General features: G+C 42.5%; 1 protein-coding gene across 1 annotated transcript; it reads right to left on the reverse strand.

Annotated features, from left to right (window-relative positions):
• Positions 1-12,578: 12,578 nt before the first annotated feature.
• On the reverse strand, positions 12,579-37,470 carry LOC130358796 (uridylate-specific endoribonuclease D-like). Its single transcript, XM_056562605.1, has 7 exons — positions 37,313-37,470; positions 33,770-33,944; positions 31,483-31,685; positions 28,928-29,041; positions 27,702-27,808; positions 20,521-20,663; positions 12,579-12,855 (listed from the first exon to the last, which is right to left on the reverse strand). Exons 1-7 carry the CDS (start codon positions 37,380-37,382, stop codon positions 12,744-12,746), a joined length of 924 nt encoding a protein of 307 aa, XP_056418580.1. The 5' UTR covers positions 37,383-37,470; the 3' UTR covers positions 12,579-12,743.
• Positions 37,471-64,909: the final 27,439 nt, after the last annotated feature.

A 64,909-nucleotide genomic window follows, 5' to 3' on the forward strand; every position in this document is an offset into this window, starting at 1 on the left:
CAAATATGATTTGCACTAGTGTGACACAGAGCCCTGCAGGCCCAAAAACTATCAAATGGTTTGTAAACTGACTGATTTTATTTCACAGCCAAAAAAGGTATTTATTTTTTTCAAATTTACACTACTGTTACCCCAAATATGACTTGCACTAGTGTAACAATGAGCCCTGCAGGCCCAAAACTCCCAAGTGTGAAGTGAACTGACTGATTTTATTTCACAGCCAAAAAGGTTTTTTTTTGTCAAATTTACGCTACTGTTACACCAAATATGACTTGCACTAGTGTGACACAGAGCCCTGCAGGCCCAAATTTTTCAAATTTACACTACAGCTACACCATATATGAGTAGCACTGGTGTAACACTGTGCCCTTGCAAGCCCTGAAACGCACTTGTGTGATGGAAACTGACTGTTATTATTTCACAGACAAAAAAGTGTTTTTGGGGAAATAAAATGCAGACTGATGTTTGAGCCCTAAAAAGGGCTTTTTTGGGTGCTGTCCTTACAGCAGAGATCAGATGAGTCCTTCAGGACTTTTGTGAACACTGAATACTGTAGTTGCTTGAAAGAAAAAAAGTTTTCTACCAGAGTACCCCTTTTAACCCGTGGTTCCCAACCAGGGTTCCTCCAGCTGTTGCAAAACACATGTGTGAAAGAAACTGACTGCTATATTATTGCTATATTGCAAGCTATTGTGACAGCATATATGAGTGGTGCCACTGGGCAAGTGGGCACAATATACTTTGTGAGCGAGCCTGCCACACACGCTGCCAGGCAGGCAAATGCTATTAGAGTACACAGGGGAAAAAAATAAAAAATGCAGACTGATGTTTGAGCCCTAAAAAGGGCTTTTTTGGGTGCTGTCATTAAAGCAGAGATCAGATGAGTTTTCCGGACTTTTGTGGACACTGAATATTGTAGTTGCTTGAAAGAAAAAAAGTTTTCCACCGGAGTACCCCTTTTAACCAGTGGTTCACAACCAGGGTGCCTCCAGCTGTTGCAAAACACACGTGTGAAAGAAACTGACTGCTATACTACTGCTATATTGCAAGCTATTGTGACAGCAGATATGAGTGGTGCCACTGGGCAAGTGGGCACAATATACCCTGTGAGCCTGCCAATCACGCTGCCAGGCAGGCAAATGCTATTAGAGTACACAGGGGGAAAACAAAAAATGCAGACTGATGTTTGAGCCCTAAAAAGAGCTTTTTTGGGTGCTTTCCTTACAGCAGAGATTAGATTAGTGCTTCAGGAGTGTAGTGGACCCTGAATAAACCACCTAGCTATCGCTTTCCCTATTAAATCAGGAGCAGGTTCACTATCCCTACTCTCTCTAACCATGCAGCTTCAGAATGAAGCTAAAATGGAGTCCGTGCAGGAGGTGGGAGGGTCTGAAAGGGAGGGTCTGCTGCTGATTGGCTGTAATGTTTCTGCTGACTGTGACACACAGGGTCAAAGTTTACTGCAATGATGATGAATAGGGCGCGGCAACAAGCTATGTTCGCAGGGAACCGTTCGCCGGCGAAAAATTCGCGACATCTCTAATGGCCACTTCCAGGAAAAATCCCTCCATTATCTGGAGACTATGGGGAAATTACCCTTTATACGGATCTATTGGCAGCTACCTTGCAGCAGAGGCACCGACTTTCTCCCATCACATCTGTCCTCAGAAGCCATAAAATGTTATACTGCTGCGGGTTCCCTGTCCGTCTTTTAATACAGAAAGACAATATAAGACAATATGCAACATGTCATCAGATCTGTCGAAGAAGGACATCATTTGCTGACTACATTTAATCTGGATGGGGATACTGACATCTCTTCCTCTCGTCCTCCACCATCCCGGGTGGATTCAGGTTGGCAGAAGGTGGGATCGGTTAAGTGAGTCCACACAAGCAGTTTTTGGAGGTCTGAGTGGTCAAAACGGCACAAGTGGACTATGCTCCCTTACAAGTGTTCTGCAGCTGAAGAATTCTGCAGGATCTTTCACACTGTCTATGTAAGTTTGTTCTGTTTGCTGTTTTTTGTTTTGTTATGCTTTTATTCTCTTCCTACAGGTGGATCTTCTTCATACTGCTACCCCGTGGGCTGTTGTGGTAAATTTTTTCATTTATGGTCTATTCTACATTACACATTGATTAGTAGTTTGTCATGGTGCTAATAATTGTCTCTCTAAATGTTAACGGGCTTAATAGCCTTTATAAGAGGGCTCTTCTGTGGTCGGAAATTAAGCAATTGGCGGGCGACATTTTATGTATCCAGGAAAAGCACCTACTTCAGCGGGATGCTCATAGGATTAAGCATGCCAATTACTCCAACAGTTTCCACTCTCATGCTTCCTCCAAAGTCAGAGGTGTATTTGTAGCAATCAGAAACACGATAGCTTTCATTCTGAAAAAATGCTTAGTTGACCCTCAGGGCTGTTGTATCCTATTAGTTGGAAGCTTTAATAACATCACTTATACTATTGTCTCAGTATATACGCCAAATAAAGGTCAGGGACACTTCCTCTGGAAGATCCTTAGAAAGATAGAGAGTTGCCGTGAGGGCTGACTATTATTATGTGGTGACTTCAACACTGTGGTGGACGGGGAATGGGATTGCACAGCAGGTTCTCATTCTGGCTCCTCTGACTTTAATAAAATTCTCCATAGTGCTGAACTATATTATGTCTGGAGAGCCCAACATAGTAGCGAAAGAGATTATACATTTTATTCGTCAGCTCATAATAGCTATTCCAGATTGGACTTTTTCCTTTTGGATAAGTCGTTATTATTAGATACAATTACCTGCACCATTGATCAGATTAAGTGGTCAGATCATGCCCCAATATCTATTTCTATCAGAGAAAGCACTAATGTTCCCCGAACGTACTTTTGGAGTACAAACCAATTTCTACTGCACCATGAGTAAGGGGGAGGTCCCCCGAAACGTCACGTCATTACCCTGATGGCTCCCAGCTAGTGCGATAAGACCTCTGCTAGACTGGATGTGTGCCGACATCCTACTGAATGAAGCTGATGTAACTATTGCTGAAAGACTCGAATAAATAACAAGAAATAATGCAAACCATCTAAATGTAAGTGATGGAATTTATTTGAAAAATATATACAGCCCATGATTGCTTATACACTGTTGGAGTCTGACTTGCATGAATACTTTGCAGTTCATAGCGCTACTACCACTGATGTTTCCACAATCTGGAATGCCCACAAGGCATACATAAGGGGCACATTTATACGGTTAGGGTCTAAGCTACAATCTGCCAGGTTAGCCAAAATTAACAAACTACTGCAGGATATACAACATATAGAGTCTCTTAATAAGGCATGCCAAACCCTTACACATGAGGAACATTTACAAGAGTTGAGAACCACTTTCAGGGAAAGGCTATTTAAGGATCACGAACGGCATCTGAGGATGGTCAAAGCAAATTATTATACTTGTGCAAATGCAGGCAAATTATTAGCGTCTAGCATTAAGCAAAGGCAAGCTAAATCACACATCCCTTTCGTGTGGAATACAGATAAATCTGGTAAATTGACGCACCTCAAGGAGATAGCAAATCATTTCATTTCAAGGATTACTATGAATCTTTATACAATTTGAAAGATGATAAGGACACCCCCCAGCCATCCTTGGAGATGATAAATGCCTTTCTAGCTTCTGTGATACTCCCATCTTTAACTTCAGAGCACCTCTCTATACTGAATTCCCCCATAACTATGGAAGAGATCACCAAGTGCCTGAAGTCCCACCCAAAGGGTAAATCACCCGACCCTGATGGGCTGACTAATGATTCTGTCAAAACATTTGCTTCAGTCCTCGTAGCTCCCATGCTAAGTTTTTTCCAACCAATTGTATACACAGGCCATATGCCCAGAAAACCAGCAAGTGTTAGTAGTAACTACCAGGGAAAGAACCAGATTCCCCACAAAATTTCTGCCCCATTTCCCTTACTGTGACATCAAGATATACAACAAACTATTATCTGCCAGACTAGCACATATCCTACACTTCCACATTAGAGAAGACCAGACAGGTTTTGTCAAAAATCGCCAAACTTTGGATAATTCACATAGAGCCCTGATTCTTATATACCATAATAATACCAAACGGAATTTTTTTTACCATTGACTTCTATTGATTTCTGCTAGCGGATTCCGCTTGAAGAATGAACATGTTCTTTCTTCAAGCAGAACGGAATTCAGCGTCGGAATTCCACTAGCAGAATTTCCGCAGTGTGAACAGGACAGGGGAAAAAACATGAAAGTCAATGGGCAGAGGAGATGTGAATTAATTTGGAGCGGAGAATTCAAGAGGAATTTCTCAAGTAAATTCCTCTTGAATTACTCAGTGTGAACGCACCCTAACCCTATCTCAACCGATTAGTTCTTTACCTGCGGAAATATCATACTATAAACCAACAAAAACCTAAAGTTTTCCCATTTCACCTCTCCTCTGCTTTTCTCTCTTCTCTGCAATCCCACTTCCAGCTAGATTGGCAGACTAGGGGTATTAAATACCTAGGGATCACTCTCACTAACTCTTTTCATGACTTATACTCTATGAACTATCTTCCCTTTCTTCTCTCATTGCAAGCAGAACTTGAAACTTTGAGCAAAGTTGAAATATCCTGGCTAGGAAGGGCGGCGACGTTTAAAATGTCTACTTTACCTAAACTACTATACCTGTTCCGTACTCTGCCTATCTCTCTTCCTCTGTCCTTCTTCTCTAAAGTCCGCAGATTGGTTTCAGCTTATATACGGGCAGGTTCTAAACCACGTATCCACTATTCAATAGTTACTAAACATAAAAAGGTTTGCGGTCTTGGGATTCCTGATATTCACAGATACTATTTGGCCTCTTTGGTATCACTCCTTCGCCCTCTGTGGGATAACTACACAACCACTCCATGGGTCACATTGAGAGGTATTATGCCAAGGTTGTCACTCCCAAGACTTTACTGTTCTGCTATGCTTGGGACATTAAGTTACCATCCACTTTACCCCCCCCCCCTGTCCCTGATCGGACTAAAATGTTGGAAACATTGCCATTCTATGAGTATGGCTGACTCCTTGGCATGTAAATTCCAGGCTCCATTATCAGTGTTACAACTGGCCATACCAGACTTAGATCTCTCTCCATGGCTTTCATGTAATATTGTAACCATGAACCAATTATATGATAAAAATGTCCTTGTCCGTTATTCCACTCTACAACATATTTACAAGCTGCCACCAAGACAGCTTTTCTCCTACCTTAAGATCAAACAAGATTTTCTACAATACTGTAGCCCTCCACTAGTTAATGCCTCCTTGTTCAGGTTTTTCTCACTTAGCCAAACAGGTTTACAAACTATATATTCTGAATTAGCTAATCATTGTGAGCTTACTCAGACTCCATTGATGACAGTGTGGGAACTAGACCTCTATGTTTCTATCTCCCCTTCAGAATGGGTCTCATCCTACAAAAATATATACAAATTCTTACAGAATGTGACACACATTGAGGCAGTTTTAAAACTCCATCTTAGATGGTATTATTATATGCCGACATGTCTACATTTGATGTACCCCACCTGTTCTGATCTTTGCTGGAGAGGGTGCTCTCATAAGGGGTCCTTACTACATATCTTTGGGGATGCCCGGCCATTTCACCTTATTGGAAGGAAGTAGAGGTACTGCTTAACACAGTTACATCACTATCAACAGTATATTAACCCCTAGTCTTGCACTTCTACTCATAGGTGTGGAACATTTCCCTCCGAACTTTAGGTCATTGGTCTGTAAAATCCTGGTTCTAGCCAAACTAGTGATCACAAGATATTGGAAGTCTACAACCTGCCCCACAATTGCTGATCTATGTACTACCATTAACCATATCTACATGCTTGAGGAGGTCTGGGCCATAGGTAGAGGGCGTGTTAAGCAATTTAGTGTGATTTGGCACTTATGGAAGACTTATTGGGACAAGAAGAATTCAAATACTTCCCAACCAATTTATTCAACAATATAGACGTTAACGTATAATGTAGCCCATATGCGGAGTCTCTATTATGTTTCACATATTAGTCATCCACCTATGTTCTTGTTATTTTATACTTTGTTTGCTAGTTAGAAAAGTTTTCTTTCTCCTCTAGTATCCATCTCTCATACATAAAACAATGTGAGGTGAGGCATTGGACAATACATGTTTCTTTAGCTGACTGAGAGGCCTGAGTGATCAATATATTGTATGCAAACAAGTCTTTTCTTGTCCTGACAAATTGTGTTCTTTTACATATGGAACCTACTGTGATTTACTGACCTTTGCTTATGTTGTACTTGGATGCATTTTGTAAAACTTGGATGATAATTGTGCTTATTGGTTATGTACCCTGCTTTATATCCTAAATAAAATACTTTGAAACGTAAAGAAAATTATTCATTAAATCAACCTCGCCATTCTGCAAGTGTTCCCCGTACAGTTGGTGAGTTCGTACCCTGGCGGTGTCAGTGAAATTGGACCTTAGCAGAATCCTTGCCAGCGTGGGATATCTCAAAGTCTCAAGTCTGTCATATCTATTAGAAAGTCAATTCAAGTGGGTGAAAAGCACCATAAGTCCCAGCAAGGCCACAGGGCTCCCCCGGTTTACACTGCATCCTTTCTACTCTGCTCTGTACTGCGAGTATTGTACCATCTGCTCCTGCCTCAGTAAAAGACAATTATCTGTAACCTGGTGTCTGTGTGTTTATTGCCCCGTGCCTGGCCCAGAAGAAGCTGTCTCCACCTCGGACCGTGGCGGTTAACGGTGCCCTGGCGTCACAGCTGATAAGTATATATTGCACCTCCGTGTCACCATATAGGTGTGGCCGGCTCTAGTGTAGAACACTAAAGTAGAACACATTCATGGAACTCTAGACAAGCTAGGACTAATTCATAGTAGACACACTGGCCCTTTATGAATATGGACTGGCATGCACACAGACTCTACAGGTGGCACATGGAACAGCAAGGAGTGTAACAGCGTGGCAAGGAGAAGTCCAGCCAGGAGTATGTAGGCTGAAAGTAACCTGGTGGCAGCTGGCCACCAGGAGACTCATGCCAGTGGGATTGGATCACCATGGTTACAATAGGTATTTATATACAGTTTATTTGTTGAGGGGAGGGACACTCTGGGAAAATAATAAATATTTACATATGGGGAAATTTATCAAGCTGTCTCGTAGTAAGATTCTTTTTGTTGCCCGTAGCAACCAATCACAGCTGAGCTCTATGAAAAATGAAAGCTATGCTCTGACTGGTTGCTATGAGCAACAAAGAGAACCTTATAGAGTTTTGGTTTGTGAAATTTTGGGGTAAGTGGCAGGGGTTTGTGGCACATAATTGCACATATGAACATATTCTGAACATATGTTTTGTTTTTAACTGATTTTGTACAAACATTTGTACAAAATGTCCAAAAAAAAAGCTTTAACCCCTTCCCGCAGAATGTCATATATAAACGCCGGGTTGTGCAGTGCGTTCGCGCATCCCGGCGTTTATAAATGACATTCAGTTAACCCGGCGATGCGCAGCATCGCACGGGTTAACTGGCAGAAGTCCCGCTGTTTCCAGCAGGGGACAACTTCTGCTTCACCCCCAGGACCATCCATTGATGGTCCTGGTCAGCGATCACTGGGATTGGTCCCTGTGGACCAATCACAGTGATCTGGGGTGAAAGTTCAGATCCCCCGCACTGCCCGCCCCTGGAAGTCGGGCAGAACGGGGGACGATGGCTGCGGGGGCTCGCGGGGACCTGCGGCATAGGGGGGGAACATCAGGGGACCGGCGGCCTTACCTGGCGGGACCGAGGAGCAGCGGCAGGACCGGCCACGTGGACGAGCAGCGACGGGACCGGCAGGTAAGTATATGGTCCTCAGAAGCAGCAGTGAAGATCTTCACTGCTGCTTCTAGGAGTCTGAAAACTACAACTCCCGGCATGCCTAGACAGCCTTTGGCTGTCTGGGCATGCTGGGAGTTGTAGTTTTGCAACATCTGGAGGGCCCCAGTTTGGAGACCATTGTATAATGGTCTCCAATCTGTGCTCTTCCAGCTGTTGCAAAACTACAACTCCCAGCATGCACTGACTGTCCAGGCATGCTGGGAGTTTTAGTTCAGCAACATCTGGCCCTTCAGATGTTGCCGAACTACAACTCCCAGCATGCCCTTCAGCTGTCTGGGCATGCTGGGAGTTGTAGTTTTGCAACAACTGGAGACACACTGGTTGGGAAACATTGTTTCTAACTCAGTGTTTCCTAACCTGTGTGCCTCCAGCTGTTGCAAAACTATAACTCGCAGCATGCACTAACAGACCATGCATGCTGGGAGTTGTAGTTTTGCAACATCTGGAAGGACCCAGTTTGGAGACCATTGTATAATGGTCTCCAATCTGTACTCTTCCAGCTGTTGCAAAACTAAAACTCCCAGTATGCACTGACTGTCCAGGCATGCTGGGAGTTTTAGTTCAGCAACATCTGGCCCTTCAGATGTTGCCGAACTACAACTCCCAGCATGCCCTTCAGCTGTCTGGGCATGCTGGGAGTTGTAGCTTTGCAACAAATGGAGACACACTGGTTGGGAAACATTGTCTGTTTCTAACTCAGTGTTTCCTAACCTGTGTGCCTCCAGCTGTTGCAAAACTATAACTCCCAGCATGTACTAACAGACCATGCATGCTGGGAGTTGTGGTTTTGCAACAGCTGGTGCACCCCCCCCCCCCCCCCCCCTGTGAATGTACAGGGTACATTCACATGGGTGAGGCTTTTACAGTGGGTTTCTCGCATCTTGAGATGCAGCAAATTTTGCGCCGGGAAACTCGCTGTAATCCCCCGCCCATGTGACTGTACCCTAAAAACACTACACTACACTAACACAAAATAAAATAAAAAGTTAAAAACACTACATATACACATACCCCTACACAGCCCCCCTCCCCCAATAAGAACGTCGGGTACGCCACTGTTTCCAAAGCAGAGCCTACAGCTGTTGAAAAACAACAACTCCCAGTATTGCCGGACAGCCGTTGACTGTCCACGCATGCTGGGAGTTTTGCAACAGCTGGAGGCACCCTGTTTGGGAATCACTGGCGTAGAATACCCCTATGTCCACCCCTATGCAAATCCCTAATTTAGGCCTCAAATGCGCACGGCGCTCTCACTTTGGAGCCCTGTTGTATTTCAAGGCAACAGTTTAGGGCGACATATGGGGTATCGCCGTACTCGGGAGAAATTGCGTTACAAGGTTTGGGGGGCTTTTTCTTCTTTAACCCTTCATGAAAAGGAAAAGTTGGGGTCTACACCAGAATGTTAGTGTAAAAATTTTTAATTTTTTACACTAACATGCTGATGTTGCCCTATACTTTACATTTTCACAAGAAGTAAAAGGGAAAAAAGCCCCCCAAAATTTGTAACGCAATTTTTCCCGACTACAGAGATACCCCATATGTGAGCGCAAAGTGCTCTGGGGGCGCACAACAAGGCCCAGAAGGGAAAGCGCACCATGTACATTTGAGGTGATTTGCACAGGGGTGGCTGATTGTTACAGCGGTTTTGACAAACACAAAAAAAACAAAACCCCACATGTGACCCCATTTCGGAAACGACACCCCTCACGGAATGTAATGAGGGGTGCAGTGAGAATTTACCCCCCACAGGTGTCTGACGGATCTTTGGAACAGTGGTCCGTGAAAATGAAAACTTGTACAGCCCACTGTTCCAAAGATCTGTCAGACACCAGTGGGGGGCAAATGCTCACTGTACCCCTTGTTACGTTCCTCAAGGGGTCTCGTTTCCAAAATGGTATGCCATGTGTTTTTTTTTTGCTGTTCTGGCACCAGAGGGGCTTCCTAAATGCGATATGCCCCCCGAGCAAAATTTGCTCTCAAAAAGCCAAATATGACTCCTTCTCTTCTGAGCATTGTAGTTCGCCCATAGTGCACTTCAGGTCAACTTATGGGGTACCTCCATACTCAGAAGAGAAGGGGTTACAAATATTGGGGGGTATTTTTTTTACATATGCAAAAGTCGTGAAACACCTGTGGGGTAATAAGGCTCACTTTATTCCTTATTACATTCCTCAGGGGGTCTAGTTTCCAAAATGAAATTTGGGGGGAAACACACATTTTAGTGAAAAAAAATAATTTTTTTTTTACATATGCAAAAGTCGTGAAACACCTGTGGGGTATTAAGGCTCACTTTATTCCTTGTTATGTTCCTCAAGGGGTCTAGTTTCCAAAATGGTATGCCATGTGAGGGTTTTTTGCTGTTCTGGCACCATAGGGGCTTCCTAAATGCAACATGCCCCCCAAAAACCATTTCAGAAAAACGTACTCTCCAAAATCCCCTTGTCGCTCCTTCCCTTCTGAGCCCTCTACTGCACCCGCCGAACACTTTACATAGACATATGAGGTATGTGCTTACTCGAGAGAAATCGGGCTACAAATATAAGTATACATTTTCTCCTTTTACCCCTTGTAAAAATTCAAAAATTGGGTCTACAAGAACATGCGAGTGTAAAAAATTAAGATTGTGAATTTTCTCCTTCACTTTGCTTCTATTCCTGTGAAACACCTAAAGGGTTAAAATGATGACTGAATGTCATTTTGAATACTTTGGGGGGTGCAGTTTTTATAATGGGGTCTTTTGTGGGGTATTTCTAATATGAAGACCCTTCAAATCCACTTCAAACCTGAACTGGTCTCTGAAAAATTGTGAGTTTGAAAATTTTGTGAAAAATTGGAAAATTGCTGCTGAACTTTGAAGCCCTCTGGTGTCTTCCAAAAGTAAAAACTCGTCACTTTTATGATGCAAACATAAAGTAGACATATTGTATATGTGAATAAAAACATTTTTTTTATTTGTAATATACATTTTCCTTACAAGCAGAGAGCTTCAAAGTTAGAAAAATTCTAAATTTTCAAATTTTTCATCAAATTTTAGGATTTTTCACAAGGAAAGGATGCAAGTTACCACAAAAATTTACCACCATGTTAAAGTAGAATATGTCACGAAAAAACAATCTTGGAATCAGAATGATAACTAAAAGCATTCCAGAGTTATTAATGTTTAAAGTGACAGTGGTCAGATGTGCAAAAAACGCTCTGGTCCTTAAGGCCAAAATGGGCTTGGTCCTGAAGGGGTTAAAATGCAGGCAAATTTTATATGTATTTTAAAACATCGCTATCCCATGTTAAGGAGGTCTAAGGCAACCAATCTACAGATAGTAAAACCCCTAGGAAATACATAAATGAGTGTACTAAATAAAGGAATAAAAGTGAGCCATAAAAATTAACTGTTTACGATTTGAAAACTTATGGGTATGGGGACAGTTCATAGACATCAAATGGCATAGCTATAAGAGAGTGCAGAGGGAGTAGTCACCTGTGCCCTCCTACATAAAAAGACACCAACATGGCACATAGTAGACTAGGGACCCTGTCACCCAGGAGCTTTAACTTATCTCTCTTCCCAATGCCTTTTGTCAGGCGAAGCAAGGATTGCAGAGGTTGGTTTTTAAGCCATTTCCTTTGTTTTTCCCTTGGGTGATATATGCCACCAGAGATGCCTCGCTGTTTATCTCACTTTTCCTTATTGAAATATCTTGTTTATTCTGCCCAGCTGAATGGGCATTTTTATAGTGGTGTGAGGAAGGAAAGCTATTGACGGAACAATCATTCGGCTCACAGCTCCATTCTCTTGTTTTCAATTAATCTAACAAAAATTGTAACAATTGATGTAACATTATACTTTTCGATTTTGGCTTACAAATATGTATGCAAAATACTTCCCAAAAAATATTGCAGTGTTAAAGAAGCCTAAGGCCACTGCATATTTTAGGTATTTTCGAAACCAAATAAACCAGTTTAACCTCTCAAACATTCATTGTCAGGCCAAATGCCATATATGGTCCGAAAATGACCCTGCCCGATGCACTAGCTGACTCTGTTTGGCACATTGGATTGAATGTGGACCAGCATGGGCCCGACAGGGATATGGCAGCAGGCGGTTTTGTAATTCTCCCAGCAGAGCCGGCCCCTGGAGGCACAAAAAGGATGCTGCTCAGTGTACAGGATTCATGTGCGCATCCCAATTAATTGAAGTCATATTTGAGAGAAGTCGTCCACTCATCTCTAGTAGTTTTTTAAAGGGGTACTCTAGTGGACAACAATTTTTTCCGAATCAACTGGTGGCAGAAAGTTAAACAGATTTATCAATTACTTCCAGTCCTTATCAGCTGCTGTATGCTTTAGAGGAAGTTCTGTAGTTATTTCCAGTCTGACCACAGTGCTCTCTGCTGACACCTCTGTCCATGTCAGGAACTGTCCAGAGCAGGAGAGATTGACTATGGGCATTTGTTCCTACTCTGGACAGTTCCTGACACTTACAAAGGTGACAATGTATCAAAATATTGAACAAAATAAATCTGGTGTAGCTTGCAAGTTATGTATGCCACAATTATTTATTTTTTTGCCAACTCACCACTGAGGTCCATGTTGTGCTAGTACTGTATTTTGCTTGTAAATACATGCTAGATCATCAAACTCTCTGGACTCTGAATGCCAGATTAAAGTGATTTTACTACTCAAAGTATGAAATGAAAATATTGTTTGTTGCATCTCATCAATCAACTAACAATATATTTAACAAAACATTTTAGTGATTTACTTCTATTTTGTTGAAAACATTGTTATTCATTTTTATTTGCAAGTATCAAAACACTTTCACTAAATGTTGGGGTAAGAAGATGCTAAATATCTTTTGCCGTTTCCATAGAATGAGTTGTCCCAACGGTAGGTTTGGATTTTCAGAGGATTACCACCCAATTTAACGGTGCATCTGAAAGAAATTAAAGATTAGTAAATACACCATGGAACAAGCAAATACTCCCAGAAATTAAAGCGGACCTGTCAGCAGGTATTTACAGTATAAAGTAAGGGAATGGCTGTATAGGGTTGTTGACCCTGAATCTGTGCACATCTCTCATTAGTTAATTGACCCTTTCAGTGGCAAGATATAAGAGTTTAGAAGGATATGCAAATGAATCTTTGTAGCCAACTGAGCATTCCCTCGGCTGCTACAGCCCAGCGCAGTTCAGCCCCTTCACCAGTTAGTCAGTGCCCTGTCGGTCAGGGGGGGGGGGGTAGGGGAGGTTACAAACGCATAAAGGGGATTGTCTTTCTGGTGAAGGGGCTGAACTGTGCTGGGCTCTAGAAGCTAAGGGGAACGCCCAGTGGTCTCTAGAGCCTAATTTACATATGTTTTTACAGACTGATATCTTGATATTAACTAATGATAGGTATGTAGGGATTCAGGGTTAAAAGTCCTATACAGACATGTTCCTCTTTTATACCCTAAAACCTGCTGACAGGTCTGCTTTAAAAACAGCTGAAAAAGATCTGTTCACATTGGTTTCTGACCTTTCCTAGGAGAGTCTTCTAATAGTAAGTATAGCACAGCATGAAAATGTATTATTGGTAAGGGAGTCTATTGTTTACTATATGGATTTGTTGTTTGTTGAATGTGGCATAGCGTCATGGCCTGTACCATACATGGAAGCCATGAAACCAGTGCGCTGAGAGCCCTTTAAGACGGCCATTAGATTATATGATTTATAATGTTAAATATAATTTCTAAGAAATGCAGAGGAGAATCTCTCATCAGCATCGGTAGTGCGGGTGACACTGATGACAATAGTAGCTATCATTTGCTGGTGTGTGGCTCTGTTATTCTCGGTTTTCTAATCCTGCAAGTGACGTGGTGCCCTCGAGTTAATGCCCTCTTCCCCGGGGCTGATCCTCCTCCCCGGGGCTGATCCTCCTTCCCTGTGCTTATCCTCCTCCCCTGTGCTGATCCTCCTTCCCTGTGCTGATCCTCCTCCCCTGTGCTGATCCTCCTTCCCTGTGCTGATCCTCCTCCCTTGTGCTGATCCTCCTTCCCTGTGCTTATCCTCCTCCCCTGTGCTGATCCTCCTCCCCTGTGCTAATCCTCCTCCCCTTTGCTGATTCTCCTTTCCTGTGCTGATCCTCCTCCCTTGTGCTGATCCTCCTTCCCTGTGCTTATCCTCCCCCCCTGTGCTGATCCCCCTCCCCTGTGCTTATCCTCCTTCCCTGTGCTGATCCTCCTCCCCTGTGCTGATCCTCCTTCCCTGTGCTTATCCTCCTCCCCTGTGAAATCTCTCTTGCGAGCAGAGAGATTTCACTTCATGTCTCCTGTCAGTGACGTTTGCGCATGTGCAGCCACGGTCAAAGACGATATAAAGTGGAATGTCTCTGCTCACAAGAGAGATTTCATAGGGGAGGATAAGTAGAGGCAAGAAAAAAGTGTCTTTGCACTGGCGCTGCTGTCATGCGATCCGCATCAGATTCCGTAGGCACGGGAATAGTTCATAAAATGGTTTTATTGTTACATTAAAACAATTAAAACAGAGGACAGAATGAAAAATGCGTTTCGGGAATATGTTTGCCCTTTCTCTGCTAAAAATGGGCAAACAATTCCTGAAACGCATTTTGCATTCTGTCCTATGTTTTAATTGTTTTAATGTAACAATAAAACCATTTTATGAACTATTCCCGTGCCTAAGGAATCTGATGCGGATCGCATGACAGCAGCGCCAGTGCAAAGACACTTTTTTCTTGCTCTACTTATCCACGATTACCGAACTCCCTCCCTTGGAAGGCGATCGGTCCTACAGTTTGCAGGCTGCAGCTTGAGATCCATACGTCTGTACCCCATACGGAGGGGTTACGTGCATGAATACAATTTTCCAGCAAGGTGAGCACAAAACCTATACTGGGGATCCCTGGGATTTTCCTACACAGAATTATGCTAGGCGCTGCCCTCCTGTCTTTTTTTCCTTTTTCTCTGAAGTCATAGGGGAGGAGGATCAGCACAAGGGAGGAGGACCCTGTGTGCACCTAAGTCACTTAATTTGCATAATAGGAAAACTGGGAATAACGGAGTAAAGGAGCCACAATTCAGCAAAAAATAAATAGCATTATAATCAGTATCACCCTCACTACAAGTCTATACCAATAGGTTATTGCGGCCAATGCTAATTACACATTCCCTTTAACTCTGTAAGAGTAAAATAGTGTATACAAGTACTCAAGTATTTTTTTTATCTCTTCATTCTGCCTGGGCTGCAAAAAATAATGTATGCATATAAATTAGTGCATAATTTAAAGGAGTACTCGTCTGAATTTTTTTTCTCTCTTCATTCTGCGCGGGCTGCAAAAAATAAAAAATAACAAGCTTTAACTCACCTTCTGCCGCTCTTCAGGTGTGCCGATATCGCTCAGATGTCTTCTGAGCCTCGTTCCTCTACTGTATTCTGGGCCGACTGATAACACTTCGCTAAGCTTATGAGCAGCCGCATCGATGTCCCACTTCGGCCGAAGATGCACTTAGCATCACTGGCCAAGGCAGGACATCGCTGGGGCCACCAATAAGCTCAGTGCAATGTGATGCATTAGGCCCCATAATGTGGAAGACCAAGGCCCAGGAGAACTATAACAGCACAATGGAGGAGCATATTGAACATTGCAGAGTTAGCTAGTACCTCTGGTAGGTCGCTTTCAGACCTTATGTGGTATTTGACCAGGCTGAAAACTGCAGCAGACCGCTGGGGTGTAGCACAGGCTGGTCATGGATATGGCAGCAGGTGATGTTGTTATTTTTATTTTTGCAGCCCAAGCAGAATGGGGTATAAAGAATTCAGCAGTGTACCCCTTTAACATAAAGTTTTAGATGGAGCCATCTCACAATACCCCAGTTTTTTCTGTCCATGGTTTAGCCCCATGCATTTGCCAGACAGTTGGGAATATGCTCTATATCATTAATGCTCAAGCAGTAGCCCAGGGTCCACATGAATTATAGCCAATTGCACTGGCTATAATATACTCATGGGTGTACATACCATAGAGGCCGACCATATGGAGAGAGAGAGAAACCCAGTCATATGTTACTCTTGCTACTAGTTTTGGGCTACTGCTTATAGAAACTGCATTCTCAGCAAATAATGGAATGGGGTATTGACCAAAGAGTCATGGAAAGCAAGGAGACATAAAAAAAGGCCTTTCTGCCCTGAAGGGTAAAATCATAAGTCATAATAGGAGGCCTATCTTCTATGTAGGCTCTAATACCCACCCATTCCCCTACAGGGACATTTCCAGTTTATTTTCAAAGTTTTTGTCAAATTTCACACATAAATATTTCTCTGTGAATGTTTGTAATGTCTCAATTTCTTGTTTCTCCATATATGTTTCTCCATTAGAAGTGAATGTGACTCAAAAGGTTAGTGACCTAGGCAGTATAAGCTTCATCTGACATTGTCAGTAGGTTTAGAAATACATTTCACACAGAATAACTTATTTATTACCCTTCTGCCATACTGTTTGGTCTTCTGAAAAATCTTGTGTGCTTGTATAGTGAATAAGGAGGAGAATTACAAGATACATAGGTCCAGCCTCCTTTAGGGGTTTGTAATATATGTCTATTACATACCATATGCCAATTTTTAGAGAATATATTTAGTAAATTCTGATCTTCTAAATGTATGGAATTCCAAATGACCTTAAAGGGGTTCTCCATCTGGACAATCCATGGTCATATAGAACAGGGATTCTCAACCGGTGGTACGCATACTCCTAGGGGTACGCCACCGGTTGAGCGGGGGTATGCCACCGGTTGAGTGGGGGTACGCCAATGCACTGACAAATACCGGCCATGCATTGGCCTGTATTTGTCAGCGCATAGCAGAGAGTGGCTACAGCAGCTCTCTATACAGTAGCGTGGCTGGAGCTGTGGCCGTGGCTACTGTAAGGGAGCTGTTTGGTTGCCAGAGAGACGTGTGACTTCCACTGACGTTGAGGTTTTGTAATCTGCACAATACACAATTTTGATAAATTTGGCACATCAGAAGCCAAAAACACAGCTGCACACAGGCACATATTGATAAATCTCCCCCTTTGTGACTCCAGTTTTTATCATAATCATATATTTTAAAGGAAAATAGTCATCCTATTCACTCACACTAAATCCAATACACTGGGTTATTGTAATGGTGAACAGAAGACCGATGCGGGGTCGCTGACTAACATACATACCTTTAGTCCGGCGCCCGGTCCCTCTGAAGGTCCGCTTCTTTCTTCAGCGAATTACACACTGGAAGCAGGCCATCTGAGTAAATTTAAATATTCATGTGGCGCTGGTCACGTGAGTGCTTACGCCTACTGAGCGCTCATGTGACCAGCGCCCATGAATATTCAAATTCACCCGGCAGGCCCGCCTCCAGTGCGCAATTTGCTGAAGAAAGAAGTAGACACTTAGAGGGACCGGGCACCAGACTGAAGGTACGTATGTTAGTCAGAGACTCCGCATTGGTCTCCTGTTCACCCGCACTATAACCCAGTGTATTGGGTGAATAGGATGACCATTTTCCTTTAAAATATATGATTATGGTAAAAACTGGAGTCACAAAAGGGGAGATTTATCAATATGTGCCTGTGTGCAGCTGTGTTTCTGGCTTCTGATGTGCCAAATTTATCAAAATGGTGCAATACTTTCATAAATTGTGTATGGAGAGAAATAACGGGGGGCACACACGGTACACTGTTAACACCAACCAGCTTCTTTATTCTTCGGGTAATAATTGACCGATAAAGGCAGGTGTGTGATAGCTATTTTGCGCTGCGTCTGGCGCTTCCTCAAACCATGCCTCTTTTGACACCAGCAATCAGGTAAATACTTTTCAGGCTACCTGCGTCACAGGTAGGGGTGTGTAACACTAATACATCACAGTGCAGATTCCAAAATTCACAAAAATACACAAAACCTGGAAACAAATAGTTAAAGGAAAACTGTCACATGTTTTCTCCCGCACTATCCACAGGTACTGAAGGATAGTGCGGGAGACACTGATTCTAATGAGCCCTATCTTATCCGCCTGGCCGTTTGCCCGCAATCGTAGTTTTATTACATGTGGAAATCTTGCTGCAACTGGCACGGGCGGGTCTGCAGCTTAACTGGCACTGATGTCAGCGCCGCTTATAAATATTCATCCCCCCTCCCTCCAGCTCTCCCTCTCTTTGCCGCTCCTAACTGAAGGGAGGGGGGATGAATATTCATAAGCGGCGCTGACGTCAGTGCCAGTTAAGCTGCAGAAGACCCGCTCGTGCCAGTTACAGCAAGATATACACATATAATAAAACTACAATTTCAGGAGAATGGCCGGGCGGATCCGGGTAAGGTAGGGCTCATAGGAATCAGCATCTCTCATACTGTCCATCAGTACCTGTGGATAGTGCAGGAGAAAACGTGTGACAGTTTTCCTTTGAAAACAGCAAAGACTTACATAGCAGCATCCTGAGGGGGCCCTAATTGTAAAAAGAATCACGAAAAAGGACTCAAATCAAGTTGGTCATTCAGACCTAACTGACCCTGTGCTTTTGTGAGAAGGCTCCACTTCGCTTCCCATCTATGGAGTGCTTTGCGTCAATCCAAGCCTGGAGCTTGCTTATCTCTTTCTATGCCTACAAATTTAAGAGCTCTTGCGTCTGCATAATGTTCTTCAACATGATTGATGAGTCGGGGAGAACCCTTTTGCGTTTTTAAAGAGTGGACATGTTCTCTGAATCTTATATGTAACGGACTTATTGAACATACTATATAAAATCTCATGCAGCTGCAGAAGGCTCGCATACACTACATATTAAGTTCTGCAGCATATAATATCTTTTAGACTAATCTGTACACCACCCAGAGATATGTTGCTATTTACGTGAATAAAAGGACACCAACTGCAGGACCCACACATACATAGCAGGAGTGAGAGATCTTTGAATCCAATTCTTTTCTTCTCTACAATTTTTTTCCTGTTTAAAGATGCTACTAACTAGTACATCTCTTAATTTTTTACACTTCTTAAAGGAAATCTGTCACCAGTGTCTCCTGCACTAACCTGTCAGTACCGACAGGTAGTGAAGGTGACACTGGTGACAACGGTCCTGTTCCGTGGCAGGGATCTCCAGTAATCTCTTCTGTTAGCTTCGCTCCGGGTGCCCGGCTTGGGGCACGGGTGGAGCTTACTGACGTCACCGGTGCTGTTCTCTCACAGCGGGACCCAGCAGGGAGCAGCAGTGATTACATCACTAAGCTCCACCCATGCCCCAAGCAACTGCTGTTCTCTGCTGGGTCTTGCTGTGAGAGAACAGCAGCGGTGACGTCAGTAAACTCCCCCCGTGCCCCAAGCTGGGCGCCCGGAGCGAAACTAATGGAACGGGACAAGGTAAGTCCCATTGTCATCAGTGTCACCTGCACTACCTGTCAGCACCAACAGGTTAGTGCAGGTGACACTAGTGACAGATTTCCTTTAAAGCTGATCATAGGTCTAATACTAGCTACCTCTGCGAGATCTGGGTCATTGTAGATTAAGAACCAGTTATCAAAAATGGATTTCTAGATTTTTGATGACATCAGACTTTATCTAAAAGAAAATTACAAGCAGGAGGATTTTGGGGGAGATGTTATGGTGAGTGACGTTCTCGTTCTCTCTCTATTTTCATTCTTCTTGCTTCTACTGTTTCGTCCTAAGAGTATGCCTATTTTCTTTACCAGCTCTTCCCATTGCTTTTAGTGATACCTGTTTAGGATAGCCCCTTTTAAGTAGCCGCTCTTTAAATTCTTCAGCTTGTGTTTGATAGTCACTCTCTCTGCTGTTTATTCTTTTCAGTCTTAAGAACTGTCCATACGGGACTGATCGCTTGACATGCTCGGGGTGATAGCTCTCAAAGTGAAGCAGCGAGCTACAAGCGGTCGGCTTACGAAAGCCCTTCATGACCACTTTACCTTCTTCCATCACCACGAGCACGTCAAGGAATTCCAACTCATTTGGACTTATCTTAGAGGTGAAAATGAGATTCATATTGTTTGTGCCTTTGAGTAATGTCACACACTCAATGAATTCTGTTGAGTCCCCGTCCATACCATAAAGATGTCATCAACAAAATGCCTGTAACATGCAATATACTTCAGGTAACAGTTACTTTCGGAAAAAAATGTAGCTTTTCTCAAACATTGTCACATAGAGTTTGGCCAGGGTACATGCCACAGGTGTACCCATGACCACACCTCCTGTCTGGATAGACCATCTTTCGCCGAACCTGAAAAAATTGCATGTAAGTATAAACAACAGTGCGTCGCAAATGAAATTAATACAATCCGGCGATTTATCAGAAGATTGAAGAAATTGCCTAATGGTCTCTATACTCTGCTCCTGCAGTTTGCTTGTATAAAGTGATTCTATGTCTAGGGACACCTATATGCCATTTTTGGGTCAACTCAAACCATAAATGAAAAATCACCTCAGAACTCTCTGTAGGTTGTCATTTTTGTAAACCATCGCAGAAGTTGTATGAATTTGTGTTTTTTTTTCACGTTTGCGCAATATTTTTGCGCCTTTTAAAAAAGACACAGTTGTTATGCATAGTATATAAAAATACTCACTGTCTATTTGGGCGAGTGACATAGCAAAGCGTGTACATTGCAATTTCAAACTCAGGACTGGATCCCATAAAGAAAGAACCCACACTTTTCATATGGGTGGACCATTTAAACTGGAAGGTGAAAACATCAGGATAACTTGTCCACTGGAGAGAGAGAGACAAACGCAAGTATAAAATGACACAACTAAAGCCTTTATTACTTGATAACTTATTATTGGGATAAATCATTGGAGTTATTATTAGTCACATTGTGCATAGATCCATATTACAATTGGGAAGTCACTAGCAACATCTTCACCTGTGGCTACAGTCTAATGCAATTATATAAGTTATGCTGACCTAGTAAAATTCATAGACATCCATGCAATGCCGATACAGTTTCCCCACTTTTGACAGAAACAAAAGAACATGTAGCATACATATTTTTTTTAAATGGAGGTCTATTGCTAAAATATGCCTCTGTATGTCTGTATATATTGGAGGCTTATATGGTATACTGTACCACTGAGGTAAAGAAAAAACAAGATATGAACAGTGAACTAAGCAATGTTGGAAAATCAGATGTGTAGCACTATATATATGTTACGTATAGACGTACAGACCTGAGTACAAAAGTGCTTTTTTTTATTAGGTAAAATGACCCACATCCCTGCACTTTACCCCATGGATCTGATCACTTCTTGGTTTCTTCTCTAAACTATGACCCTGCTGTAACCAGGCAACATAGCCCACACTTTCCCACAATGTCCCTGCTCGTAAACACAGTAGAGACTAAGATGCAGTTGAACTGAGCATGCCTGCCTTACTACCCTTTATATAAACTAAAGTAAAGGGAAAGAAAAAGACCGGAAAGGGGCCCCTAGTGCATTAAATGGGATAAGAGATGAAATCCAGTGGTCTATATATACTGCTCACCTGGAGCATATTTAGAAAACACATATCACTTTATGAAAATAGGGTACATGTAGTCCATCCATGGAGGTGCTGACGGCCGTAGGGTAGCAGGATACAGGGACTACCGATCCGAATGTAGAAAATATAGTAGTTAATGTTCAATTTTGGGTTAATAAAAGAGAAATACATTCCAATAAACATAAATTGAACATTAAGAACAGAAGTACATGTGTCCATGAGAGAAGTAGCGCCTACAGAGAGTTTTTTCCTGTCTACTATATTACCCATTATATAACACTTTGATGCCAGTCATCATCGCTGTCAATAGTTATGCCAAATGAAAAAAGATATATAAATGGGGAAACTGAAAAGTCCTTAGTTTTGCTAAATTTTTCTTTAACTTTTACAACGTTGCGATTCACTCGACATGTGCACAGAGCTTTACAAAAAGTGGGCTTAGAAGGGTGTGTGGCCTCTCACGAATAGCTAGTGTAGATTTGAGAAGCCCAAGGCATAGGCAGTCGTTTCAGTGCCTGAATTATTAAGAGGTGTTTAAGCCAGTCCAGTCTTAATAAATTCCCCCCACAGTGGTGATTTCATTGTTGTGGCACTGTTTATTTACTATGCCTGTAATTTAAATTTTTCATTTGGCAAAGCAGCTTAACCCGGTCTCCCACAGAGAATCACTTGTCACGTCACAGGGAAATCTCCCAGTTTCTAGTCTACCATTGCCTATGCAGAGGGACAAGCTTGCTACCTCATGGCCAAGCTCCAGGATCACTCTTCCACTTTACTGGGCAACATCTGTTTCTACTAACACCTTACAAGGGCTGTCCTTGGCATGAAACCCCATGCTTTCAACACCTCCCATGCTCCCCGCCCCCCCCCCCCCCCAGTGGTGGTAAAGCACACTGGCATTACTGTGGATATCCTTCCACTTGCACAAGCCTTTTCCACCGCCTACATCAGTACCTACTTCTTTCCCTGTGGCTGCCAGCCCAAAACATTTTCACTCTTCCTACCAAGCACAGAAATCCACCATGGCTGCACTGCTAGGTATTGTGAGCCTCTGTCCTATTGGTTCTAATATAGAAAAAACCTACCATCCATATGGTGTATTACACATACATCCACAACCTGCATATACAAGTGCAAACTCAGAACTTACAAGCAAATCACTGAACAGTCTGTCTGATGCAAATTTCCCATTTAAAGTAACAACAAACTATTTACAAAGGATACAGTTCCTTCAAGGGGGAAAATACAGTTCATCCCCCATTATATGTGATGAATCTGCAGTAAAATGTGCATATGCAAATTTTGCTGGAAAATTGTTGCAGATAAAAAATTGTTGCATTGTGTTCTATGCTATTTCCATAACTCAGTTACGAGTTATAAAAATGGAAACATTAGTGATGATAATACCCCTTATAAATTGAGATATATCTATAGATACTGGTATTAATTAAACTACTTATGGGTGCCCGCAGCATATGCACAACTAACCTTGGCCATTCTTAGATACCTCATTCTTAATTCAGTGTGATGCATTTCAATTAAATAACCATGTTCAGATATTGCCACATAGTGGTGTTTATGCTAACTACATGCAGTGTACTATGGGACTACATTTTTGTGCTAGTTGTGAGTCACTGTTTGGAACGTCACTGCTGTCTAGGAACAATCATTTTGCATCTACTCCTTTTCTAGGAAAAATAATGCTGCCACTCAAATGCTAATGAGATGAGTTCCTATTAATTATTTACAATAAACACCAATAAATAAGGAAACAAATGGTTCCTGAGGGCTCATTTACATAATCACATACAAGGTTCATGTTCCCTTCTGCATGGAACGGATCCTAATAGAGAAAAGAACAAAACACTTCCCAAAGAAGAGATTTCTTTCCTTATAAATTGATATGTTATTATATTTATATTATACACACTATGGGAATGTGGAATACTTATATTTTGTCTTGGGTAATTGTAATGTCTGTATATATGCGTTTTGTATTTTCTGCTCTGGGAACTGTTCAGACATGAAGTTTATGTCTAAACAGTTTCATGTGTTAATTCTCCCTGGGATGGGAAGAGTTAACCTTCTTGGCTTCAGCACTGGGAGTGGATATATGGCCACTTCAGCTGTTGTTTGGTGCTGGTAATTTCACCTGTTACTCTGATCATGTTTGCATTATGTTCACTATTGTGATAATCTGTCTATCTAGGAGTGAGTTAGTCTTGTATCTGTACCCGTGTTTGCCTGTATTTAGGATTTTTTGTTCCCTCCTAGGCTAGTATCCTGTTCACACTGTGGAGTGTGCCAACTAGCTAGGAGCCTATTTGGCTTTAGTATTGATGTTCCTCCATGATTGGAGTGGGGTGTCCAGTGTGTTCCTTGTTCAGAGTCCAGTGTGAACCGTGCACTTGATTTCCTGACTCATTTAGTGTTCTGACATTCCGTTAACCTGTTCACCTCATGCATCTCCTGGTTTTGTCTGCTGTATATTTATCCTCATATCTAGTCTTGTTCATATTATCACATCTGCCATTAATCTTAATCTCAGTTTCTGAACTGTATGTTAGTATGCTAAATCCTGTTTTTGTATATCTGTTAGCAGCTTTGTATTATTCCCTTTATGTTACTGACTTGTTTCCTTACATGTACAGTTGGTTTGTTTTGTTTGACTCTTATGCCCATGTACTTTAGCGTAGGAAGGGACCAGCACCCAGTTGTCATTCCCCGCTAGGGTGTTTAGGCAAGTAGGTAGGGAGAGTGGTCTTAGGGACATCTTTAGGGCTCACTAACTCCCTGCCCCCCTTTCATGACAGTAATACTCCACATATAATTTCCATGGAATCACACTCTTGCCTGACTTGTCTAAAGTCATCTGATTTACTAATTGCCGAGTTTTATTCAGACACAAAAGCCCACTGTCAGGATTCGGCAGGCTGGTGGTGGATCCTCTGTGTCAGAGAGGGATTGACATGGACCGTACCGGAGGACTGGTTCTAAGTTGCCACTGGTTTTCACCAGAGCCCGCTGCAAAGCGGGATGGTCTTGCTGCGGCGGTAGCAAGCAGGTCGTGTCCACCGGTAGCGGCTCAACCTCACTGACTGCTGAAACTGGCGTGGTACAGGAGGACTAGACAGAGGCGAGGTCAGACGTAGCAGAAGGTCAGGGCAGGCGGCAAGGTTCGTAGTCAAGGGCAACGGCAGAAGGTCTGGAAACACTGGTAAAGGCACTCACAAAACGCTTTCACTAGGCACTAAGGCAACAAGATCCGGCAAGGACAGGAAGGGGAAGTGGGTTTATATAAGCCTGGAGAAGATGGAAGCTAATTACACTGATTGGGCCATGCACCAATTAGTGGTGCACTGGCCCTTTAAATCTCAGAGAGCCGGCGCACGCGCGCCCTAGAGAGCGGGGCCGCACGCGACAGGATGTGACAGCCGGGGAGTAGATGTGACAGGTGAGTAGATTGGGATGCGACCCGCGGGCGCATCCACGCCAGCAGTGACAGTGCAGTGCTCCCAGTCAGCGAGTCTGACCGGGGCGCTGCAGAGGGGAGAACGCCGCGAGCGCTCCGGGGAGGAGCAGGGACCCGGAGCGCTCGGCGTAACAGTACTCCCCCCCCTTATGTCTCCCCCTCTTTTTATCTGCAAGTCTCTTCATAGGAGACGAGGCCAATAGGAGCGACTCTTGAGTCTCCTACCAGATAACGGAGAAGTTCCGGGTTACTTCATCTATGGCAGGAACTCGAGAAGAAGTGGGAATAGGGAGGGGGGGGGGCAGAGGGAGAATCCTGCCACGGGGCGGAATGCTACCAGGAAGGAGGCTATGAGGAGGAAAGATCTCTGCTTGTTTTTTGCAGGAATCAGAAAAGTCCTGGTAAGCCTTGGGAGGGCCCGGTAAAGGTGGAGCCTCAGGGGTATGACAAGTGGGAGCAAATGTAAGGCATCCTTTGTGACAAGAAGGACCCCAACTTTTGATCTCCCCGGTGGTCCAGTCGAGGGTAGGAGCATGACGTTGGAGCCACGGCAGACCGAGAAGAACTTCAGAGGTGCAGTTAGGCAGAACGAAAAATTTAATTTTTTCATGGTGAAGTCCAATGCTCATGGGCAGGGGTTCAGTGCGGTAGCGCACAGTGCAGTCCAATTTTTCTCCGTTAACAGAAGAGATAAAGAGCGGTTTGACGAGACGGGTTACTGGGATACTGAACCTATTAACGAAAGAGGCCAAAATAAAGTTTCCTGCAGAACCAGAGTCCAAGAAGGCCACCGCTGAGAAGGAGGAGTTGACGGAAGGAGAAATCCGCACAGGTACAGTCAGACGTGGAGAGGCAGAATTTACACAAAGAGACGCCACTCCCACGTGAACAGGGTGCGTGCGTGCATTTCCCAGATGCGAAGGACGAATAGGGCAGTCCACTCGGAAATGTTCGGTACTAGCGCAGTACAGGCATAAATTTTCATCTCTGTGATGAGACCTCTCTTCTTCGGTCAGGCGAGACCGATCCACTTGCATAGCCTCCTCGGTGGGAGGCACAGGAGAAGATTGCAGAGGATTCTGGGAGAGAGGTACCCAGTGATCAAGGTCCTTTTCCTGGCGGAGCTCCTGGCGTCTTTCAGAAAAACGCATATCAATGCAGGTGGCCAACTGGATAAGTTCAGATAGGGTAGCAGGAATTTCTCGTGCGGCCAGCACATCTTTGATGTGACTGGATAAGCCTTTCTTGAAGGTCGCGCAGAGGGCCTCATTATTCCAGGCTAGCTCTGAGGCGAGGGTACGAAACTGGATGGCTTATTCGCCTACCGAAGAACTCCCTTGGACGAGATTCAGCAAAGCAGGTCTCGGCAGAGGAGGCCCGGGCTGGCTCCTCAAAGACACTACGTACTTCTGAGAAGAAGGACTGGATTGTAGCAGTGGTATGATCATTGCGGTCCCAGAGCGGTGTAGCCCATGACAAGGCCTTTCCAGACAGGAGACTGACCATAAAAGCCACCTTAGACCGTTCAGTGGGGAATTGGTCTGACATCATCTCCAGGTGCAAGGAACACTGGGACAGGAACCCACGGCACAATTTAGAGTTCCCATCGAATTTGTCAGGTAGGGACAAGCGGAGTCTGGAAGTGGCAACTTGCTGCGGAGGAGAAGCAGGAGCAGGCGGATAAGATGGTTGCTGCTGTAGAGGCAGAAGCTGCTGTAGCATGGCGGTCAACTGCGACAGCTGTTGTCCTTGTTGGGCGACCACGGTGGCGAGGTCAGCGAGACTTGGCAGCGGCACCTCAGCGGGATCCATGGCCGGATCTACTGTCAGGATTCGGCAGGCTGGTGGTGGATCCTCTGTGTCAGAGAGGGATTGGCGTGGACCGTACCGGAGGACCGGTTCTAAGTTGCTACTGGTTTTCACCAGAGCCCGCCGCAAAGCGGGAGGGTCTTGCTGCGGCGGTAGCAACCAGGTCGTGTCCACCGGTAGCGGCTCAACCTCACTGACTGCTGAAACTGGCGTGGTACAGGAGGACTAGACAGAGGCGAGGTCATACGTAGCAGAAGGTCAGGGCAGGGGGCAAGGTTCGTAGTCAAGGGCAACGGCAGAAGGTCTGGAAACACTGGTAAAGGCACTCACAAAACGCTTTCACTAGGCACTAAGGCAACAAGAACCGGCAAGCACAGGAAGGGGAAGTGGGTTTATATAAGCCTGGAGCAGATGGAAGCTAATTACACTGATTGGGCCATGCACCAATGAATGGTGCACTGGCCCTTTAAATCTCAGAGAGCCAGTGCACGCGCGCCCTAGAGAGCGGGGCCGCGCGCGCAGGCATGTGACAGCCGGGGAATGGGACAGGTGAGTAGATTGGGATGCGACCCGCGGGCGGGCGCGTCCCGCTACGCTGATCGCATCCCCGCCGGCAGTGACAGTGCAGCGCTCCCGGTCAGCGGGTCTGACCGGGGCGCTGCAGAGGGGAGAATGCCGCGAGCGCTCCGGGGAGGAGCAGGGACCCGGAGCGCTCGGCGTAACACCCACTCTGCTGTGCTTTAGGGTTAAAGTAAAAACTTGCATTTGTTAGAAAAATTACCAGAACCTAGTAAATGTTCGGGTTATTGAAATAAATGGGCCGTGCCTGTTCGTACATTGGCACTCCATTTTGACATTTTGATGATATATCCATGCCATGGAGGGCACAAATGTAATGTGAACCCAGAGTTAATTTTATAGCAAATACAGTATACTGTGAAATATTTAAAGCTTAAAAGCAAAAGAATAGTTATTGGAATGACACCCACCAGTCCATCTGAGCTGTAGCTGAGATAGTTAATCTGACCAGCCTTCTCCAGCAGATAGAGATTCACCCAGCTATGAAATCCTGCTATCTTTCCTTTATGAATTTCACCTGCATACAGAAAAGATTGATAATTCCTATTAATTTACTGGTGCAACAGTAAAATCTAATACGTTTAATGTAATCTGTCCATAGTTTTGGAAATATTATGGCATTCTAGATGCAATTTTTCATGCTAGGAACACCAAGGGTCTATATACACAGCAGAATTTCTGCTTGGGGAATTCCACCTCAAATTAAAGCCATAGACTTCTCTGGGATTCCGCACTCCCATTCACACTTTTGAATTTCCGCTTGCGGAATTCCACTAGTGGACATTCAGAAGTGTGAATGGGAGTGCAGAATCCCATAGAAGTCTATGGCTTTAATTTGAGGCGGAATTCCCCAAGCGGAAATTCAGAAGTTTGAATAGACCCTAAGGAAATTCTGCATGGAAATTCCTCACAGAATTTCCTCAGTGGGTCCACACTGCATGGAATCTGGGTTAATTTCTCTCTGAATTTAAAGCCAAAATTAACCCTTGAAATTTTCCACTGACTAGTGGGCTTTTGTGGGCCAACCAAAAAAATGAACATGTTTATTCTTTGGGTGGAATCAAATCCCAACATGTGAACTGAGCAGCAGCTTCCCTCTGAGATTATTAGTAGGCTGCTGCAAGTAGAATCCGATCATGGAAAATCATTGAGAAAAGTCTGCAGTGTAGATCCAGTATATACACTTCATCCTTATTTTACTCATTTACAAGCTTAACTTAAATGAGTGGTCGAGGATTGGAAAACGTATCTCCTATCCTAAGGATAGGGGATTAGTTTCAGATCTCCCTTACGGGACCCCGACTCTCTGGCCATATCGACCACCGCACGAAGCAGCGGCCGACACGCCACCTCAATACAGCGCTATGGCAGAGTCGGAGATTGCCGAAGGCAGCGCTCCGGCTCCAGCATAGAGTTGTAATGAGGGGAGCATGTCAGCCTCCGCTTTATGAGGTGGTCGACATGCCTCCTTACTGCTGACTGCCGGGGCCCCGTACGGGAGATCACAGCAGTCGGACCCCCCGCGATTTGAAATGTATCCCCTATCCTAAGTTTTCCAATCCTGGACTACTCCTTTAAATTGTATTACACTTGGTTTCTTTAGTTGTTGCAACGTGCATTGGAATATTTATCTTACCATGGAAGACATGTTCAAATCCTGAGGAGTCCAAGAAGCCTTTTGAGCGTGTATATAGTCCAAACCACATTTCCTGCAGGTCCTTCTTAAAGCTTTCAGCTGATATGTAATAACCTGTTCATCAAAACAGTAAGTCAGGTATTTCATGGCAGGAGGCTCTCCATTGCCATTGGTATTCTACAATATCAGTAGTGAGGCAAGGACACCATGAAAGAAGGATATTGATCTCTTAATTTAGAAACAAGTCATAGATGAAACCAGAAAATTACATAAACATAATGTTTAGTTAACAATACTATCGATCTGTTACACAGTATTTGTACAGAACCCATGGAAATCTTCATACTATTTTCCTTTGTGCCTCTTATTTTATACAGATGAATATAGAAGTAGGCAAATCATTACAGTATTACACAAATATTCTACTAAAAGGATTATGGGAAGTAAACAGTGCCACGCAGATTCCACTTCACAATTTCCGAAACCCATTCACTACACCATACATTTTAGTAAGCGGAATTTCTGCCTGCAATTTCAAAGCAGAATTGCAGGCAGAAATTCCGTAGTGAGAAAATAGCCTTAGGCTAGGTTCACACTACGGAATTTCCGTCTGCAATTCCGCTTACTAAAATGCATAGTATAGTGAATGGGTTTCTGTTTACAATTCACACTTCGGAATTTGTGAAGCGGAATTTGTGAACGGAAAAATTCTGCCCGGAGATTCCGTAGTCTGAACCTAGCCTTAGGGTCTATTCACAAAGCAGAAGTTCCGCTTGCGTAATTCTGCCTCAAATTAAAGCTCAAAGACTTCTATGGGATTCTGCACTCCCATTCACACCTCTAAATTTTTGCTTGTGTAACTCCGCTAGTGGAATTCCACAGCGAAAATTCAGAGGTGTGAATGGGAGTGCAGAATCCCATAGAAGTCTGTGGGCTTTAATTTGAGGCAGAATTCCACAAGTGGAAATTCTGCCATGTTAATAGACCCTTAGGCTAGGTTTACCCTGCGGAATCTCCGGGCAGAAAATTTCCACCGAGATTCGAGTGCATCCGCTAGGACCGCGCGGACACTGCAGTCTCCAATAGACTGCAATGTGTTCCGCGAGTATTTCCGCCTGAAGAATGAGCAATGTCATTCTTCGGGCGGAAATTTTCCGTTCACAAACTCCGCTTCACAAATTCCGAAGTGTGAATTTGTGAACGGAAACACATTCACTATACTATACAGTTTAGTAAGCGGAATTTCTGCCTGCAATTTCAAAGCGTAATTGCTGGCGGAAATTCCATAGCGTGAACCTAGCCTTATTAGTAGCAGAATCAGCACTGGGGTGAGAAAGTAACACAAGCTGCAGCTGCATCTTTCTTTCTCTCTCCAGCTACTTTGCCTCCTTCTCACCTCTTCTTCCTAGACATCAATAGGCAGCATGTGATCCGATCCCTACTTTTTCCATTTTCTCTTATAATATATTACATAGATTCTAATATTTTCACTTGTACTATTTTTTATGCATGGTTTGTTGAAAGTGCGGTGATTTGCTCATGAGGCCTAAAAATAAACTGTTAGGAAAACAAAAAACTATTGTGCAGAGCCCCATGTGGCCCCCTTTCACAAGTGCATGGTAATAATGTATACCAATAAACTCATGGTCCAGTTTTTGATTTTCTCTTTCTAACTTTTGGGCCCAGAATTCAAAAGACCACATATAAATATTTTATACCAGTACATCTACTCCCAATCTAACTTGGAGATACTCTGTTATCACATGCAGACTGCATTTCTTTTAAAGTAAACTGTGGACCGAAGATATTTAGGCCACTGTTAAATATATTAGTTATTTACAGGTAAAGACAGCAGCAATACTTAATTTTTTCTTTTATGTCAAACATCATTCTTGTCCCCTCCCCCCCCCCCCCCCCCAAACAACTGCAGATCCCTGTCCAGCACAATAGTTTTTTTCTCCTCATACATAGTAAAATTTTTTATTATGTTTTCCTTTAAAAAAAGGAAAACATAATAAAAATTCAAATTCCTCCCCTTTTTCCATAAAAAAAATAAACATTTTGGGAATTTTCAGAACTTTTAAATTCCTAATCGTGCACAGTCAACAGCATAAACACACAAAAAAAAAATCATAATGCCCAAAAATTCCAGAATTAGGCTTCTTTCACACTGCCGTTAGCACACCACAGTGTGACGGCCGTCGGGGGTGCCCGGGGAAATAGCGAGAGAAAAATGATTGCTTGTGCCGCTTTTTCTCCCGATAGTCCCACTACAAAATAACAGCGCTTGAAGGACCCCATTATAGTAAATGGGATTCATCGGGACCATTATTGCCCATTGTGCCCCGTCCCGATAAAGGCCGAAAAAAAAAGAGCCTAACGCCCGTTTAACATGGCCTGTTGCTATGCAAAGCCCCCCATAATTGCATAGACTTATTAAATAATAATGTTAAAACACATTTCAGGCAGTCATGGAAGAGGTGGTCTATAATAAAGACATGTGTCAGAGATTTCACACTTGGAGCGCAACAACTAAAGTAATGCCTTGGGTGTACCTTTTGAGATTAAGAAGCTGGAAAGTGTTTTCATGATAGTAGTTTGGAATAATTCATCTATAAAGGCATGTTGTTCTTGGATCTCTTCTTGTGTGACATTTTCTATGGTCCCTGTGTTCTTAACATAATTGTCTAACAAGGAGATGAGACGGACAAAGGTTGGTCGGGTAAGTATTTTGGCTTCATTGACATAGCTGAAAAGCCTAGAGGTGGGAAGTAAGGCTTTTATTAGAGGGGCAAAATACCATCATATTTAAATAAACAAGAACTATTTTTATGACTACAAAATATTAAGGTTTCATGTCTTAGGCCATGTTCACACCTCGGAATGGCCGCACAAAAAACATCAGAAAAGACATTCTGGAGACTGCGGGGTGCGCATAGAAATGTGCCGTCTCATAGACAGCTATGCATTCCATGCAGAATCCGCGAAAAAAATGGACAAGTTCAGTCTTTCTGCAGACACGGAAATTGGAATTTCTGCCATGGAAATTCCACTGTGTGCACAGCACAGCAGAATCCCATTGAATTCTACAGGACTTTGCTGTTGCGGAATCTCTAGGTTCACACCTCGGTATTTCCATGCAGAATTCCGCACGGAAATTCCAAGCTGTAAACATAGCCTTACAGTTCACACATGTAAACATACTATTTTTATCAAGTAAAAAAAAAAAAAGACTAGTAAATCATAAATTTTTTTATATACATATTTTGGGTCTCACTGTACATGTTCGGACTTGAAGAATCAATCAGCATAACATTTTGTGGTATATATTTAATGTAAAAATTAAGAATGTCATTGTAAAGTACAATTAGTTCTGCAAAAAAACAAGGTGTCATATGTCTGTAGATGGAAAGATAAAAGTTAGGTCAAAAAACTTGAAAAATGAAGATTGGCCCAGATCTTAAAGGGGTACTCCGGTGGAAAACTTTTTTTTTTTTTTTATGAGCTGGTGCCAGAAAGTTAAACAGATTTGTAAATTACGTACATTTGTAAAAAAAAATCTTTATCCTGCCAGTATTTATTAGCAGCTGTATGCTACAGAGGAAATTCTTTTCTTTTTGAATTTTTTTTTGTCTTGTCCACAGTGCTCTCTGCTGACACCTCTGTCCATGTCAGGAACAATTCAGAGTACCATAGGTTTGCTATGAGGATTTTCTCCTGCTCTGGACAGTTCCTGATACAGGCATCAGGTGTCAGCAGAGAGCACTGTGGACAAGACAAAAATTAAAAAAGCAAAGAATTTCCTCTGTAGCATACAGCTGCTAAAAAGTACTGGAAGGATAAAGATTTTTTAATAGAAGTCATTTACAAATCTGTTTAACTTTCTGGCACCGAAATTCTTTGTGTGGACAGTTTGCAGACTGCGGGTCTTCTCATAAACGGCTATACATTCCGTGTGGAGTCTGCAGAAAGAATAGACAGGTTCATTCTTTCTGTGGACACCGGAATCAAAATTTCTGTAAATTCCGTCGTGTGCACAGTGCAGCAGAATCCCATTGAATTCAAAGGGACTCTGCCGCTGCTATCTCCGTGTGGAATTCCGTTGTGTGAACACGGTCTTAGTGTTTAAAGGGATGGTGACACATTTTTTATTCTGCTGACTTCTACAAAGCTGTTCCAAAGTGTCTGTATTTTGACTGGATGTTGCAGAGGAGTTCAGTAAAGTTTACAAATTGTTTCACATAATCCTAGGGTTCTGAAACAGAATCTTAGTGTCAGATAGGAATCACAGAGGAATATCAGGGACTAATACACCCAGCATAACCCTCATCATCATCCTAGTGACTACCGCACTAACATTATGTTTTCTAAATAAAAATGTATACTGCTAATTGTTTTTTTCTTACTGCTGATTTATTTATTCATTTATTTATTACTTCTCTTGCAATATTATAACATGATTGAGGTGAATGAGACACAAGGACTGTGCATGCCATGTACTGATGGAAGCAACATCAAAACATATTTTTATGAATAGTATCAAGAAATAATACATATACACTGATCAGCCATAACATTTAGGGTGTGTTCACATATTCAGGTTTTTAATTGCAATTATTGAATACAAAGCCAAGAATAGATCATAAATGGAGGACATGTATAAATAATAAGACTGACACTTCTCCTTTCTTCAAATCCATTCTCTGCTTTGAATTCACTATTTGCAGTTAATAACCTGGAAGTGTGAACACAGCCCTAAACCACTGGCAGGTGGCTGGTGACTGGAACCAACAGTTTATGATAATACAAAGCAATAAACATATCACCATGTTGTCAGCTTACTTTTGGCTGGAAAAGTCTATTCCGCTGCCAGTCTGGGAGCTGGATACCTTGTGCTGAAGGTTTAGGGTAATGTCGCCACTGTCAGCCCGGTTTACATCATTCGCATACAGCTGTTCAGACAGATTCTGAATCTCATCATTAGTTGTAACAAACTGTGATGATGATGAAGATTTCTCTGCCACCCAAGGGATAAAAGTGTTATTGACACATACAATACTATCTGTAGACCTAAGTTTAAATGGGCACTATCATTAACATTTTTTTTGCTATTGCACTCCTTATGGTAAATGAAAAATCTTTCAAATGTACTTTGTTTAAAAAAATTAAGTTTTCTATGTTTTATTTGTGTTTAGAAAAGCTGCCATTAGGTGTCTCCCTACTTGTCCAGAGCACATTTCCCCCCCATCTCTTGCACAGTCTTTGAACTCCTGCTGGCCTGGCAGAATTCCAAAAGCTTGAAAGGGGGGGGGGGGTACAGCCTTAGTGAATCATAGCTCATCTCACACTGAACTGCTCTGGGCTGTGCGTAGCAGAGTGAGGGAGGAAGTTCTCCCCTGTATGGCTTCAGATGATGTCACACCTGCTGGGGGGTAACACCCCTTCCCAGTCTGTGAATCTGAGACTGAGCAAAAAATACAGAGCAATTTCAAGGTAGAAAACTAAAAAAATAATAAAAATAAAGGCAGGGGGTGGTTTATCATTATAGGGGCATTGAACTGGGTGAATTTTAAAATTTAACAAGATCAGGCCAGGTACTCTTTAATAGTTATAAAAGAACTGGAGCAGAACCTTCACGATACAATAATAACATAAGTCCCAGCACTTACCACGCAGAATTCAATAACTTGTAAAGTTTATTCACATCAGATTAGGATAAAGGTACTGACAGGACGTGTTTTGGCACAGCAGGCCTTCCTCAGCTGTCCAATCTTTCCCTTCATGAAAGATGGCTGAACGTAGTACCACTAAGTGCTTAAAGAGTACCTGTGACTAAATAAACTTTTCTAAACTAAGTCAGGGCGGGAGCGCTGTACTCACTCACATACTGCATATCCCCGCTTGTCCTACTCCTAACACCCTCCTAACTTTTCTAAACTAACTCAGGCGGGAGTGCTGTGCTCACTCGCATACCCCCACTTGTCCTACTCTTAACACCCCCCTGCCCTTAAAAATGTTTTAAGCAGGCGCTACGTCACTGAAGCCTGCTGGGGGGGGGGACTGCTTCCGCCCTCACTTCGCCGAGAATAGCAGGGGGGGGGGGGGGGTGTCCTCAAAGCACAGATCGCCGCTTGTCCTCAGTGTAAAGAGCGCTGCTTGTCCTCACAGCCCAGAGTGCCGCTTGTCCTCTCAGCACAGATCGCCGCTTGTCCTCACAGCACAGAGTGCCGCTTTTCCTCACAGCATAGAGCCCCGCTTGTCCTCACAGCACAGAGCACGCTTTTCCTCAGTGTAGAGAGCCTTGCTTGTCCTCACAGCACAGAGCCCTGCTTGTCCTCATAGCACAGAAGCCCCGCTTGTCCTCATAGCACAGAAGCCCCACTTGTCCTCCTGTGCTAAGTGTACAGAGCGCCGCTTGTCCTCAGTGTACTGATCGCCGCTTGCCCTCACAGCACAGAGCGCCGTTTGTCCTCACAGCACAGAGCCCTGCTTGTCATCAGTGTACAGAGCGCCGCTTGTCCTCAGTGCACAGAGCCCTGCTTGTCCTTGGTGTACAGAGCCCTGCTTGTCCTCAGTGTACAGAGCCCTGCTTGTCCTCAGTGTACAGAGCCCTGCTTGTCCTCAGTGTACATAGCCCTGCTTGTCCTCAGTGTACAGAGCCCTGCTTGTCCTCAGCGTACAGAACCCTGCTTGTCCTCAGTGCACAGAGCCCTGCTTGTCCACAGTGCACAGAGCCCTGCTTGTCCTTGGTGTACAGAGCCCTGCTTGTCCTCAGTGTACAGAGCCCTGCTTTTCCTCAGTGTACAGAGCCCTGCTTGTCCTCAGTGCACAGAGGCCTGCTTGTCCTCACTGCTCAGAGCCCTACGGGTATGCAGTATGCGAGTGAGCACAGAGCTCCCGCCTGTCTCTTTGATAAGCAGGGAGCTGCGCTGAGCTGATCACATGCTCAGCCAGCTGTCTGTGATTTTGGACTCACTGCCAGGCCAGCGTGAGTCAGAAATCAATGAAAAAGCTTGCAGCCAGGGACTCCTAGGGAGACCTCTAGTGGCCACATTTTCTAAATGTAAAAAGACACACAAGGAAGAATTTTATTTCAATAAAATACTATTAGAAAGTTGTTGAATATAGAATGATCTTTAACATATAAAAATTATTTTGATGACAGGTACTCTTTAAAGGAGAAGTATCATACCAAAAACGTATCCCCTTATCCCCCACCCCCTATATATATCTTTATAGGAGAGCTGTTCGGCAATCTTCGGGCTCTCCTATAGAGATATCTGGGTGGGGGGGTGTGGTGTGGTGGTGTGCCGCTCCCGGGCCAGGGGCTCCGTACAGGAGATCTTTTCCCACTTTCTTTAAGCAGTGTACAGCCAAGTCTGTTTAATGCACATGCCAACCTCAACCTCAGTGCTATCCCACTGAGTTGGATCCCTTATAAAATGATATATTCCGCTATGTATCTTTTTATTTTTATTTTTTTACAATGGGACCCTATGTAATGGAAAATAGTAACAGCTTTAGGGCTCATTCACACTTCTTTATTAACAGATCATATATGGGTATTAAGTACTGTTTTGTATTTAGTTTTTTTTAACAATTTGTTCTTGTTTCCATACAGGCTCTATACATAATGTGACAACGCAGTGTGTATTAACTATAACAGTCATATAAATCTAAATGTTCATGATCAGCGGTGACCTGATGTAGCCAGTGATGGGCTGAGGGTGAAATGTCCTTGTGTCAAGATGGAGAGCAGGACGTTGTGAAAAGCAAGGTAAAACACTGTCAGACCGGCAGTTGTAGAGTTGTGGGCGGGTATGTGTCCCTCAGTCAATTTTTTTTAGCCCAGCCTGACCACTTTTAATAAATAATAAAAAGCTTACACTTTGAAATATGTAAAATAAAACTGTAGACTGCTTTCATACAGCTATAACACGGGTACATCACATGCTAAAACACAATCTTATACCAGGTAATGATCTGGATACTTCAAAACTGCCTTTCTATAGCTACAATTTTATCTCACTGACGGACCTTTAAAGGGAAACTGTCACCTGATTCCCCATGCTAAATCCAATACACTGGGTTATAGTGTGGGTGACCAGAAGTGCAAGGAGGTGTCACTTACCAAATTCCGTCCAGTGGCTCCTGTAATATTGCCCTAACAACGTCTCTCATGCTCAATTTGGTTATGTACATGGCTTACCCCAGATTATAGCATCAAGCTTTGCATTACAGCTAACCTCTAACTATTATAGGGAAACTAATAAATATAGATTTCAATCATACAAAAATATACAATTTCATGCATTGTACAAATATCTAGCTATTCTGAACAAGGCAACAAAGAAAATATAGTAATATAACAAACAGGTTTCTTACTTGATGTCTGCAGTTTAGCTCCACAAATTGCCCATGGTAAGAGCCACAGCAGAACAAAAGTGCTCTTCATGGTGTAGAATCCTCCACTGAAATCCTTCAGTCTTCACTGTAACCACGTCTTTTATAGCCTTCTTGTCTCAATGACCTCATGGGGCCAGCACATACCCAAAACTAACCCTGTGTGTCCCAAAAACTTTGCATATTTATTCTGAATTAGACGAACATCTAGTATATGTCATGAGAAAAAGGAGAATCTGTTAAATCTTGTAAACCGGATTTTGTTGTTTATTTCCCAAGATTTCCTGTGTTACTTCATATACAACTGTTTTAAATATTCTCTTCTATTGCAAACAGACAGATGAAGATTATATATATTTTCCATACTCCTTAAAGAAGATTAGAATTACACCTAAATTCTAGACCTTTACCACTTTTGTTTCTAGTACTTTTAGTACAATTATTAAACTTTTGACATACACAAAACCAAAGTGATAAAATAAGAAAAAAATAAAAACTTATTGTAACACTCACGTTTCTGAAGACAGGAAACCCGGTGCATGTGGATCCGCTGGACCTGTGTGGCAGATGACTCGGACCATACCAGGGAGCAGAGTCTAAGGTGCTGCTGCAGGCAGTGGGATGGACTTGCTGCTGCAGGCAACACCCAGGTTGCTACCCCTAGCACAGCTTAACCACACAGGTGGCTGAGGAGATGCGAGGCACAGGAGGGATAAGGCAACTCGTAGTCTAGATAGCAGGAGGTCAGTAGGCAGGCGGCAGAGGAGCAAGGTTGAGTCACAAAGCAAGATATCAGATACACGGCAAGGCAATAAAAGGAATGCTTTCTCTCAGGCTCAAGGCAACAACGATCCGGCAGGAAACTGAGGAGGGTGGAGGAATTTATAAATGAGCCACAGTTGGATTACACTAATGAGTGTACTGGCCCTTTAAATCTTAAAGCTCTGGCGCGTGCGCGCCCCAGGGGATGGGGAAACACCCGGAAAGCGACGGACTGGGGCTACAGCAGGTAAGGGGATCATGCGCTCACAACCAGCGTGTGCAGCCGGAGCGCATAACGTACCACTTATTACACTGGATTCACATGTAGCGGTAATGTACGACATAGCCACTTACCATCTGGGAAAACTGAACATGTTTCACCATGACTTAAAAGAGTACTCCGCCCCTAGACATCTTATCCCTATCCAAAGCATAGGGATAAGATGTCTGATCGCAGGAGTCCCGCTGCTGTGAATCCCCGTGATCTCTCTGGCAGCACCCTGTGTCATCTGCTGCACGGAGCGAACTTTGCTCCATGCCTGATGACGGGCGATCCAAGGGCCGGAGTATTGCGATGTCACAGGCCCGCCCCCTCAATGTAAGTCTATGGGAGGGGGCGTGGTGACCATCTCGCCCACTCCCATAGACTTGTATTGAGGGGGCGGGGCGGGTCATCCCGATACTCCGGCCCCTGTATCACCCATCATCAGGCATGGAACGAAGTTAGCTCCATGCAGCAGATGACACAGGGTGCTGCAGGAGAGATCACGGGGGTTCTTAGCGACAGGACCCGGCAATCAGACAACTTAAGATGTCTAGGGGCAGAGTACCCCTTTACCACAGTTCTGCATTGCGATTATTAACCAGACAGTGTTCACAGATGAAAAACCTTAATAAAACATATTAACAATAAACCTACAATCCTGAACATCAAAAAATGTACTACAGTTGTGTACCAAAGTGGAAGCATTCGATTAATGAATTCATTTATTTATTTCAATTGGTTTTATTTGAGATACTATTTATTTATTACCTTTGTTACTTATATATTCATAAAAAGATTGTCTGTTTTTTGGATTCAGTTCCATGCTAAGAAAACATGGTTCAAAAACATACCAGAATGGTATTTCTCACTAAAACGTGTACAGTTTTGCTGTGCAGCAATAGGCCATACAAGCAAGGGACATATTCCAAAACCTATGTGATTTAACCCCTTGAGGACACAGCCAATTTCCATTTTTGCATTATTGTTTTTTTTTTCTCCTTGCCTTTTAAGAGCCTTATTTCTTTTATTTTATAAAAATATATATTTTTTTTTCTTGAAAAATGAAAACATTCATTTTAAAAACATTTAAAATGTTTTATTTTACTCTTTTTAAGTCTCAATATGGAACTATTATATGCAATTATTAGATTGCATTTGTAACAGTAAAAAAAGAACAAGTCTAGGCACTGCTGGAATTAGTGATATAAGCCACACGTGTACATATTCAGTCAGATAATATCGGGGGTGCTCTATGCTACAAAACAGTATGCAATAAGTCCAATGATCAAGAAAGTGAAGCATGGCACTCACCATGATTTCCTCAAGACATCTGTATGTTTATTGTGGCATCACAGTAAAAACAACAGGTCTTTCTGACTGACAAGCCAAAGGAGAGGGTGTAGGTTATCTTGTAATACTAAAATTGAGCTGCAGCTTCATAGCCTGAAGTCCTCGAAACATTAAATCACTATGCTAGCCGAAAAGGAAATTCTAATTGTTTGGGTTATAAAGCTGCTCACCGCAAACAATGAATGTAATCGCATACTGAGAGACCTGAGATCATACAAAGCTCCATCCCAATTTTTGGATGATGACCTATTTATAAAAGGAATGGCACCAAGTTCATATAGTTTATTCATTGAAATTGCAACAAATAGTCCTTGGCAAGAATAGACATGAATATGAAAAGATTACTACGCAATTATGCTAAGCTTGAACTAAGAACACGCTTAACAGAAGAAAAATGTTCTGTCTTCTCCAAAAACTTGGAGAAAGAACTTCTGCAATTACAGGCAGAAATCAAGGAAGTCAAAAAAGTGCAACTTTGTCCGCAGCAAGAAGGACATTGACAATAACCAGATTTTTACATGGGCTACCAAAAAAACTAACAACAAGTATCATAACAGACACAAGCCAATGCCAAAGGAAAAACGCACATCGGATTTCTTGACGACGGAATCAGACACATCAGATGATAACATCGGCGCACAGGCATGATCTACAACCACATCTTAAGTATCCTATATGTCATCTTTAGGTGGTGTACCCGAATGGGACGAAGAAAAAAAAATCCTGCTTGGATGAACACAAAGAAAAAAAGTATGACAGTCCTTAATTTAAGCCTGAATGAAAATATCACATTTGATCAATCACGACTGATACCTATTTCCCCCATTCCAACAAAATGGTACATAGTTCCAAAAGTGCACAAATCGTTAATCCGCCTCCATTCCCCTCAAATCGGTACTCCCATATCCTGCACCTAGGCAAATATAATTTTGACTTTAATCAAAGCAAAATAAGAGAATTTACACTTCGGCACTCACCTATTAAAACGTAACTTTTATTTAATTATTTTCACAAAAAAAAGCTGGCCTCTGGTGCGATCAGGAAATAGAAAAAACGTTACAGCTGAAGCTGCGCGGGAGATGGGCGGCTCACCACCCGCACAGCTTTTGCTGTAGCGGTTTTTCTGTTTCCCATACCCACCAAAGGCCAGCTTCTTTTTATGAAGATGATCAAATAAAAGTTTTGTTTTATTAGGTGAGTGCCGATGTGTAAATTCTCTAATTTTGCTTTGATTAGAGACATCTCTGTTCCTGCATTGTGCTCCCCTATTCTCAGATACTACTACTCCCATCAGTGACTATTGTTATCTGCATTCTTTGGTTCTTTGATTTACAGTAGTGCCCCCCTGTCTTTCCTCTACATGACTTTTTTTTATCATTTTGACTTTATTTGAGGGCACATATGTTTTTTACAGTTAATTTATTTGTATGTCATGTGAGAATGTAGCTACGCTATATAGATGACATTTTTGTCATATACAAAGGTAAATAGAATCAATTCGATAAATTTGTCAATTACCTTAACACAGTAAATATGATGTTTATTTCCCATTATGGCAACCAAAATCTATTTTTTTAGATGTCTATATGATCGCTGACATAACTACAGTTTACAAAAAGAAGATAGCAAAAAATACTCTCCTCCATTATGAGAGTTTATAAGTGAAAAGACCCTGTACACAAAACAATCCATTGAATTAAAATATAGGGTTCGCCAAAGAAAATCTCCCATTACAGCATTTAATAATGTTTTTAAGAAAGCTGGGGGAAAAAAGAGCTAGTATTAAGAAACAGACAATTGAGAAAATAAAAAGTTTGTTTTCTTCACTAAGAATACTCCTATATAAAATCAGATAATAAACAATGCTATGCACAAAAACTGATTCATCTTAGAACGGGACGCTGATTTGCATAATGTAGCAATCAAGAAACCGATAGTCACATGCAAAAGGAAAAAAAGAGACAGTAGGAGATTACATCAAAAAGAGGAACCTTAAAAACAAATAATAGACTTGTAACTGGCTTAACTGAGTTGCTCCATGCAAAAACCTTTCTCGTAAAAATTGTTCTTTTCGCCACTGTAACCTAGAAAAATCCCATTTCAATTTAGGAGGCGTGAACATACAAGCCAGACAATTTATTATTTGTCGTAGCACTAACATTATATATAGCCTAATATGTCCATGTGGTTTTTACTTTATCGGCAAGACAAATTTGTTTAAGCAGATACGAGAACAAATTTATTTGCTTAATATTGGCATTGGAGCAAACTATTTTATTACCCACATGAAAAATTTTCACAATAAAGGCCCTAAAGAGTTAAAAATTCTAGGTTTTGAACGGATTGGTCCTAGCAAAGTCAGTCTCTCTCATGATGCTTGTTTGCTCCAGCAAGAATATAGATGGATCAGCAAACTCTATGCTTTAAGACCCATGGGGGTTAAACAAGTGAAATGATTTGAGCCCCTTTCCTTTAGAATTGCATTCTTTGTTCTATGATTATTTTATACATGATTTTTATTAGTCATAACTGTTTTTGTATACTTTTAAGGTGATGATTTGCCCCTCACCCTCACTTTGGTATATATGAGAACAAAGTGATATCGAAGGCCCGGAAAAAGTATCACTACTACCTGGAAAGGGTGATACCTTAAAGGGATATTCCGGTGGTAAATTTTTTTGACTATATGGCATCTTCTTTGTAAGTTTAGTTTTTTTGCAATATACATGTGTTATATGTTTTGGCAGCATGTATGTGTTTTTTCTTATCTGTTTGTTGGGCAGGAAGTTCTGTAGTTCAGAGGGTTTTCTTTTACTGTTGTCCACAGTTCTGAGTCTGTTCTGGACAAGATGTCACAGCTTTTTTTTTTCTCTGTCTGCAAGAGAAAAATAAGCCACGCCCCCTCATCTCATCCAGCTGAGTACACAGCTCCTCACCTACCCTTCCCCTGCTCTGTATTCTAAGGACGCAGGTCAGCACAGGAGAAGGACCTCACAGAGAAGATAAGTGTTATCTGAAGGGGAGGATGAGAAGGTGCAAGGGCTGGGGATGTATGGACTGCAGGGGAATAAATCTCATACTGGGAATGATCTCTATATGTGAAGGGGGAGGGGGGACTCCTGAATGACACATGCTGGGAGTTGTAGTCCCTGTTGTGTGTGTGTGTGTGTGTGTGTATGCTAGTGTTTACAAACCAGTCTGCCTCCAGCTGTTGCAAAACTACAACTCCCAGCATGCCCTGACAGACTTTGGGCATGCTGGGAGTTGTAGATTTGCAACAGCTGGAGGCATACTGGTTGGGAAACACTGTTCTAGCCTATTCAGCATACACATCATGTTACACCAGTGTTTCCCAACCAGTGTGCCTCCAGCTGCTGCAAAACTACAACTCCTAGCATGCCCAAAGGTTGTGAGGGCATGCTGGGAGTTGTAGTTTTGCAACACCTGGAGGCACCCTGGTTGGGAAACACTGGTGTATGCCCTACAGAGGTGTGGTGAACTGCAACCCCCAGGAGACTATAGAGGCAGCATGCTGGTGTTATACCACAGACTGAAGACTCCTGAATGACACAGGCTGGGAGTTGTAGTCCCTTTTGTGTGTGTATGACAGTGTATTCCAACCAAGGCTGATTAAATTCGTGTGCTGTGTATAAGGGGGCCGACCCGAGAAAAAAGTAGGGTGGGTAAAGGGCGGAACAAACAAAAAAAAATAAAGGAGCCGCCCCAAACCAGCAGGGATTTGTAGTTTTCAGCACAGCAAGAAACAGGAAATAGAAGCAAAGACAGGAAAACAAAGTGGGGGATAAAAAGACAACAAATAACGCAAATAGAGTAGGCTAAACAACAAGAATAGAAATGAAACAAAACAAATAGGGTAAGTCAAAAATGGAAAAACACGTTGACCACCTTTAACCTTGTCCATGCACCTGCACCCTCTTCCTTGGCGTGTCAGTCAGAAAATCAATTTTGTTTTTTGCTGTGATGCAACAATAAACACACAGATGTCTTGAAGAAACCATGTTGAGTGCCATGCTTTACTTTCTTTCTTGAACATTAGATTGAATTCCTTGTTCAATGCTCTTCCAGGCTGCATCATTGGAGCAACAATCTGTCAGCCAGAGGCTGTTAAGGGGACATTTTAACTCATCGAACCCCTTTAATCACATTACAAGGTCTGATGAGTACCCAGTGCAAACTGAAATCTTTAATTTATTCCTTTAGAAGCCATAATGGTAGCCATCCCTCAGCATCTATGACATGAGAGCAGCTCCTGTGCTCGCTACATAGTCACTTAACGCTCCAGCGCCTACATGTATGCTATATGATATTGTCTAGTGGTTAAGTTATAATAATTAAACACACCTTTTTTTCACATTGTCATCGCTCACTTGTGTTATGACATTGTGTTTACTTCAAAAACTACAATATCCCTAGTACAGGGATGTGGGTCATTTTTAGGGATGAGAGAATTGAATCTAACAAATCCAAATTCGTTACGAATCTGAATATCACCTCAATTCGATCGCACAAATCGCTTCATTAAACTCCATTTAGTGCAGTGCAGGCTCCTGGTCATCTAAGACGGTGGCTCCACATGTCAGGACATGGGGCAAGGAACTCTGGGAAGGCGGGAAGATGGGTAGGCGGGATGACCCTGAATCACATGCAGCATGCAAACTATCAGCAGCCAGCCACCCCTGTGATGTCACAGCCCTATATAAGAGGCAGCCATCTTGCGGCCAGTCACATCAGCGTTTTATTGCAGAGAGTGAGAGAGGGACAGAGAGCAGTGTGTGTTGCACAGAAAAACATTTTGACAGCAGCGATTCACCTCAAGTCCAAATCCAGCCTAGAAGCACTGATAGGTAAGGGAGAGAGACTGAGAGAGAGTGCAATTCTGGGTGTACTATACAGCGAGTGTGTGCTGCAGCACTGGTGTGTACAACAACTGAAAAGCTAATAGTAGCCAGTCGGTTAGGGTGAGCAGAGCACTAAAAGCCATAATCACTTGCTATAAGAGCCTAATACAGGTTGCATGGCGGAGCGTATTGTCCTCTATTAAGTGTAAACTGTGCGTACATAGGTGGTGTACGATATTGTTCCTGTTAAAGTCTTATGGACCTAGTTACTGTGAAAGGCCAGCCAAAAGTACACATCTTCTGGTGTTGTAGGCAGATACTGTTTTAAGTGTAGTGAAGCATATAAGTGCATACATATGTACATCTACGTGGTGTACCATTTTGTTCCTGTTATAGTCCTAAGGTTACTGTGAAAGGCCAGCAAAAAGTACACACCTGCTGCTGTTCTAGACAAATACTGTTTTAAGTGTAGTGGAGCTAAACGCCACTCCACTCATAAGTGCATACCACTTACGTAAATCTACGTGGCGTACCATTTTGTTCCTGTTAAAGTCTTAAGGGCCTAGTTACTGTGAAAGGCCAGCTAAAAGTACTCACCTGCTGCTGTTCTAAGCGTAGTGGAGAGTATTGTCCTCCCTTTATATACGCACTAATTATGTAGGGCACAGAAGTGCCAGGACGTGCATAGAGGAGTGCTAGAGGCCTAAATTCATCAGGCGCAGGCCGAGATCGCAGCAGACTAGGGGCGAGTGGCAACAGGAGTCGCAGCTCCTGGTATCAGCTAGCAGTCGTGTCTTGACCAGCAACCCATCTGCCTTGACTGGTTAACTCGGTCATCCACTTCATCACAAGTGACATCTGACACCCCCAGTCAACAGTTGGTGGTTTCCTCAGACACAACCCTCAGTTGGTATGGCCCAGGAGCAGTCCCTGTCCTCCCATTGCCTCAGTCCTATGCTGTTCCCTCCCCACAGAAGTATCCTATGCTGTGGGTTCAGCTCCACTTTTTAATCAGGACGATCTACTAGAAGACAGTCAGAAGCTACTGCCCAGCTAAGAAGTGGAGGAGACATCCTCTGCTTCCTTCGCTAGGCGGGCAAGTAGTGATGAGGAGAGTGGCGTGGTAGGTGGTGTTGGGAGCGTTCAGGCTCCTGAAGCAGACACTGTTGAGGAACCTGAGGAGGAAATCAGTGACGTACAGACACAACTCAATGATGATTAAGCCGATCGCACTTGGGAGCCGGGTGCAGAAGGGGCTTCATCATCATCAGGTGAAGAGGGTGGCAGGTTGCCCGTGAGGCAGCAGTTGAGCCAGCAAGGTGGTAGCATGGTTGGGAGTCAGCATGGTGGCAGCAGTGGGAAGTCTGGAGCCTAACATTCCCAAAGTAGACCTCCTTCTTCGCAGCAGCCTACCTGCCCAGGAGGTGGTAGAACAGGGGTCCCTGGAGTCTGCAGCAGTAGCAGTCAGTCAATGCAGACTGTTGGTGGGAAAATCAGCTACTCTGCAGTGTGGCAGTTATTCATCAAGTATCCGGAGGATGTTAACATGGCCACATGCAATTTTAAACAATATCTTTAATCTTTTCAATTGTGAGGCCCTATGGTCTCGTCAGGCTGCCGCCACCTCCAGACTGTGTCATTCTGTCACTATATGGTCCCCTCTTGCTGCTGCCACCTCCTGGCTTGGTCATTCTGCCACATTTTGGTCTCCTCATGCTGGTGCCACCTCCAGGCTGTGTCATTGTGCCGCCATGTGGTCTCCTCATGCTGCTTGCACATTACATTAAAAAAATTCTATTTAAAATGTTCTATTTAAATTTCAAAATATATCTTTAATAATCTTTTCAATTGTGAGGCCCTATGGTCTTGTCAAGCTGTTGCCACCTCCAGGCTTGGTCATTCTTACACTATATGGTCTCTTCTTGCTGCCACCACCTCCAGGCCATGTCATTCAGCCACTATATGGTCTACTCATGCTTCCACCACCTACAGGCTGTGTCATTCAGCCACTATATGGTCTCCTCTTGATGCCGCCAACTCCAGGCTGTGTCATTCAGCCACTATATGGACTCCTCTTGCTGCTGCCCCCTCCAGGCTGTGTCATTGTGTCACCATGTGGTCTCCTCATGCTGCTGGCACATTCAATAAAGCATTTTAGGTTTATCTTTTTGAAATCTTCAATATAAATATTAAAAAATATCTTTAATCTTTTCAATTGTGCAGCCCTATGGTCTCGTCAGGCTGTTGCCACCTCCAGGCTGGTCATTCAGTCACTATATGGTCTCTTTATGCTTCTGCCACCTCCAGACTGTGTCATTCAGCCACTATATGGTCTCCTCATGCTACCGCCAACTCCAGGCTATGTCATTCTGCCAGATTATGGTCTCTTCATTCTGCTGCCACCTCCAGGCTTTGTCACTATGCCGCCATATGGTCTCCTTATGCTGCTGGCACATTAAATAAAATTTAAATAAAATCTTCAATTTAATTGTTAAAAAATATCTTTAATCTTATCAATTGTGAGGCCCTATGGTCTCGTCTGGCTGTTGCCACCTCCAGGTTGGGTAATTATGACACTATATAGTCTCCTCATGCTGCTGCCACCTCCACGCTGTGTCATTCAGGCACTATATGGTCTCCTCATGCTGCCGCCACCTCCACGCTGTGTGATTCATCCACTATATGGTCTCCTCATACTGATGCCACCTCCAGGCTCTGTCATTGTGGCGCTCTGCGACAGTGATTCTAATAGTGACGCGTCTAATCTGCATGTCATTCACAGCACACTGCCTATCCGTGTTACTGCAAGGCAAATTGTTCTACACCCCTATTGAGGCTTTCTGTAGGCTAGAAATAGACGTTTTTAATAGCGATTTGCCGCAAATAAATTTCAGACCGAACCAAATTTTTGGGGAAAATTTTTCAAAAAATGTGCTCATCTCTAGTCATTTTACCTAAAATTGTCCTCTATTGTTCTGCAGCGATCCCCGATGTGCTCTTCCTCCGGGTTCCCTGTGATCAATAAGTCATGCTGCAGGTCAGAATTGATGCAAGTTGGAATTGCTGGTGGCAGAGATGTCCTGCTTCAGTCAGTGATTGGCTGGGTAGAAATTTGACGTGTTGAGCTCTGGCACCAGTTATCTTCCTGGTGCCGGGGCTCAATACATCAGAATACTGAGGCTGGACATCGCTGCGGCCCGCTGAGCCGCAACATGACGTATTAACCACGGTGAACCGGTAGAGGAACCGGTAAAAGAAAACAAACAAAAAACACATCTATCCCAGGGTACTCCTTTAAATTTCCCAAAGCAGTAGGTGTATTTCAAAAATGTTAAAAAGTATTCCCAATTGCATTTTTATGTACAGCCCCACAAGATTAGCAGTGGAAAATCTGCTACATTTCCGCATCAAAATGCACAGCAGCAAATCTGGACTAAATAATGTGGATATTAATCTGGATATGCTACAGATTGCCACAATGGATTTAAAGCAGAATGGGGGGAATAAATTAAAAAGTGAGAAAAGTGTATAGTAAAAACTAAAAGAATTTATCACTCACAATTCACTGATAGATAAAATTAACATTTTCAAAAAGAAGAAATTTGCTTGTTAGAAATAATTTGTTCATTTCTGGCATGAATTTCTGTGACCAGTTTCATGATGTTAGAATCAGCGAAAAAAAAGGGAAATGTGTTTGTATACCCCAGAAAAAATTTTTATGCATGAAGCCACATCACTTTTGTGAACAAGTCAGGTTTGTCGAGAAATGGAAATTTCACTAAAAAAAAACATTTTAATGATATTGTGGAAATGCAATTCCCCCTCAATTCCTAGTAAAATCCATCAATATTCATGAGTGAATACTTTTTATTTATTCCCCATTATATTTACCTACTTTATGTCTAGAAGAGCCTAATGGTTGTAAAAATGACAAACTGATATTTAAAATGAAGTATCAAGAAAAACATGTAGGAATTGTAATGATCAGTGTTAATGTGGGGCCTTTTTTGACCCTAGGTTTCTGTGGGGACAGAGCAGAAGTTTATGACATCACATGGGACTGTGTGACAAAACTGCATAACAATATGCTTTCAGCATTAGCTGGGAAACCATTGTAAGATAATTCCCAGGCTTCCAGCAGTTGAACACTTTGTGATGAGCTTATTGCCAAGGGACCCTTCTATAAAGGAATTGTCCGATGCGAAGAAACCTTTTAACTATGTTGCCTGGTTAATTCACCACATCTCTCATTCTTTTAACCATTTCTTGTCTCCGCTAGTCCATTCACTGGCTACTCATGGCACAGCAAATACAATGCATTTGAAAAGTCTTCAGACCTATTAACTTTTTAAAAATTTTGTTATGTTGCGGCCTAGTGCTAAAATGTCTTAAATTGTGCACTGCAGATCCTCTAATGTTCCGTCAGGTTAGATGAGGACCACAGGGCAAAGAACTTTAGGTCAAAGACAATACTATAAACATGTGCACACCCAGAGTAAAGTAAGATAAATCAAACATTTTTATTGCAGGACAAATTTAAAAACACTTAACAAAGAGTCACCCTACAAAACAGGGAGGAAGCCTGTATGGCCCCCTCCTGGACTACCATACTAATATTGCAATATGAGAGATAACCAGCCCTCAATACTGCAGAACACTAAGTTGAATAAAGTGCCTATACCCATATATAATGCACAAATAGAAAAATAATAATAATGTGTAACAAGCAAATCAAACCTTGTCAATGTGATACAAAAAAGGAATAAAGTATATACAATCAACGCCATCAACGCCCGAGGAGACATCCACAGCAATCCAGAAAGACTGATTACTGGACTACCGACTCTGACTCCAGCACAGAGGCCAATGTCCAGGGGGATATGAGGACTGTTCCCACCTGCCAAGTGGCTAGGTCGGGCGAAACCCCTTTAGGCGTCACACCCAGATGGGTCGAAAGAGACGACAAAAAGAAAGGTGGCAAGCGCAAGCAGGTCTCCTGGAGATCGTAGGAGCTCCTGATGCACAAGACACCACAGGTAAACAAGATAGTAACATCATTAACCTCACTGATACTGTGTTGCCAACAGAATGTTTAGATTTATTGTCCAAGGGTTTAAATTACTGTATGACACCTGACTTTGATTTTACTGAATTTGAACTAGATCTACAGCAAGGCATTAGGCGCATGAACCTGTATAGGTACTTTAAGACTGCTCATACCACAGGGACATTAGATCAGGATGTGTACTCTGGTGAACAAAGTTATAGTGGAGGCTCATTGGGGTATAGTTTTGGTGGATTGATCACGGAGGCTGAACATACATTGATGGGAGAGTTACTAGGTATATCGACTGGTTCTGATAATGATAATGACATGTCCCTAATAGATGACAGATTTTGTGGAGGAGTACCCTCGCAATTTAACCCGCCCTTGCCTGCCGGCTCACCTCTGGAAATATTTAGGGAGAAAGTGTCCCAAGATGTCAAGGCCCTTATTTATCCAACTACACCGGATAATCTCTCTGTTAAAGAGAGAAGGGCCTTGAAATGGTTAAAATCCAGAAGGGATCTTATAATGAAGCCGGCAGACAAGGGCGGCAATATTGTCATCATGAAGAGGGAATACTATTTACAAGAGTCACAACGCCAACTAGGGGACCGTAATGTATATACTTTACTGTCAGAAGACCCGACCAGGAGGTACCAAGACGGTCTAAGGGGTTTATTGCGAGGGGCAGGAGAGAAAGGTGTCCTTTCGGAACAGTTTGCTAAAAAGCTAATTCACCCGCACCCAGAAAGACCGTACTGGTACTTCCTACCCAAAACACACAAATCGGTAGAAAGACCCCCAGGTCGCCCGATCGTTGCCGGACGAAGGTCGGTGACGGAAGCGTTATCCCGCTATCTGGATTGGGCACTAAGCCCCCCCGTACTAGATACTCTCCCGTCCTATATTAAGGATATGGGAGATTTTTTGCAGCATTTGGAACAGGTGTTGTGGCAAGTGGACTTTATTTTAGCGACCCTGGATGTGGAGAGCCTCTATACTCGCATTCCCCAGGATGCAGGTGTGGAGGCTGTTAGACGCCAGGTAAATCGCACGCAGATGGAGAGGAAGTATACTGACTTCATCTGTGATTCATTAAAATATGTCCTGGGCCACGATGCCTTTGTCTTTGATGGGCAATGGTACTTACAGCGAGCGGGAACGGCGATGGGGACCCCGGTCACCCGACTTTTTTCTGGGCGACCTGGAGGCACAAATGGTGTTCTCCCTATCCAATAGATTTTTGAGATATATCCGTCTATATGTTCGTTACATAGACAATATTTTTGTGGTATGGGCCGGTTCACCTGACACATTCTTACAATTTGTAAATTATTTAAATTCTAATTCATATAACATGTCATTTACATATGAATATAATACCACCACCATCAATTTTCTTGATGTACGAGTCACCATTGAGAACAATACCATTCAGATGTCTACGTACACCAAACCAACAGCCACTAACTCCCTACTAAAATATGATTTCATTCAGTTTTCATCCGTTTTCATCCTAACTACACTTTACATTCCCTGCCTTATGGACAATTTGTATGTCTACGATGTATTAATAGCAGCATTACTTCTTTTAATTTACAGGCGGATGCCTTAACTTAAAAATTGCAAGATCGGGGCTATCCTATACAGTTAATACTACAAGCCCGAGAAAAAGCCATGAAGAGAGATCGACAACAATTACTATACCCTAAAAGAAAAAATACTAATGTTCACAAGAGGGAAGGTTTTTCGTTCATATTCAGACACAGTTCTATGTCCAATGCGATTCAGACAGCAATCAATCGCAATTGGCACATAGTATCCAGAGATAGCACAATGCAGGAAAAAACTATCTTTAAACCAGTGGTGTCCTTTAGAAGGTGCAAAAACATAAAGGAAGTACTGGTAAAAGGCAGATTTGAGAGGTCGCAGGAGGACACTTGGCTTCAGAGATCGGTTGCTCCAGGCAACCGCAGATGCGGGAGCTGCCGTTCCTGCAGCCAAATGCTTCCTGTCTCATCGGTACAATTGGGCCAGTATACACATCAGATGAAAGATTTCTTTACGTGCCACACATGCTATTTAGTCTATGCAGTGATCTGTGACTGTGGCCAATATTCCGTCGGCAAAACAATCCGATCACTACATAGACGTTTCAGTGAACATGTACGATCACTGAAAACTAAGGTAGGATCACCGCGACTAATCAGCCATATGTTGGAAGCACATGGGGGAGACCCGAAACACATGAAATTTTGTGGTTTAGTACGGATGAATCCGTTAGCAACAGGTAGCGACCGCAACACTGAACTGCTAAAATGTGAAACAAGGATAATATTGAGGTCTGAAGCACTCGGTCCACTTGGATGCAATGAGAGGAGTGATCTGAATAGTTTTGTCCGTGACTAGTGATAGATGAAGATTAGATATAAGGGTATTGCATGTGGTGCAGCCTTTAAAACCACTCCACAGTATGATATACATATATATTTTTTATTATGTGTTTTAGCAAATTACATTGACAGTCATTTTTAAAAATATTTTCTGTATTTGACTGTCAGCCTTGTCGCGACTAATAAAGTTGTTTCAAATGGGATAGGGATTTAAGGGGTGGGATTAGGTAATGAACCCAGGCTGTGAAGAAGCTACTTGTCAGCGAAACATTTGTTGCCGTGCGTTTGACCTGCTCTTACAATAAATGTGAACAGATGGAACTGAGTGCCTCAACATTGTATTCTTCTACACAATATTACTACATGTATCCTTGTGAGTGAAGAGCACCGGTGGTCTGGAGCAGTGTACCGGGTGTTGGTGAAACTTCCATCCCGAAAAATCGGAGGGAGGGGTGAGCAGTGCCAGCTGAAAAATCTTCTATACAGATTATAAAGTATATACATATACAGTGAGACAAAAAATGCTGCCCTAGAGCAGCAAATACCATCATCAGAAAGGAGGGCAGGACCAAAAAAGGGGCAAAAAAGTATTTAGTCAGCCACCAATTGTGCAAGTTCTCCAACTTAAAAAAATGAGAGAGGCCTGTAATTTTCATCATAGGTATAACTCAACTATGAGAGACATAATGAGAAAAAAATCTATAAAATCACATTGTCTGATTTTTAACCCCTTAACGACAATGTACGTAAATGTACTTCATGGTGACGTGGTACTTAGCACACCATGACGTACATTTACGCGCCGACATGATCACGAGCACCGGAGCATATCAGCAGCCATATCAGCAGCCAGGGACCCGCCGGTAATGGCGGACATCAGCGATTGCGCGGATGTCCGCCATTAACCCCTCCGATGCCGTGATCAATACAGATCACAGCATCTGCGGCATTGCAGTAGTTTGAATGGATGATCGGATCGCCGGCATTGCTGCCGCGGGGATCCGATCGTCCAGCATGAAAGCCGGAGGTCCCCTCACCTGGCTCTGCCCGTCTCCCGGGGTCTTCTGCTCTGGTCTGAGATCGAGCAGACCAGAGCAGAAGATCACCGATAATAGTGAGCAGTGCTGTGTCCTATGCATAGCACTGCACAGTATTAGCAATCAACTGATTGCAATGAATAGTCCCCTATGGGGACATAAAAAGTGTAAAAAAAAAAATAAGTAAAAAAATGTAAAATAAAAAAGTAAAAAAATTTGAAAAATCCCCTCCCCAATAAAAAAAGTACGTTTTTCCCCATTTTACCCCAAAAAAGCGTAAAAAAAAAAATGAATACACATAATTGGTATCGCCGCATGCGTAAAAGTCTGAACTATTAAAATATATTGTTAATTATCCCGTACGGTGAACGGCGTAAAAGTCCAAAATTGCTGCTTTTTTGTCACATTTTATTAAAAAATAATGAATAAAAAATGAATAAAAATTTAAACTTAAGCAAAAGTGGTACTGATAAAAACTACAGATCATGGTGCAAAAAATTAGCCCTCATATTGCCCCATATACGGAAAAACGAGAAAGTTATAGGTGGTCAAAATAGGGCAATTTCAAACATACTAATTTTGTTAAAATGGTTTGAGATTTTTTTTAAGCGGTACAATTATAGAAAAGCATATAACATGGGTATCATTTTAATCGTATTGACCCACAGAATAAAGAAAACATGTCATTTTTACCAGAAAGTGTACAGCGTGAAAACAAAACCTTCCAAAATTTGCTAAATTGCGGTTTTCTTTTCAATTTTCCCACATAAATAATATTTGTTTGGTTGCGCCATACATTTTATGGTAAAATAAGTGATGTCATTACAAAGTAAAATTGGTGACGCAAAAAACAAGCCCTTATATGTTTCTGTGGATGGAAATATAAGAGAGTTATGATTTTTAGAAGGCGAGGAGAAAAAAACGAAAATGTAAAAATAAAATTGGTCTGGTCCTTAAAGGGGTATTCCGCCCCTAGACATTTTATCCCCTATCCAAAGGATAGGGGATAAGATGTCAGATCGCCGCGGTGCCGCTGCTGGGGACCCCTGGGATCCCCGCTGCAGCACCACGCTATCATTACAGCACAGAGCGAGTTCGCTCTGCACGTAATGATGGGCGGTACAGGGGCCGGAGCCGCGTTACGTCACGGCTCCGCCCCTCATGATGTCGTGGCCCGCCCCTTTCAATACAAGTCTATGGGAGGGGGCGTGGCGGTCGTCACGCCCCCTCCCATAGACTTGCATTAAGGGGACGGGCCGTGATGTCACGAGGGGCAGAGCCATGACGTCACGCTGGTCCGTCCCCCGTATCGCCCGTCATTACGCACAGAGCGAACTCGCTCTGTGCTGTAATGATAGCGCAGTGCCGCAGCGGGGATCCCGGGGGTCCCCTGCAGCGGGACCGCGGCGATCTGACATTTTATCCCCTATCCTTTGGATAGGGGATAAAATGTCTAGGGGCGGAATACCCCTTTAAGGCCAAAATGGGATTGGTCCTTAAGAGGTTAAAGAATTTATTTGCAAATGATGGTGAAAAATAAGTTTCTATGGCTGCAGATCTCCTTTAAGCCCTTAAAAGGGGTTTCTCACCTCCCCTTCTCAGGTCTGCACAGCGCCTCTCACTTTCTGCTTTCAGGGTTGCTCTGTGACACTTCAGGCACACAGGCTCTGCTGGTTGTGTGTGCATTGTTAGCACTTTGCATGACTCACTGATGGCTTTAAGCACAGTACAGTTTGCACACAAGCAGCAGAACCCGTGTTCCTGGGATGCCAGTGATTTTGTTTACATAAAGGTTAGGTTCCCAGCATATATAGTGGCAGGGGAGCATCCGCTATGTTAAGAGAGAGGGCAGGATGTCAGCAGAAGCCCGACCACTGCTTCCAGGTAACCGGTGGCCGGTAACCTAGACAATGAGCAGTAAAGCAGCAGCAACACGAAATGAAGGAAAGTTTGAAAATTATATATATATATATATATATATATATATATATATATATATATTTACAAGTGTACACCTGCCCAACTATTTTATAACTGACTATATAAATGGGAATACCCTTTTAGGCTTACAAACTGCAATTGCCCTTTATCTACTATACAAACTAAGCAGTCTTTACCATTGCGTCTTCTTGATAGAATTTAGGCCATGCAGAAAGGGCACTTCTTTACCAGTCTATCACTCAGTAAGCTTGTTTATTATACATGCATGCTATCTTGTTTGTTTGTGTTATTTATTTATTTAATCCACAGAATAAAGATAATGTGTGAGTTTTAGCATTAAGTGCAGAGCGTAAAAACAAAACCACCCCACAAACAACTTGTTTTTCATTTTGCTGTACATTTTATGGCAAAATTTAATTTATTTACAAAGTACAATTGGTCCCACAAAAACATGCCCTAATATGGGTCTGTAGATGGAAAAATCAGTTATAGCTATAGGACAAAATTCAAATAGTCTGTGTCCTCAAGGCCAAAACAGACTGTGTGCTTAAAGGGTTAAAGGGGATGTGACATGACAACAACAGTTGTCCTTTACCATACTCTACTAGGGTATAGGAAAGTCATAGAGGGTGGTCTACCATTTGCAAATGTCTTCTATAGGCTAAAACAAAGATACTATGTAAGTCTATGTCAATTCATAAAGTGATGACATAACATAGAAACAGAAGTAACATTTAACCTTAAGGACCAAGCCCATTTTGGCCATAAGGAAGGGGCCAATTTTCATTTTTTGCACTTTTGTTTTTTTCCTCCTCCCCTTCTAAAAATCATAACGCTTTAAATTTTGCACCTAAAGACCCATATAAGGGCTGCTTCAAACCCAGTAACTGGACCAGGGCGTACAGGTATGCCCTTGGTCTTTAAGTACTAGGACACAACGGTGTACCTGCACACCCTTTGTCCTACAGGGGTTAAAAAAAAAAACTTCATACACATTTATACCCAATTACCTAAATTCCCATGAAACGGCTAGTGGGAATTACTAAAAAAAAACTTCCACTGAATTATGATTCCTCTTATTTATAGGATTCTTTAGCCATTAGGGCAATGTTCAATGTAGCCCATATACTCCACAACCTAAAAAGGACTCTGTTAAAGGTGAAGCAACTAAGTGAAAACGATTTAAACAAAATTGCAGTAGGGAGAATTTATTAGCACATTAGAATAAAAGATTTGTCTTTACACATCAGGGTAAGAAGATGCCACATATCTGTTGCCATTTCCATATGATGAGTTGGCCCATGTGTATGTTTGTATTTTAAGAGTCTATCCACCCATAGTGAAAGTGCACCTAAAAGATTAAATAAGACTATTTGGTGAATGTAGAAATGCCAATGAGTATGATAATATCCATATACAGTGGGGATCAAAAGTTTGGGCACCCCAGGTAAAAATTTGTATTAATGTGCATAAAGAAGCCAAGGAAAGATGAAAAAATCTCCAAAAGGCATCAAATTACAGATTAGACATTCTTATAATATGTCAAAAAAAGTTAGATTTTATTTCCATCATTTACACTTTCAAAATATGAGAAAACAAAAAAAATGGCATCTGCAAAAGTTTGGCCACCCTGCAGAATTTAAAGCATGCACTGCCCCCTTTGCAAAGCTGAGACCTGCCAGTGTCATGGGTTGTTCTCAATGATCATCTGGGAAGACCAGGTGATGTCAATCTCAAAGGTTTAAATGCCCAGACTCATCTGACCTTGCCCCAACAATCAGCCCCATGGGTTCTTCTAAGCAGTTGTCTAGAAATCTGAAACTGAAAATAGTTGACGCTCACAAAGCTGGAGAAGGCTATAATAAGATAGCAAAACAATTTCAAATGTTAATATCCTCTGTTCGGAATGTAATTAAGAAATGGCAGTCATCAGAAATAGTGGAAGTTAAAGCAAGTTCTGGAAGAAAAAGAAAAATATCAGACAGAACAGCTCGCAGGATTGTGAGAAAAACAACTCAAAACCCACGTTTGACTGCACAATCCCTCCAGAAAGATCTGGCAGACACTGGAGTTGTGGTACACTATTCCACTATAAAGAGATACTTGTACAAATATGGTCTACATGGAAGAGTCATCAGAAGAAAACCTCTTCTACATCCTCACCACAAAAATCTGCGTTTTAACTTTGCAAATGAACACATAGACAAGCCTGATGCATTTTGGAAACAAGTTCTGGGGACCAATGAGGTTAAAATTTAACTTTTTGGCCGGAATGAGCTAAGGTACGTTTGGAGAAGAAGGGGGACAGAATTTAATGAAAACAACCGCTGTCCAACTGTTAAGCATGGGCGTGGATCAATCATGCTTTGGGGTTGTATTGCAGCCAGTGGCACAGGGAATATCTCACAAGTAGAAGGAAAAATGGATTCAATAAAATTTCTGCAAATTTTGGATGCTGACTTGATGCCATCTGGGAAAAAGCGGAAGTTAAAGAGAGGATGGCTTCTACAAATGGATATTGATCCTAAACACACCTCAAAATCCACAGGGGATTACATCAAGAGGTGTAAACTGAAGGTTTTACCATGGCATCACAATCTCCTGACCTCAACATAATTGAAAATCTATGGATAGACCTTAAAAGAGCAGTGCATGACAGAGAGCCCAGAAATCTCAAAGAACTGGAAGACTTTTGTAAGGAAGAATGGGCAAAGATACTTCAAACAAGAATTGAAAGACTCTTGGCTGGCTACCAAAAGCGTTTACAATCTGTGATACTTGCCAAAGGGGGCAGTACAAGATATTAACTCTGCAGGATGCCCCAACTTTTGCAGACGCCATTTTTTGTTTTCTTTTATATTGAGAGTATAAATTATGGAAATATAATCTAACTTTTGTTGACATATTATAAGAATGTCTAATCTGTAATTTGATGCCTTTTGGAGATTTTTCCATATTTCCTTGGCTTCTTTATGCACATTAATACAACCAGGATGTCTAAACTTTTTGCAAAACTACAACTTCCAGCATGCCTGGACAGCCATGCCCTGTCCTGGCATGCTGGGAGTTGTAGTTTTGCAACAGCTGGAGGCATCTGGGAAACAGATGTGTATATATGTATGATGTGTGTATGTATAATAGAAACATGTGTATGTACAGGGGTGTGGAAATAAAAAAAAAAACTACTTGTCCAAGGGACTAAAGCAGAACACAATCTACTTGTCCCTCAAGAAAATCCACTTGTCCTGGTAGATAAAATAATTTCAACCAAAATAGTACGATCCACCCCACTTTACCACCAGGGATGATTATAAGATTCCTTAAGACACTGCTGTCAACTTTAAAGGGGTAGTCCAGTGGTGAAAAACTTATCCCCTATCCTAAGGATAGGGGATAAGTGTGAGATTGCGGGGGGTCCGACCGCTGGGGCCCCCTGCGATCCCTCTGTACGGGGGCCAGGCTCTCCGGCCAGATAGCGGGTGTCGACCACCGCACGAAGTGGCGGCCGACACACCCCCTCAATACATCGCTATGGCAGAGCCGTAGATTGCCGAAGGCAGCACTCCGGCTCTGCCATAGAGTTGTATTGAGGGGGCGTGTCAGCCGCCGCTTCGTGCGGAGGTCAACAAGCCCCCTTCCCTTCGGGCTGTCAGGGTTCCGTACAGGAGATCGCAGGGGGGCCCCAGCGGTCGGACCCCCCGCGATCTGCAACTTATTCTCTATCCTTAGGATAGGGGATAAGTTGTTCACCACTGGATATTGCCTTTAACAGCGGTGATCTAATGGTTTAATATCCGGCCATGGCGATTGCAGCATTCCGGGCTATAAGCAGTGGGAGAGCTGTAGCTCCTTTTACGCCCGAGGCAAGCCCAGAAAATTGCCCCTCCCATCTGACCCCTATAACTCCAATTTTTCCATATACAGGGATGAGGGTAATCTTGTGTGACATGATCTGTAGTTTTTATTGGAACTTTTATTAGGAAAGGGGCTTATTCACATATATAATCACTGCTTAAAATATTTTAATCACTATTTTTCAGTCTTCATAGGGACTTATATATGGAGTCTTTTGATTGGAACAACGCGCTGTGTTACTGGGGGGTGGGGTGTCCTGCTTCTCCAGTTTATGTGGTGCATTTTATTTACTCTAATTATGTGTCAGAAAATGCTGGAAGTTGCATTTAGTTACTAGATAACTACAACTCCCAGCATGCACTGATACAGCCTATGGTTGTGTGGGTGTTGCAGCATGTTGCACTGTATAGTAGTACAGTTAAGGTTATTGTGTAACATGATGGGAGTTGTAGTTTTGGTTCGTGTCAGCTGTAGAGCCATAGGCTGTGTCAGAGAATACTGGGAATTGCAGTTAGTAGCTACAACACCCAGCATGCCCTGATACAGCTTATGGCTCTGCAGCTGACCCAAACCAAAACTACAACTCCCAGCATGTTGCACTTTATAGTTCTACAGTTTAGGTTATGGTGTAACATGCTGGAAGTTGTAGTTTTGGTTCGGGCGTGTTTGCGTGCATCCGTGGGGCTCTTGGTCTGCGGGCGAGTATGAAGGGCGGGATTCTGGGGGTGCAATTCAGTGAGGGTGGCCAGAAGTCACTAAAAATAAATAAAATTAGATAGAACAACTGGCAGCAGCACTTGTCAGTCCACACCTGTACAAAACATACATGCACACACATCATACATACACATATACATACACACCGGGCCACTTCCCCCTATATCATACATAGACACATCATACATACACCTGCCCCCCCCCACATCATACATATACCATACACACATCATATATACACATACACTCACACCATAAATATACACCATACATATGCACACATCATACATACACCTGCAGCTGCCCCCTATATCATACATTACATACACACATCACACATACACAGACACCATACACACATCATATATACACATGACACATACACCATACATATGCACACATCATACATACATTACATACACACATCACACATACACAGACACCATACACACATCATATATACACATGACACATACACCATACATATGCACACATCATACATACATTACATACACACATCACACATACACAGACACCATACACACATCATATATACACAGACATCATACACACATCATATATACGCAGACATCATACACACATCACACATACACAAACACCATACACACATCATATATACACATGCACATACACCATACACACATTATACATACACCCGCCGCTGATACACCCCACATCACACATACACGGAAACCATACACATATACACTTCATATATACACATGACACATACACCATACATGTGCACACATCATACATACACCCGCCACTGATACACCCCCCTAATCATACATTACATACATATACAACCACCCTTCCCGTCGCCTGCATGCTCGGCCTCCTCACCTGAGCCGGTGTGAGGTGAAATCCCCAGCCCGTGCAGTGCAGTCTCCTTCACACACGTCCTCTCCCCTCCCCCCGCTTTGTATTTTCCCCCGTGAATACTTGAAACCTCCCCGTGATAAATGAGGTCCTGTGTAGACAGAGCAGGGGGAAGGGAGAGGCTGTGTGTTGGGGAGGGAGGAGCTGTGTACGTCCTCATTCTCCCCCTGTCTTCTTGTATTATGCAGAGCTGCGCTCTCCATCCTCCGGGAGGGGGTGTGTGGGGTTCTGGCTTAATCATCTCCTGCAGACGTGCGGACCTCGGGCTCTGCCCTCGCCCCTGAGATCCCCTCACACCGGCTGGGGGGCTCTGAGCAGCAGCCCACGGCTACTGAAATCAGCTGGGGGCCACCACTGCCCCCTCCATACACTCTGAGCGCCGGTGTGAGGTGTAGACTTGCATCAGGCTCCTGCGCCTCACACCGGCATTAAAGAAAAATAAGGGAGAAGTCGGTCTGTCCCTGCTTGCTCGATACAGGGCTAAATCTATAAAAAATTCACTTGGCATTGGGCAATAGGATTTCCACATCCCTGATGTATGTATGATTTGTGTGTATGTATGATAGAGTTTTGTAGTTTTGCAACAGCTGAAGGCACCATGGTTGGGAAACAGATGTGTATGTATGTATGAAATGTGTATGTATGATAGAAGTGTGTGTACGATGTGTGGATGTATGATAGAAGTGTGTGTATGATGTGTATATACTGCATGTATGATTTGTGTGTATGTATGATAGAAGCATGTGTATGATGTGTGTGTATGTATGATAGAAGCATGTGTATGATGTCTATGTATGTATGTATGATGTGTGTGTGTATATATGATGTGTGTGCATGTATGATAGAAGCATGTGTATGATGTCTATGTATGTATGATGTGTGTATATATGATGTGTGTGTATGTATGATAGAAGCTTCTCTATTATGTGTGTGTATGTATGATAGAAGCTTCTGTATGATGTGTGTGTATATAATATGTTACAATGTGTTAAAATAAAAAAAATATGGAATTGTGCAATTTTGTATGGCAATAATTTTTTTCAGAGTTCCCAATACGGTAAATCTGACATGCTATCTTTATTCAATGAGACAATACGATTCCAATGATACCAAACTTAGATCATTTTTGTTTTGTTTTATGGTAAAAAAAATAAAATAGAAAACATGAAAAAGAAAAAAGTTTCTTCAATACCATGTTCATACCCCTATAACTTTTTTTTTTTAGCTTTCACCTAGGGAGCTGTGTTAGGGTTTATTTTTTGAGCCATGAGCTGTAGTTTTTAACTGTACAAATTTTGAATATTTTTGACTTTTTATTACGTGTTACCAAAAAATCGTCAATTTTGGCATTTGGAATGTTTGAGTGTTTACGCTGATCTCGTACAGGATTAGGAACATCACAATTTAACAGATCAGACAATTACACACGCGGTGATACCAAATATGTTTTTTCCCATATCTAAAAAAATGGGAAAGGGGATTTTTTAAAATATTTTTATAAACCTTTTTGGCCTTTTTTTTTCTTTTCATTTTACACATTTTTGACACCCCCCCCCCCCTTGGGGCTTACCATAAGTCATCATTAGATGGCTTACATAGATCAATGCTAATCTATTGCATTGTATTGATATATAATTCTGTGTTGTGTGTGTATGTGAGATGTGTGCATGTATGTGAGATGTGTGCATGTATGATGTCTGTAAGTATGGGCACAGTGTGTGGCAGTATTATATGCAGAAGGTACAATGTGTGACAGTATTATATTCAGGAGACAGTATGTGGCAGTATTATATTTAGGGGGTACAGTATGGGGCAGCATTATATTCAGAGGGTACAATGTGTGACAGCATTATATTTAGGGAACAGTGTTTGGCACTATTATATTCAGGGGACATAGTATGTAGCAGTATTATAGACCTGTGTTCAGATTGTATTCTGTTTTACCCCTTGTAAAAATGTAAAATTTGGGGAAAACCTGCATTTTAGTGAAAAAAACATTTTTTTTCCATTTACACATCTGACTTTAACGAAAAGTCGTCAAATACCTGTGGGGTGTTAAGGCTCACTGTACCCCTTGTTACGTTCCTCAAGGGGTGTAATTTCCAAAATAATATGCCGTGTGTTTTTTTTTCTGTTCTGGCACTATAGGGGCTTCCTAAATGCGACATGCCCCCCAAAAATCATTTCAGCAAAATTTCCTTACCAAAAGCCAAAAGTGGCTCCTTCTCTACTGTGCATTGTAGTTCGCCAGCAGAGCACTTGACGTCCACACATGGGGTATTTCCATACTCAGAAGAAATGGGGTTACAAATTTTGGGGGGTATTTTCTCCTATTACCCCTTGTAAAAATGTGAAATTTGGGGGGGGGGACGCATTTTAGTTGAGAATTTTTTTTTTCATTTGCACATCCTAATGTAGCGAAAAGTCGGCAAACACCTGTGAGGTGTTAAGTCTCACTGTACTCCTTTTTACATTCCATGAGGGGTGTAGTTTCCAAAATATTATGCCATGTGGTTTTTTTTTTTTTTTTTTTTTTTTTTTGCTGTTCTGGCACCATAGGGGCTTCCTAAATTCGACATGCCCCCCAAAAACCATTGCAGCAAAATTCACTTTCCAAAATCCCATTGTCGCTCCTTCCCTTCTGAGCCCTATAGTGCCCCAACGGAGCACTTTACATCCACATATGAGGTATTTCCTTACTCGAAAGAAATGGGATTACAAATTTTGGGGGGATTTCTCTCCTTTTACCCCTTGTAGAAATTAAAAAAAATGGCTCTGCAAGAACATGCGAGTGTAAAAAATGAAGATTTTGAATTTTCTCCTTCACTTTGCTGCTATTCCTGTGAAACACCTAAGGGTTAACAAACATTCTGAATGTCATTTTGAATACTATGAGGAGTACAGTTTTTATAATGTGGTAATTCATGGGGTATTTCTAGCATGAAAGCCCCTCAAATCCACTTTAAAACTGAAAATGGTCCCTGAAAAATTCCTATTTAGAAATTTTTGTGAAAAATTTGAAAATTGCTGCTGAACTTTGAAGCCCTCGAATGTCTTCCAAAAGTAAAAACATGGCAACTTATGATGCCAACATAAAGTAGACATATTGTATATGTGAATCAATATATAATGTATTTGGAATTTCCTTTTTTGTTACAAGCAGGGAGCTTCAAAGTTAGAAAAATGCAAAATTTTCAAAATTTTCATGAAATTTGGGGATTTTTCACCAAGAAGGGATGCAAGTAACGACAAAAATTTACCACTATGTTAAAGTAGAATATGTTACGAAAAAACAATCTCGGAAACAGAATAATGGGTAAAAGCATCCCAGAGTTATTAATGCATAAAGTGACAGTGGTCCGAATTGCAAAATAGGGCTCAGTCCTTAAAGGAGAACTCCAAAATACAAAAATTGTCCCCCATACTGCCGGCAGTAAAAAAAAAAAAAAAATGTACATACCTTCCTCCGCTCCCCTGGGGCCTCTGGTAACTGGCTCCGGCCTCCGCCGCGATTCTCTTCCTGGTTGCCGGTGGTCGGAGAATCATAATGCGCTCAGCCAATCACCAGCAGCAGCGAAGTCCGACTTGGCCGGCGATAGGCTGAGCGGCAGTGTGGGAACGCTTCAGGACACAAAATTCTTCACTACACCGGGCCGAAAACGTCACACTGCCGCACAGCCTATCGCCGGCCGAGTCGGGACTTCACTGCGGCAAGTGATTGGCTGAGTGCAGTATGATTCTCTGACCATCGGCAACCAGAAGACTATCACTACTACTAGTATCTGTAGCTTGATCCTTCTTTAGGTCCAGGTGTGTGTTGCCTATGAGGCTTGTCTCAGACAACGCGTTTTCACATTTGGTATCTATAGCTTGATTCTTTGTCAGATCTAGGTTAGTGTTACATATAAGACTTCAAAATACCAAATCAGAGTTTTACCACCTTGGGGAAAATAAACCAATTTTATTTGGGATCCCCCCAAAATAGTAATCTTCATTTCATAGATTAAAAACAGAAAACTTAACCTATAAGAATAAGATAAAATCCTAATGTGTCTCTTCAAATATGTTTATATAGATAGATAATCTGCCTCCAAATTTGACACAAAACTATTTCTACAGGAGATAGAATGGCTGCAAATATATCCTAAAATAAGTTTAGCGCCCCAAGGGGTTATCATTTTGGTATTTTGATTATTAATTGGGATGCTTTGTGATTGGCATATTAGGCCCCAGCACAACACAGTGAAGAGAGTGTGCATTTGTTGATGCACCACCTCTTAAAGGGGTTCTCCGGTGAAAACCTTTTTTCTTTTAAATCAACTGGTGGAAGAAAGTTAAACATATTTGTAAATTACTTCTATTAAAAAATCTTAATCCTTCCAGTATTTATTAGCTGCTGAATGCTACAGAGGAAATTCCTTTCTTTTTGGAACACTGATGACATCACGAG

Source organism: Hyla sarda, chromosome 2 (genome assembly GCF_029499605.1).
Source record: "Hyla sarda isolate aHylSar1 chromosome 2, aHylSar1.hap1, whole genome shotgun sequence".
Classification (NCBI taxonomy): domain Eukaryota; kingdom Metazoa; phylum Chordata; class Amphibia; order Anura; family Hylidae; genus Hyla; species Hyla sarda.

Excerpts from the sequence above, each read along its gene's own strand:
- LOC130358796 (XM_056562605.1), bottom strand. The coding sequence starts at position 37,382 with ATGAAGAGCACTTTTGTTCTGCTGTGGCTCTTACCATGGGCAATTTGT. Across the intron at positions 33,945-37,312 it reads AGCTAAACTGCAGACATCAA|AGAAATCTTCATCATCATCA; the intron begins GTAAGAAACCTG and ends CTTGGGTGGCAG. Across the intron at positions 12,856-20,520 it reads GTCACTCGCCCAAATAGACA|ATGCACCGTTAAATTGGGTG; the intron begins GTGAGTATTTTT and ends AATTTCTTTCAG.